General features: G+C 35.2%; 4 protein-coding genes, 1 long non-coding RNA gene and 1 other non-coding gene across 21 annotated transcripts in view; 5 read left to right on the forward strand and 1 right to left on the reverse strand.

Annotated features, from left to right (window-relative positions):
• The first annotated feature begins 9,950 nt into the window (after positions 1-9,950).
• Positions 9,951-33,605, forward strand: caprin1a (cell cycle associated protein 1a). 2 transcript variants are annotated; one of them, XM_056461426.1, is made up of 19 exons: positions 9,951-10,092; positions 12,728-12,859; positions 14,844-14,906; positions 14,998-15,084; positions 15,773-16,011; positions 16,092-16,174; positions 17,789-17,935; positions 18,024-18,070; positions 20,706-20,789; positions 20,884-21,066; positions 21,146-21,236; positions 24,712-24,764; positions 25,052-25,144; positions 25,231-25,353; positions 27,952-28,105; positions 28,191-28,391; positions 28,482-28,588; positions 29,756-29,816; positions 32,965-33,605. In XM_056461426.1, the coding sequence occupies exons 2-19, from the start codon at positions 12,728-12,730 to the stop codon at positions 33,027-33,029; spliced, it is 2,013 nt and encodes a 670-aa protein (XP_056317401.1). In that variant the 5' UTR covers positions 9,951-10,092; the 3' UTR covers positions 33,030-33,605. The 2 variants fall into 2 exon arrangements, with proteins under 2 accessions (XP_056317401.1, XP_056317402.1); XM_056461427.1 differs by lacking the exon at positions 25,231-25,353.
• Positions 33,606-35,213: 1,608 nt separating this feature from the next.
• nucb2a (nucleobindin 2a) lies at positions 35,214-47,166 on the reverse strand. The gene is made up of 13 exons (XM_056461428.1): positions 47,038-47,166; positions 46,410-46,550; positions 46,074-46,181; positions 45,857-45,989; positions 45,192-45,295; positions 42,862-43,047; positions 41,246-41,336; positions 41,101-41,159; positions 40,911-41,003; positions 40,710-40,799; positions 39,097-39,267; positions 38,945-39,002; positions 35,214-36,023 (listed from the first exon to the last, which is right to left on the reverse strand). The coding sequence occupies exons 2-13, from the start codon at positions 46,548-46,550 to the stop codon at positions 35,773-35,775; spliced, it is 1,485 nt and encodes a 494-aa protein (XP_056317403.1). The 5' UTR covers positions 47,038-47,166; the 3' UTR covers positions 35,214-35,772.
• A 2,793-nt stretch (positions 47,167-49,959) lies between these two features.
• On the forward strand, positions 49,960-53,381 carry rps13 (ribosomal protein S13). The gene is made up of 6 exons (XM_056462821.1): positions 49,960-50,044; positions 50,645-50,693; positions 50,780-50,858; positions 52,692-52,861; positions 52,965-53,065; positions 53,306-53,381. The coding sequence occupies exons 1-6, from the start codon at positions 50,022-50,024 to the stop codon at positions 53,337-53,339; spliced, it is 456 nt and encodes a 151-aa protein (XP_056318796.1). The 5' UTR covers positions 49,960-50,021; the 3' UTR covers positions 53,340-53,381.
• Positions 53,103-53,230, forward strand: LOC130233048 (small nucleolar RNA SNORA19). The gene has a single exon (XR_008838188.1). It is a non-coding gene; the product is annotated as a small nucleolar RNA SNORA19 (small nucleolar RNA).
• A 15,825-nt stretch (positions 53,382-69,206) lies between the features above and the next one.
• Positions 69,207-70,552, forward strand: LOC130231439 (uncharacterized). The gene is made up of 4 exons (XR_008838041.1): positions 69,207-69,489; positions 69,775-69,830; positions 69,964-70,124; positions 70,444-70,552. It is a non-coding gene; the product is annotated as an uncharacterized LOC130231439 (long non-coding RNA).
• Positions 70,553-71,830: 1,278 nt separating this feature from the next.
• The window catches only part of plekha7b (pleckstrin homology domain containing, family A member 7b), a 192,801-nt gene continuing 192,542 nt past the window's right edge, over positions 71,831-72,089 (forward strand). For 8 of the 15 annotated variants that reach the window (XM_056461430.1, XM_056461434.1, XM_056461437.1 and 5 more), the window contains exon 1: positions 71,832-72,089. This exon is cut by the window's right edge and continues 545 nt beyond it. The gene's annotated coding sequence lies outside the window, so the exon portion shown is untranslated. The other 7 variants (XM_056461435.1, XM_056461432.1, XM_056461438.1 and 4 more) reach the window with 2 other exon arrangements.

The raw sequence follows: 72,089 nt of genomic DNA on the forward strand, positions 1-72,089 counted from the left end.
ATTGGCCTAAACATGTAAATAGGTCTATATGCTGGAGATGCATTATATAAATAACTGCTATGCCGACTGACACTGACACTATGCAGCTGGGCTCATTCTATTCAATCATTTATTCATTAATTTTCCCTAAGCTCAGTCCCTGATTAATCACAGTGGAATGAACCGCCAATTACTTTGGCATATGTTCTACACAGCAGATGCCCTTCAAGCCACAACCCAGCACCAAGAGTTCAACTCTCAGAAAAAGAAAAAAAAAACTCGTGAAACCCCAGTGCTGGAAAACACCCATAGATGCTCTCATTCACACACACACACACACACTCATACACGGCCAATTTAGTTTATTCAATATTAGCTTCCTCACTGGGCCACTGTGCTGCCCCATGCTGATTCTAGTTATTATAAACTACATAGCGAATTTTTGATTTTGATTTACATGACGGTTAGTTCAAAATGCTAACATGTAACGGTTACAACTTCTAATGGTGAAGCTGGATCACAGTTGGAAAAGATCCATCTTTTAATCTCAGCTTCTTTACAGAAACTAAATAAATTGTGTAGTACTTTTAATATATCTGTCACAAAGCTGCATCTGAAATCACTTGCATTTCTAAAAAAACAGTATGTGACAAAAAGTATAGTACAAACACCATAAAATAGTAGGCAGTGTCAGGCCCGTAGCCAGCCTCGTGAAAAGGGTTGGTTCTTTTTTTCTCAAAAAGTGGATCTTTTTGCCTCATTTAGGCTACTATTTAATTATGAGATTTAGATAATGCATTTAAGTGACATTTTAAGCTCTATTTTAGCTGAAATAGATTGTCGGCTGAAATAGATTGTTGGTCATCATAACCAAAAGAAGTTCATTTAAAAATTCACGGATAACAATAATAGCCAAAATAGTATTCAAATTCATTTTAATATTGGTCACTTTTGGTGCTTGGCACTTTTGTTAATGGTCATATTTTGTTTCAAGAATAAGGTCCCAGATTTAGACTAAAAGTTTTTTACTATTTATGATGGCATAGCAGTCAAAATAGGACAAATGAGCTCATATACAGGACAAATTCTGGACCTTTGTCAGTGAGGGGTGGGTCTTTCGAACCACCCGAACACCCCAGCTACAGGCCTGAGAGTTTTAGAAGGGCATTGAAGTTATATAACTGGCATTGGTAGGTGACAATAATGACAACATAACAAATTTTGTATTTCCAGATTACCTTCATGCTGTTCATGCCATGCCAATATTACCATAGTTTTGAGCTGTCAACATGTTCTTGCTTTTTGAAGAAGTTAATATCCTTTATTTCTCTATCAATTCTATGTCTAAACAAAGCATCTAAACTAATCTGCTGTAGTCAGGTGATACTGTGGTCGCATGGTACAAGTTGCTAGGTAATTACTTTAAAATAGGTACCTCGAAGCAGTACGTGATTTTGCAGGATGTGCTATTTCAACCATTGTAATATTAAGGAGAATATAATGCTCAGCATATATGAGTACACCCCTTACAGATCCCTTAAATTAACATTTTTATTGGTAACTAATTAGCTGTTTATTAAAAAAAAGTAAGTAAGTTGGAAGCTGGGTTTAAGTTTTGGGTAGGATTAGGGATACAGATTAAGATTGTACCTTTTGAATACTAATGAACAGTTAATATCTTAATAATAGGCAGGTAATAAGACAGTAGTTAATAGCCTGAATTGTGACCTAAACAAAAGTGTTACCCCTGGAGTTAATCTAACAACAAAACAATAACTTACAATAATGGTCCAAAAATGTGTACACCCAAATTTATATGTTAGGGGAAAATATAAAATAAAAATGCTAAAAAGATATATAAAAAGATATAAAAAAGGATATATATATATATATATATATATATATATATATATATATATATATATATATATATATATATATATATATATATATATATGAAATATATGTAGTTTTTACTTTTTTTGCAATAATTCACTTAAATATATATGTATTATCTTTCTATTACTAAAGTTGTTCGGTGACTAAAATATTATTTGAATAAATTTATCTGTTTGATTAATCTGTTTTGTTCAAAGGCGCACAATATATCACATATATTCACTGAGAAATAGATAAAAATATTCATTTTCAAAATGAGTACTTATGCTGAGCCCTGTATATGATTGTAGTTTCTTTCTCTAATTGTCACTCCAGAAGGTGAAAATAACTAAATGTTTTTTATGAGTAAACACTGAATATCATTCACAGGACTGTTTCTGAGAGTTATTAAAACATTTACTTAACCAATTCATTAAAACGTTGATTTATTTACCAAACAAAACAAGTTTATGAGTGACTCATCAAATCATTCACTGATTATTCAGAAATGAAAAACAGTTATGTGCCTCTCAAAAGTGTCTGTTTGGAAGACAAAATGTGAAATCTGATGATGTTTTGTTTAAACCGTTCAATGCACCAAATTGAAGACAATTATCTGCATAAGTCTTTAAAAGAGCCAGATAAAATCCAAACATCAAAAAAATAAAAATAAAAAATAAAGAAACACAAATAAATGCCATAATAACTACTACCTCAGTATGGTCAAGCTGCGGGTATCCACTCATGATAAGGAAAAATGTTGCCTCAAGACAGTCAAACTGTGCACTGAGACGAGGTTCATTAAAATCGTTTGGCCATATGATTGAGCTTTGCCTTTGTATGTGAATTGGAACTCTTTTCATTGGCAAAGATTGAAAATGGTATTTGAGTATAAAATAAGAGCAAATTTGTATTCCATGCCACCTTTAAGACAATGATCAAAGTAACTCTAAATACATTTTGACTAGCAAAGGTGATCTCTTTGCAGAACTAAACTAGTTCTTAAATTCTTATGAGAGAACAAAGTAGCTTTATAGATTCAGATGAAGAAAAATGTTGCCTTAAGACAGTCAAACTGTGCATTGGTTTAAGATTTATTGAAAGCTTCTTGACCAAATGATTGAGCATTGACTTTGTATGTGAATTAGAACTCGTTTCATTGGCAAAGAAATACACAAATTAACTGGGAATATTCTGAACAAAATATAATTAAACAGTATTAACATATTGTAATATTGTTTTCTTAACATGCACTAAAGACCATTTTGCAATGTCACTGCTGGTCTGAATATTAGCACAGATAAAAATGAACCACAGCTCTTCTGAAGTCAATGTTTGACAAATATTCTGGAAGTTATTATTATTCTTTTCCAGGTCACGACTGACAGGTCATGCTAAGTTACCCGCTGCTTGACATTTGTAATAGTCACTGTAACTTTCTCACTCCTTTTTGCGTCATTTACTTTTTCTTCTGTTGATACTTAACTAGTTTTTATCATTGTCAGAGTTACAGGTTTTATTTTATGGAACACAATGATATGAAAAAAATATTTACCAAATGTATAAATATTCTTTATTTAAGGTCCGTAAGGCCCACAATTTCCTCAGCAGTAACGAAAATCAGCTTAAAACTCTATAGATATTTACATAGATGCCCATACCTTGCTTAAATGAAGTATCTTAAAACATTATTATTATTAGAAATACAAATCAAAGGTAGAGTTCTAGACGTTTTGTGGTTATATAAGAAATATGTCTTTATGTTTAGTTGTTAATGCAACAGTTGCCTTCTATGTGTCAGATAGTTCAATGTCATACAGATAGTCATACAGTATTTATTTTTACAGTATTTAATCTCCTACAGCTCGTTTTACCTCCTTTTCAATCTATTTACATTCTTTCAAAGTAACGGTGTCTTTTGAGAGATTAGCGCCATCTTCTGTTTCATATCAATACGTTTGTCCGTTCTCTCTAGGTGTACAACTCGGTGGGACAACTACTGAATAAAGCAGTGATCGTGAATGAATGGATACTGTAATGGGACTGGTACTACAAGATGTCTGTCTTTGACATGATTAAGTGGATACTGGGTGAATAAAGCAGACATTGAAACCAGACCTTCTTATGCAGTTTATTAGAGGTTTCTTTCTGTTTACATTCAGGTTGCTAAGATGAAAACAGATCTCACATGGCAGCATATTAGTTTGATGAACTCCAGTGATTATTGTATTCAAGCAAATCCATGTTTGGCTTGTGCGTTTGTTTAGCGTTCAGATTTTAGGCCAGTGTTTTCAAGGACACGCTGAGAAACCCTATCATAACAGGTGGACACAATTGTAGGCCTGCTGGCAACACTGACAATCATCAGCGCAATCAAAACAGAGGATAGGTTTATGATTCTTTGAGTAAACTCACAATTTTTAGAACTCACTACAGTGTCTCTGTCATTCTCCTTCTCTCGTCTCCCATGTGAAGCATGAAGCAAACATTTTTGGACACAGTGCTGATTGGCATCATAACTCTCGGTGTCTGGGATGCTGCTTCTGGCTCAGAATCAGTCTGTTTGTAGCTCCATATGTCACTAGGCTGCTTGAGATTTGTGGGCCATCATCAAGTGTTGCTTGCGAGACTCTAGCTAGGAGTGGCTTCAATGTCTTTGCATTTCTCTTCGCTTTTTTTTTTCCACCACAGCTTTCACTTGACTTTTTTTCTTTGGGCTCATCAACTGTGCAGAGAGACCAGTAATCGTGCTCTTTCATGTGGCTGGGATCCTTTCACAATCCAAACGCTTACCATTTGTTTGTGTCTTTTGCTGCCATCTCTCCCACTCCTGACTACGACAGATTTAAATGCTCTCTGGGACCTCACACGCAAATGAAATAACATGGCGGCGACGGCAGCCATGGATGCAATTATCTTTCTTTTCAGTCTTCCAGGCTGCAAATCTCACCCGTCGACTAACATTAGGGAAGATGAGATAACAGTGAGAAAGGAGAAGGACTAATGAAGTTTGGCTTTAGTTGTTCTGTGTCCAACAATTATTGTTTGATCACAAACTAACTTTTATGAAAAATACAGTTATAATATAATTGAAATTGTTACATTAAGCTTTGTTTTGATTTATGAGATTTTTGAATGTTATAGAAAAATGTAAAATAGCCTTTAAGTTGGCTTGTGGTCATTTCCTGGTCTTGTTCTTATTTCTAATATGTCGTTGTTGTCTGTTTGTCTCTGAACACTCTTAGAAGAAGGTTGCAAAAGGTGGTTTTAACATGCTGTAGGAGAACAAGTTTTGTTTCCCCAAAGTGAACTGTGCTTTAAAGATCCACTGAAAAGTTTCTTCCTTGGTATCTTTAATGCCACACAAAAACTTTATTTTTAGGAGTTATACTGTCTTATTAACATATGGTAAATATGTTGATAGTCCATAAATATAATAAAAAATAATAATTCAATAGCGTAGAGTAAATATAATTTAAAAATAATAATTCAATAGCGTAGAGTAAATATAATAAAAAAATAATAATTCAATAGCGTAGAGTATGATTTTTATTGTACTGGAATATTCTCTCTTGCTTCCCAGAATGGAATTTTAGATAGAACATCAAAAGTAAACTGGTAAACGTGTGATCACAAAACCAGTCAAAAGTGTCATTTTTTAATATTGAGATTTATACATCACCTGAAAGCAGAATAAATAAACCTTCATTGATGTATGCTTGGCTGAGATACAACTAGACTATTTGAAAATCTGGAATCTGAGGGTTCAAAAGATCCAAAAACTAATGAAAAACTCCTTTAAAGTTGTGGAAATAAAGTGTCTAGCATTACATTTTACTGATCAAAAACTGAGTTTTGATGTATTTATAGTAGAAAATGTATCAAAAATCTTCGCAGAAAAGGATATGCATAATCATAATATTCTAAAGATCTTTGGCGAAAAGTTATAGTCTTGTCGTCGGTCCCAGTTGTAAAGGTAAAAAAATAATAATTTGACTTTTAAATGATCATTTGGAAAAGTGGCAGAAGGTAGATTTTTCTGATGAATCATCTGTTGAACTGCATCCCACCTATTGGAACCCACATGGACCCAAGATTCTCACAAAAAAATCTGTCAGGTTTGGGGAAGGAAAAATATAATCAGTATCAGGGTGTGCGGAAGATCTGCAGAGTGGATGACAACATCAACAGCTTGAGGTATCAAAACATTTGTGCTGCCCATTATATTACAAACCACAGGAGAGGGCAAGTTCTTCAACAGGATAGCGCTCCTTCTCATATTAAGCCTCCACATCAAAGTTCCTGAAAGCAAAGAAGGTCAAGATGCTCCAGGACTGGCCAGCCCATCACCAGACATGAACGTTATTGAGCATGTCTGGGATAAGATGAAGGAGGCATTGAAGATGAATCCAAAGAATCTTCATGAACTCTGGGAGTCCTGAAAGAACACTTTCATCGCCATTCCAGATGACTTTAATAATAAGGTATTTAAGTCATTGCAGAGATGTACTGTATGAATGCAGTCCTCCAAGCTCATGGGAGTCATACACAATATTAAATCTTTTTCCACTGCACCAAGACTTTTGTCTAAGCAAAGTCAGACCTTACTGTCCTAATTAAATAATTAAAAATCACGGCATGATCATATTTTATTTTGGTAAAATAAGAGTAATCTAAAGGCCTTTGCCTTTCATATAAGCCACTTCTGATACCAAATGATCAACTAGTAGTCAAGTTATTATTTGTTGTTCCTAAAACCTGGATAGGCGACAAGACTTTTGTCAGGTTGTGTATTGCAAAATATTACAATTTAAAATAGGAAGAAATAAAATGCAACATTCACTTTTGTGCTATCCCCACCATGATATCCTTAAAAACACATGATCTTACAATGACATCTCCAACAAAATATCTAAAATCCATTGCCTATTTTATAACTTATAAGTATTAAATACTGTTTATATATGAATTTAGATTTGTTGTCTGGGCCTAGCCATCATTAATGTAATCCTATTTAGAGACAGCTTTCTTAACCACTCACAGTAACATTTTCCAAATCAATTTCAAAAATACATGACTTGCTGCAATGTGCCAAAATTGCAATCGAGTTTTCTACAAATTTGATGTGTACATTCTTACCATAAATAATCTGTTGATGTCAATACCGACAGTAAATCCCACACACAGCTCTTCATATCGCAAGCAATCTTCTTCAGACATGAGACCATATTAATGGTGAGCCAAAACCCGACCATGCTGAAGAATAACAAAAACATAAATTACTGAATCATGGAAGAGACACAAAGCTGTTCAAATTCCCAAATGGGATCATCTTTAAGCTTTGAGCTCTACAGAGAGCGATTTATCTACTATATTGACTGTGTCAATTCATATTGATTCACCAAAGACATTATCTGCGAGTGTTTTATATAGTACTTATTCAAGCATTCTTATGGAAAATATGCAAATAGTACAGCTGCTGAATGACATGTGGCCCCCATAAAGAAGCTCACTATGTCTTTAATAAAACATCATTTATCTTGATGGTGCCACACTTGGATGTTGGGTAAATGAGGCCCCGACATAGATGATCAACTCCTTTAGAGCTGATCTGCACTTTTGACTGATAATGCAGAGATGATTATTCTGAGAAAACAGACATCCACATAAAAGACTCAATTCAGAAAGACATACATGTGAGACACATGCATGTGTGCAGCTTTGCGTGTTTGTGGGTGGCTGCATCACTCTCGATTGTCATTTTTATACAGCCTCGTAGAAAGTCTCATTTTTCCTGTCAGTGCAAATAAATTCCTTACTCCTCAGACGAAAGGGTTTTCTTACCACTCCATTTTGTGGTGAGACTATAGCACACTAAATAGGGGGGCAACTTAAGCTTGTGGCCTTCAGACATACCGAACCAGGAAAGAGAGTATCCCTACACGCTAAGCAAGACATGATATTCATAGAAAATAGCAAATATTTCAAGCCACTGAATTATATCACCTCTGAATACTGATATGATAATAATATATCTTTGTGTTATCCTTAGACATTAAAATGCTAATAATATATGTTTAATATTAGTGTCTGCATGAAGGAGATGGTTTTGGTGGAAAGTGAGAAGGTACACTGTGTTTCACTCACATTCAAATTGGTTATTGAAGCTATAGCCACCATCAGTGAGAAATATTCAGTATGAGGAGCTCTTGCCTAATGTCACAGCACAGCTGTGGTCTCTGCCTGGCCTCTAGTGGAGGAAACTTAAACTTCAGGTTGTATTTGCAGCAGGTCAAAACCTCAAATGGTGATTTAAATTCTTTTATATTTTATTGGGGATTCAGGCATAGCACTGAAACCCTATTATAATTGTTAGACCAATAGTCTGACGTGGGAGGAGACGCTTTTGCAAAACTCTCCTTTACTCTTGAACAAATTGAGATATTATCACCAACTTTGGGATGAGTATGTTTGAGCTTAACAAAAGATAACTGTAACAAAGTTGTTATATAACGCAAAAATATATAATGCAAAAAGTATTGCAGTTTGACCACATGGTGGTGCTACAATTTGAAAAACCATGATAACAGCTTTAATTGAGTGACTGCTGGTTTGACTAGTAGTATTTTGCTGCACAACCAAAGAGGCTTGAATGCATTACTTGGACCTAGTTTTAACCCCTGTTGTACCTGATCCATCCAGTAGGGGTGAAAGATATAAAGTAATGTAATATAATGTAGATTTATATAGGACATTTATTATGCATTGCAATATACCCAAATTGCTTTACAATAATGTGAGGGGGATCTCTCCACACCAACACCAGTGTGCAGCATCCACCTGGATGATGAAATAGCAGCCACAGGACAACGGTGCCAGTGCTTCACCACACACTAGTTACAGGTGGAATGGAGAAGAGAGACAGAGCCAATTCAGTGGATGATTGGGAGGCTGTGTTACACCCCTACTCTTTATGGGAAGAGATATGGGATTTTTAATGACCACAGAGACTCAGCACTTCTGTTTAATGCTCACTGACAGTATAGCGTCCCCATCCAGTGAGCACCCACTGTTTAACTTGAAAATTTGTATGCAATGTATATAATATACCAATATAAATACAATACCAGCTTTCTCCAAGGTGGATCGCACAACGCAACCATTGGCACATCTTGAAGAACACAGAAACCATCAACCAATGAAATTTTAGTAACTATTGAACAAGGTTAAGAGTCTAAATGGAGCAAAACTTTGTGGGCTTGTTCAGCTCATTAAACTAGAGAGAAATTCTAAAGAAATTGGTCACTGGAATGATAGCACAATCAAGATTAGCCTACACCGTATATTGTGTACCTGTGCACAAACACTACATTTTCATAACACATGTTAGATCTATTAATTTGGAACAACTTTGACTGACAAACCACTGCTGTCAATTAAATCATTTAAATATTGTCTTTAATATTAATTTTGAGAATTTGTCTTGCCAAAACGAACATGCTTGAGTTCCACGACACTTTATCATATTCAGACGAACCATGACCCGAAGGTTAACTGCAATATTATGACACAATTCCAGTTTATTCCACTGCGGCCCTGATAAATCAGGGACTAAGCCAAAGGATAGTGAATGAGTGAGGTTATATTGATGCTGTCAAACTAATAAAACAAGTTGGTTTCTATCCATCCATCCATCCGTCTGTTTGTCTGTCTGTCTGTTTATCAGTCTGTCTGTCTGTCTGTCTGCAACAAAAGGCAAATGCAGTAACATATAAGCCAATAACACAGCAACTTTTTATTGTTGTTTCTCTTGTTATGCTATAAATGTGTCTTATCTTTTATTGTAAATGTACATTTTCCTTTTTTTTCATATTGTTTCAAAGTTTCAGTTCTGAATGAGTTTTGAGAATTCAGTATTACATACAGGCTCCAGATGTATTTGGCTAAATAAATGTCTGAAGAATTCTCTCTTTATATTCATGTAATATTTAACAAATGTATTGTTAAGGGTTATTTGAAGAAAAAAAATGTTACCTGCATTTATGTGTAGATGAGTTCAGGCACAAACACAGACACCTACAAGGGTCCTTTAGCGCTTCTGCATTGTTAAGACGAAACTCGCGGAGCTGCTGGAGTTGCCGGGGAGCGTCTGTTGTACTTAAAGGAAATAACATCCAAAACACTGAAATCCAACTGTGTCATAAAAATATATCTTTCAAAACATTGAAAGCAAAGGTAGGATGCCACGATTTTAAGAATTGTCAATATTCTGCATCCACGAAAGCGATGACCAGATCAAGCTAGCGGCTAACGCGTACAATCCGCTAACTCTGAGAATCTAACAGCACGCGATTAAAGTTTGATCCTCCAGCAGCATTTTGGTGTTTATATGTTTACGTTTGTGCGCCATATGGAGACTGATTATTCAGACCGTCTGTTCTGTGTTCAAATGTATGGTTTCTGGAGTTGAAGGGATGAGATGCTGGCCAGCAGTCTAACATTAGTCTGACCGTCCGGCCAAGAGGAAAGATTTGAGTCCGCTAGACTTTAAAACGTTTTAAGGTCACTTTGAATTATACTAGATATGCTGAAAATATCGTTTTCTCCTTCTGCTTTGGTGTGGATGATTGGCAAATTTTTAATCTAAGGTGGTGGCTCAGAATCGAGTGTTTATCCCGGACAAGTGGGTGGTTCAGTGTCTTTATTCGGGATAACGAATAGACCTTTGTTTACTCCCTCGACCAAGAAATGCAGGCTTCAGTTGTTGATAGTTTTAAATGAGCTGAGACCATGTCTGATTCTTGTTGACCTGTGTAGTTAATGTTTCATTGTATACCTTTACAGTATATACGTAGTTGTATTGTTATTTTTGTTACTAATCTAAATTAAATGTCCTACTAATAATCTGTGGATTTACCTTGGCAGATAAATTTAAGTTTAAAGATTATTAATCCCCTTAGAGCAATTCATTTTGACATGATGGTGCTTCACATATAACAAGAATGACAATAAACACCAACACTTAACATCAAGTACACAAACAAAAAACTGAAAGTAAAAAAATGTAATATTATGATTACAAATAATCTTTTGCTGCATCATTACAGATGCCAACAGTGAGGGCTGGCAACAAGGCTGTTGTTGTGTTTTTTTGTTACTGATTAGGAATGTAACAATTCACCCGACTGACGATTCATGAAACTAATCTCACAATTCACGATTTAGTCACGATTTTTTAACAAAATTATTTAAAACAAGTTTAAGGTGAAGAGCCTTTTCATTTTTTACTTAAATGCTGCATTTTTTGCTAAATAATATATTTTCTGCCCTAACTAAATTGATATTTTAAAAACATAAATTCCCAAACTAACAATACATATTCATTAATATAAACAAACTAAAACTTTGACTCTGCTGGGATTTGACTTTTTTTTTTAAAGAAATATCAGCATATCTATGTTTTCCTGGCATAAGCTGAGGTCTTTGCACATTTACAATGTCCCCTGCTGATGAAAAACTCAATCACTAGGGACTGAGATGGCTGGTCTGGAGAGGAAAGCCTTTCCTAAACTAGAGAGCAGTGTGTATCAGAGGTGGTCAGTAGGCCCTGTGCTCTAGGGGACTGGCCACTGGCATAAAAAAAATTGATTATAAAATTACTAATTACATAGTAGAATAGAGATAGAAGTTGAATGATTATAAAGGTGAATAATTAATATTATTTGTATAATTGTTTAGTATAAGTGTGATGCACCTTAAGAAGAGATAATCCTGAACATTTTGAAATATTCAATAATAATAAGAATGAGCAAATTATTAAAATATGCATAAGCTAATTTGAAAAGGAGAGGGTCAAAAAAATCTAATAACTGGTTCTGTAACAGAACAACTTTCTCTTTTAGTCTTTTTACTTTTTCGCCATGAAAACACTGATGCACTGTGTGATCTTGTAGCACTTGTCAAAGCAAGAGGAGCTGCAAATAATCCGGTTAGCGTGGTTTGGCTTATTAATAGTTGTTTTGCTTGTAGACATCTGTGACAGTAGTTTTTCTCTGTGCTGATGGTTTATGCGCATCATATTCGTTGTTTTGTTTGTGTGAGTAAATGTCTTTTTATAATATTTGCACACAGTTTGTGTTTTGTCTGGTGCATTTCACCAACGTCATTTTACTCTTCCGTCCCACGTCTTGCTCACCACTGATGTGCATGTATAGCGAGTTTGCGCCTGTAAACACAGCGCCCTCTCTGTTCATTTAACATTTCTACTTGAATCGTCACATATTTGAATCGATTTTCAACCGACTCATGGTGAATCGTTACATCCCTATTACTGATTTAATTATTATTCTAAATTATGTAATATGGCTACAAATAATCAGTGGATTTATCTTTACAGAAGCCATCAGTGATTACTGGTTACAATGATGTTTTGATTTATTTTTATTAATCCTTTTGTTACTAATCAATATTTAATAATAACTACAAATAATATTTAGATTTATCTTTACAGATGCCATCGGTAACTGTTGACGACACTGCTGTATTTATTTATTTATTTTTGCTAATTTGTTGCTAATTAAATGAAATAATGATTACAAAAAATCTTTGGATTTATCTTTTCAGATGCCATCAGTGACTGCTGGTGACAGTGATTTTATTTATTTATTTATTTATTTATTTATCTATCTATCTATTTATTGTTACTAATCAATATTAAATAGTGTCTACAAATAATATTTGAATTTATCTTTACAGATGGCACCAGTGGCCGCTGGTGACAATGCTGTCATTATATTTTTTTTGTTACTGAATTATTACTGATCTAAATTAAATAATTTGACTGCAAAAATCTTTTAATTTATCTTTCCAGATGCCATCAGTGACCGCTGGCGACAATGCTGTTCACTCCTCCAGTCCGGACTTGGGCTCTGCGCCGTCAGAAGCCCTCAAGCAAGTTCTTGTTGTAATTGACAAGAAAGTTCGCAACATGGAAAAGAGAAAGGTAATTTTGTGTTAATGTAAAAATCAGCCTGACCCCATTAAATTACTTGAAGGTATAGAATATACCTACCTTCAGGCCATACAAGATGCAGGTGACTTGTTTTTCTTCACAAGGACATTGGAGAAGATTTAACTAAAGCTGTGGTCCTTGGCGATTTATAAAATGTAAATCAATGTTGACTAGCACTTCTAACAGGCAAAAGAAAATGTATACTTTTTGCTTTTTACAGTACATAGAGGTCATATAAAGTTAAACGATCAGTTTGTGGAAGAATCTAAAGATTATTTTACCTTTAATCCGCAGCCTCTGCATCACAGTCTTGTCAGTCTAAATTCTGAGCTTCCTGTCGAATACTGATATGTGTACATGAATGCATACTCACACTTGAGCTGACTCTTTTTGCAATGATGCAAAGCAATAAAAAAAGTTGTATAAACATTGTAAACTAACGCCCCATTCACACGGGGTTTCAGCGTCAACGCTTGACAGAGGGCGTGTCTGAAATTGGGGCTGACGCGATCGTCATAGCAGCATCAGCCAATGAAATCAGTCAGCAATAGGCCACTGCCTGAGCTGGTGTGTTTGCATACAGCGATCTGGTTGGCTGAAGCTTCCGTGCAGCGAGCAACGCCGACGGATTCACAACGCAATTCGGCAACGCCTGAAGTCACCCATTCAAGGTGAATGGGACGCGTTGAAGCTGACGCCTCGTGTGAATGGGGCGTGACAGCTTTAGCTAATGAGTGACGGTCTGTTTGATTAGCATATCTGGTGTCATAGAGCATAGTTTATTAGTGTAAGAAATCGAAATAAGTTTGTGTCTTATATCTCTTATATCTAAAAATCTCTTATATCTTTTTTTTGCAGTGTTTTTGTTGAAAAGTTTTTCCAAGACCCGTTTACACCAGTTTTTTTGTTTTGTTTGCAAAATACAGGTATAAACAGTCTTGTATATTGTAAGCTTATCCTACTATAAGAGGTAGTTGAAATGTCAAAGGATGAGATAAAAATTTGTCCAATTCATATTTATTTCTAAAGCGCTTTAACAATGTAGATTGTGTCAAAGAAGCTTAACAAAAAAGTTGTAGTAAATTGAAACTGTGTCAGTCCAGTTTTCAGTGTTGAAGTTCAGTTCAGTGTGGTTTAAAATTCACTGCTGGAAGTACAAACACTGAAGAGCAAATCCATCGATGCGCAGCTCCACAAGTCCCAAACCAAGCAAGCAAGTGGTGACTGCGGCGGAGAACAAAACTTCACTAATTGACTAAAGTGAAGGAAAAAAACCTTGAGAGAAACCAGGCTCAGTTGGGCATGACAATTTCTCTTCTGGCCAAACTTCCTGTGCAGAGCTGCAGTCAAGGCACCAGAGGCTTTAGAACTCTGGAAGTCCATCATGGAGAAGCTGCAGGTGTGAGAAGGTCATCAGTGGGTGATCAGTCTGGCCTGCGTGATCAATGCGAAGACTTGTCTGACACTGGAGTCTTTCAGGAATCAGTCTCATGCTCTCCACTCCTCCATGACCACCACAGTAGCTCAGGATATGGCCTGGCCCAGGATTATGGAAACCTTGGCATCATTTCTTCACAGGTCTTTGATTGCATCAATGGCGCTGCATAATCTAGAGGCCTCAGGACGAGTCCACCAACCCATAAACCAATTAACTAAGGACATAATCAAAATAGTCAGAGGTGGACAAAGAGACAGATCAAAACACCAGGTGTAAATGGGAATTTGTATCACTTATCTGCTGAAAAAAAAAATATACCAGGATGAAACAGGACCCCAAAATGTGACGTATGTGATTGTAATTGTAGTTGACGTTGCAGCATCATAGCTGTTAAAACTGCATTACTTAAATTAGTTTTTTGACTTTCAGATGGAGTGTAATTGAGTTTATATTTTCAGCTTGACAAAAATACTCTCATTTACCTGTTTTTTTTTTATTTTTTTTTTATCAATACATTTGAATCTACTCTCTGTTTAGAGTAAGCTGGATGATTACCAGACCAGGAAGGATAAAGGAGAACGTCTCAACCAGGATCAGCTGGTATGCGGCCTATATGCAGTTATTGTGCTCAACATATCTGCAACTGATGCGTTGTGTTAAATGCACATGATGCTTTGTTTTGTATGTGTAGGAGGCTTTATCTAAAGCTCCGGAGGTGGCTCACAACTTGGACTTTGCCCGTGAGTTGCAGAAGAGCTTCCTGGCTTTAAATGTGGAGGTATGTCATGTTTTTGATTTGAAGTTTAACCCAAACATAATCTTGACTTGTACTAGGTCACCACCCAGCCTCAGCATCATCACTGCATCTACTTTCACTACTATCTTCTAGTCCAAAATGCTCAAATGGTAAACTTTTTGAAATCCAGTCTTAGTAGGAAGAAAATAAAACTATTCTTTTAACTCAATATCATGGTGATGGTGATGTTGTTTATTCAAGATGCCGTATTAGCCACACAAGACTTACTCTTGGACATTTACTTGCAGAAGATGTCACTATTCCAATAGTTACTAAACTGTCAAACTTGTATTGTTTTCTTTTGCAATGCCCTATTTTTAATGTTATCAGACAACGATTTTTATCTGGAGAGACTTTCAATTATTATTAAATGTGAATCCTTTATTAAAATAAATCTTAAAAAATGTTTTTTAATTGTGCCTTATGTATTTTATGTATTATTCATTGTTGTTGATGTATTTTTATTGTTATAAGCCACTTTATTTAGAATAATGTTATTAATCAAACTTCATACATTTTATTTGTCATTACAAGAAAATAGCCAAAGAAGCTGATATAGCATTAAACTCAAAACTCTCTCTAGCCCAAAACCATTGATGCAGTGCAGTGGTCCATGCAAATTATAAATGCTGCAGGACACACCAAAAATCAGTCTCTTGTCCACTTACAGATCCAAAAAACAGTGAAAAAGGCGACCCGACGAGAGCAGTTGAAGAGGGAGGAGGCAGAGCGCAAGCGACTGAAGGCCGTGTTGGAGATGCAGTACCTGCTGGAGCAGCTCGGGGAGGAAAGTGTGAGGCAAGAGCTGACTCTGTCCACCGGAGAAGCCCCTCTGCTCACAGAGGCCGAGCTTATGGGTCTGGATGAGTTCTACAAGCTGATTGGGCCTGAGCGGGACTCTAGCGTAAGGTGAGGACATTTCACTTCAGCTGTTCACGTTCAGATTTGGCGAGTTTGGATATTTTAATCAAAATAACTTTTGATCGCAGGTTGGCTGAGCAGTTTGATGAAGCATCCGTGCATTTGTGGGAGCTTTTAGAGGGAAGGGATAAAGCTGTGGCTGGAACCACATGTAAGTAACTTATTCTGGTGGTATTTATCAAAATAAGTCTCTCTGTTTTGAAACAGAAGTGAAGAGTTCAAATGTTTAAAACGGTAGTTTCAGGGCTACATTTGGACTTAAAACTAAATATTTTGTAACCTTGAATCTTTTTTAATTCGTTATTAACTGATATTTTTACTTGCAGTTTCTGCGGAAAAATCCCTATAATGTGTGTTAAAATAAAGCATTATGGTAGATTCAATAAAAAATTACATAATAATTCTGTATATTTTGATGTGTATAAGGAGAAAGATACATACTGAGACAATAAAAATATATTTAAAACTAATTTTTATTTTTTTGCCGTTATTTATTACATATAAATAATAATAATTATTATTATATCCCTTTAGGTTAGTTCCCTTTACAGTAATTTCAGGGCTACATTTAGACTTGAAATGTGTTACAAAAAAACTAAATATTTTGTAACCTTGAATCTTTTTTTATTCAGGGTTACTGATATTTTTACTAGCAGTTTCTGTGGAAAAATCCCCATAATGTGTGTTAAAACAAAGCGTTATTTTAGATTTAATAATATTACATAGTGCATTACAGAACATTAGTAGAATAAATTTGATCAAAAAAACAAAACAGTTACTCACACCCTGTGTAAAGATGCATGTAAATATACATTTAAAATATTTAAAACATCTTTATTTTTACTTTATTGGGTTATTATTATTAATATTATTATTTATTATATAGTTTTTTTCATGAATTTAGATATGTTGGTAGTTTTATCTAATGAACAACCTGTTAGAAAATAGTTAGATGCAAGATTTACAATCTTATGGTCCCCACCTAATTTTGATCATGATCCCAAAAATTATTCCCAATTTACTGTGGTAGCAAAATTCTATTTACATGACTCTAATACAATAACAAACATTTATGTGTTTTTTTCTTCTGTTGAACAAAACGAAAGATATTTTAAAGAAGGCTGAAAACTCTTGAGGGAGAATAAATGAGTTAATTTTTATTTTTGAGTGACCTTCCCCTTTAAGGTATTTAAAAATGACTCATTTAGATGAGTTATATTTGTAATTCACTGTTTCGTGTAGTCATTTCTGTTTATTCACCTTTTTTTTTTTTAATTTCATGTACATTCATCAAATTGTTGAGCCATGTCAGCTCTATAATGAAACCAATATTTGCTCTCCAGTGCGTCTGAATACCAATGTGGCCATCCCTCGCTTGGCCTCCCTATGAATGGTGCCACTTGCCGTGGCTTTTGAAAGCTGTGCTCTGTCTCGGGCCCATGAGGGTCAGCAGAGCTCCGTGCTGACTTGTGGCCCACGTCAGCAGCTGGGCAGACAGCCAGTGGTCATGCACAAAGCCTCTCGACTGGAGGTTTCACTGATGGACAGCCTCTGCTTGCATATTCCTACAGAGAGGGTGGCAACCATGATAGGATCCGATTCTGCAAACTCAGCCTATGAGACGAGGCTATATTTATTTGCTGACATCGTTGCAGATTTGGTTAGCTAAAATGATTCCAAATTAAGTTAACATCTGCAGTCAAGCTAACTTGGCCATACCTTTAAACAATAATTAATTATTTTGTTGTGTTTGTGTCTTAATCAGACAAAGCCCTTAAGGAAACCTTGGACAAGATGCTGCTAAGTGGGTACTTTGATCGTGCTCCAACACATCAGAATGGAGTGTGTGAAGAAGAGACGGGAGCCACAGTGGTGGAGTCATCAGAGAGCGAGGAACATCCTGCTGAGCCAGGTAAAAACAAAAGCCTCACATTTCTGAGCAAAGCAATGCTTCCCTGCGTGGCTGATGGCTCGTGTTTATGTTCTTTGCTTGTTCACAGAGGGAGCTGCTCAGGAATACTCAGAGACGGAGGTTGAAGCAACAGAGGTGTGAATTGATATTACATTTTTCACACACTGATGAAGTTGAAAGCATATTCGGATTTAACCTTTATAACATTTAAATATTATATAACATTCTTATTCATAACATCAATAACATATAACATTCGGTTTCAAAATGGAGATATACTTATTTGGAAGGTACCAAAAGATTGAGTTGCTTTCGGTTCCAGCTTTATCGTTTCTTTAAAAAAAAATGTAAATGTCTTTCCTCAAGTCATTTGTTGTCACTAAATTTGGTCAAGCTCACAAAGCAATTTGGTGAACTATTTGTGTTGGATTTTAGGCCTTGAGGCAAATATACCAACAAAATGTCCCCCAAATTTTTTAATTGACCCTCACAACTAATATAAATTCTTAAATGAATAGATGCCATGGCATTTTGTTTAGGCCTGTCTGTGTTGCTTTAAAGCCGGGTTCTTCAATTGGTTTTTTACTAGGGGCCCAATTCTGCCAGCAATACAAAGCCAATGGCTGCAGATCAGTATTGACCACAATGTTTACCCTGCAATAAGGGCGTAGTGGCACAGAATGCTTAAGGTTCAGTTAATATCATGGTTTTAGGCTTAAATCTGGACACTGTCAAATTTTAAAAAAAATGAAAAATCACAGATCAATACAAAATAGCAAAGATACTACTGAAGTAAACAGTGCTTATGAGCACTTTCATATCAAACAGTAGTTTTTGGGTACATAAACTGAACAACATAATCATATAGGTATGGAGAGAAAAAAATCGAGTGCCTTAGTGTCCCACCAGTGATGATATACAGCCATATCACACTGCTACGAGTGTGATAATTAGTTTATACAAAAGTTCAACGGCATAATCGGGTATATAAAAAAGAAAATTAAACACGGAGAGTCTCAAAAATACTTTTCTACTAGGAATTACTTTCTTTTGCCATTCACATCTGCAGTTGATTGTCAGAACAGCAGAAACCGTTGCTTAAAAACACGTCACTTTTTAGAACCAGTATTTGAATGATTCTCTAGCGTAATGTCTAAAGTGATGACAAAACTGGTGATTTTGCTGACATTTTAAGATTATAAGACTGAACGACATGAAATGCCATTAGTCTACAGAGATTTTCCAGTATTTCTCTGTTGCAGTCGGAAGATCACTATAAATAACCCCGAAAAAGGCAAAGCAAACACTAGCAGATTACTATGGTTTAAATACAGCACTACAACATACAAAAGAGAGATCAATTTAGAGTTTCTCTTACCTGTCTTTTAATGGCTTGATCAGCTGTAGTTTGAAATACAAAAAGAAAACGCTGAGTTTTTCTTCCCTTAGGACTTATGCGGTGTCTGTTGCCATCTTATAGCACAATCGTCTTTGCTCTGTTCAGTACGACAGGCTGATGGCCGCCAATCTCCGAAATTATAAATATTTAAAATAGGCACTATCCTTATATATAAACTGCATAGTAGCAATCTAAACAGCTACATTCTCACATAAAAAGCCTCAAAAGTACATTATGCTGTCCAACAGCTGCAATATTTGTCAAACTGTAGAGAGTTTATTGATCTGCTGTCACTGTATGTGGGCGGAGTAATACACAAGAATGAAGAGGTTGTACCAGTGCTGTTATTGCAGAATATCGCACGGCTTTCAGCCAATCAGATTCGAGAACCAAAGAGAACTGTTGTATGTGTGTGTACATGTTAATAAAAATCCAGACCAGTAACTGTTTCAGCACTTCAGTAAAATGGTATTTAAGCTTTTTCAAATCATTTGAAACATACTGCGGCTTATATGTTCATGTAACGTCTATAGTACACCAAGCAATAGAAACCAACTTGAATGAGAACGTATCTCACATCACTAGTTTCAAATTCACTTGAAATGCATTCATTTTCATTCATAATATTTGATGTTTATACTGAATGCAACGGGTTTTATACTATTACATTTAACATATGAATTAAATTAGAATGCTTCATTCTATTTAGAGTTATCAATAGCTCGATTGACATCTATTGAAAAATAACTTAATTCTAAAATGTATAATTTTGAGACCACGCATGATCAGACTGTCTATACTAGATGGCAAATTGGACATTCTAGGTTGACACATTTGTATACTGAATAACGAAGCACCACCTAAATGTAATTACTGCCAGGCAGCTCTTACCATGAAACATATTTTGTTGGAATGTGTAAGTTTGAATTCCATTAGACAACACACTTTGTACTTTGATGGACGTTTTTAAAAAGATACCACCAGGAAGAATCTTAAATTATTTGTCAAATATTGAACTGAATAATCATATTTAACTTTGAATATATTTTTGTGTGAATTTTATTTATTTCTATCCTATATAGTTATCTATATCCAAGTAACTTTTTATTGTAATACGAATTTGTTTTAATCATGTAATATTTTTATGTATATCTATTTTGCCATGAAATAGCCATAAGTTGCTCATGTGGCAATAAAAAAATAATAAATAAATAATTCTAAAATGTAACTTTAAATGTCAATGTGATCTCAAACAATGCAGTTCTGACCCAGAATAACTTTTTTCCAGAAAATACAGTGCATGCTTGGAATAGTTTTGTTTGACCACAGAAAGCAGATTCTTATTGCCCCACACTTCTTTCTTCCTGCTAGTTTGTAAACAGACAGTTCATTCCAGAAGCCGCTTATAGCAGCAGTGAAAAAGAGCAAGGAGCAGAGTGGAACACAAGTTCTCAGGTAAAATGCACCTCATTCGTCAACGAAAGTTTGGAGTTATAAGCAACACTTGGCCCAATTGTGTTTATTTTTGTGTTCACCATGTGCTCTCCAGGTGGTTAGTGTCCTCCAGCAGCCACAGCAGCCTCCTGCAGCCATGAGCCCGACTCTGATGAGCTCAGAAGCCCATACGCTGAACGCCGTCCTCCCTCCTCCTCCTGCAACAGATCCAGTGGTCCGAAAGCAGGCAGTGCAAGATCTCATGGCGCAAATGCAGGGTACCTTTAACTTCATGCAGGTAAACTGGAGAATTTGTTCATTCATCAGACTTCAGTTGTAGCAGTGGTGTTTTCTAACTCATGTTTAATGTAATGCAGGACTCAATGCTGGAGTTTGAAGGGCCGCCTTTAGATCCTGCCATTGTGTCAGCGCAGCCTATGAAACCCGCACAGATGGTCTGTCCACCAGGTTGGTACTTAAAAGTAACTTTTTAAAGTAATATTGTTCTTTAAAGCTAATAAGAGGAATTAATTAATAAAGTGGCACAATTTGATACAATGTCATGCTGGACATCAGTTGCATTTTTAGATTCATTTGGTTGAATGAATGAATGTTATTGATATCCAGTGTCTCGCATAATTAGATTTGAGAGAACCAGTGTTGTTTAGTATTTAACTGCTATTGTTATATATTTTTTTATTCCCTATTTTATAGTTTTGTTTAACACTCTGTAAAAGGCTGGATTGTTGTAACTCAAAGTAAATTTTTAAGATTACATGTAAATGACACTTTTTAACCCAATGTTTTGTATTTTAAATAATTTAAAGTAATAAACTAGGGTTGTCATGATAGTGGAATTCAATACCAGTCGATACAAAAATTTAAAAAACGTCCATTTCCCACTAGAATTTGAGCGCTGTTGAGCAACAGAAATGACTGGTTCACCAAACTCACTGCTGTTTACTGAATGTAACCACAGATATAGGGACACTGGAACATTTTAAAACTGCGATTCATCAGCAGATCAGCTTGTAGACAAACCGAATTCCAATATCATGACAACCCTATAATAAACCAACAATAATACAGTACAATAAAATAAAAACATACTAATAAATATGGCCGGGCGATTTTTGGCCTAAAATCAGAATCGCAGTTAATTGATCATTTTAACTTGATTACGATTAATTATTTAATTTTTTTATTTCATTGCCCTCATAGTTAACTAACAGGTTTAGTATAATAAATAGTCTCGCATATTACAAGTAAGAGATTTTTTAATGTAGTGTGCATTACTTGATTTTAAAATAATTGTAAGTAAGCACACCATCTACTCTACTTCTCTCACTTTGCATGGCTCCACATCGCAAGCCAGACCTGTAACAATAAATTGAATAAAAAAAAAAAAAAATTGAAATGAAATAAATAAGACACCACTAAATTTATGAGGATTCCGGAGTCTCATCTCCAGTTCAAAAAGAAGAGCAACAACAAATACGATTGACCAAAGAAATAACGTAAAATCAAATTGATTTGACATTTAACTTTAAAGGAAACATAAAAATCTTGCGAAGGTAAAGCCAAAATAACAAACAAAAAACTCTACAACTAACTAACTTTTAAACCCCCTTACCTGCACATGAAATAAAACAAATTAAATAACATTTACTTATCTGCTTACTAACCACAAAACTTGAGAAAACTTAAAACAAAGGCACCCACCTCATCACATGTGTCATTAAATTTCAACAATATCACAGAGCAAATACAACGCAAGATTTTTTTTCACAAATAAACAAAACAAGCCGGAAAAGAGGAGACTCCCTGAACAATGTTCCAGTCCGATTTAAATTGACCTAACCACACCGGCAAGCTTCCATATGCCGACACCTGATTCACTTAATCTGTGCACCCGTAATGAAACCTGTGGGAGAGACAGCAGATAGAAGTGGAGAGAAGAGAACCACAACAAACAGAGGCATATACAACATCACAAAGAAAAACTCACTACTTCAAATAAAATATATATTTATTTGTATTATCGTTTTAATAAAAGAAATATACATAACAAACATCAACATTGAACAACTGAAATTAAAACACACATTTTAATATAATGGAAAATATGCCATCTCAAGCAGATTTCAATCAGTGCAAAAGTAAGGCTCAGGAACGGGTCCATCGTCCTATTTGACCAGAGATCAGATTTGGCTGCATAGTGCTGAACATTTTTCAGTTCAGCAGCTGCATTTTTACAACATGCCTTGTACTTGAGCTGGGTCACGTGACTCCACACGCAGTAAGGAAAGTAATTGAAAAATATTGACCTCGAAAAATTTGATCGATTATAGATTCTGAATGTCGATTACTTTTCGATTAATCGCCCAGCCCTACTAATAAATACACTAGTAATGAAAATACTGAATAGCACTGGTATTTTCTTCTTTTTTTTTTTTTTAATCTCTATAATTTATCTTTATACAGCTTTAATTTTTGTTCGTCAGCATGTTTCTGGCATCTTTTGTAGTTTTACTGATAATGTAATTTTCAGAAAAGGTTTTTATTCTTCTAATGTCATGTTAATTTTATTGAAGTGGGTTTCTCATTTTATTATTGAAACTGATATAATGGAAATCAGGTGAAATAAACACTTTAGTGTTTAGTATAGAAATAGTATATTAAAATTTTGATTCCTGTAAAACATAAAAATACCATAATATGTTTGCAGATATTTAAGAAACATGCCAGGTAAACATTCTTGTTTATCTGAAAAACATTGCAGAAGTCAGATATTCTGCTTTGAAAATGTGTTTTCCGTGCCAGAAGGCTCTCTTTGTTTTGGTTCTTTTAACCTGCCCAATGCCACTTTAGCCAATTGTAGTTCAGCACCCAGGGTTGCCTTGGTGTAAAACAGTGTATTCATTACAGCGCATTCATTCATTCAGAAAGGCTCTGAAAGCATGCGCCCGTAACCAAAATGTGACCTCCGGTGGACAGTAGCAGACTCCGAAATGAGATGCAGATTCAGAGTTCCACATGAACTTACTAATTAGCAAATAATATAAATATTACGAACATAAACTTCATGTGAGCATGTTACATTGTAACCGCGTGTCCTAACAACACGCTACATGACAAGATATGCAGTGATGAGCAAATTGGCTGTTTGAACCAGACGAAACAAGACAGAAGTTTAAATATAGCCTTTTCGAAGAATATGCACTCACTCACAAAATGGGAAGGTTTGTAATCTACTTAATACATATTAAACCTCTTTAACATTATTAAATGTACATGCTGAATGATTGTTATGTGTTGGTTCTGAGTCTAAAGTTCAATTTCAAATGGGTTATATTACTTTTAATATCTGAGGTGAACTATCTGCTGCTTTCTGGATATGGCAATAAATGTAATATAAAATAGCATTCAAACTCGCATTGAGCATTTATCACTAAATAAAGCTCATGAGGTGTACCCGAGGTTATCGTTGTCAGTTTTCTGTTGTTCAGCTGCAAGAAATAGTAGCCATTTCTAATATATCAATTCGAGGTGTTGGTTAGAACAAAAACTCCTTTTAATATGGAAAAGATTCCTTCTATTGCTTGCCGTTGCTTTTATATTGAACTTGATTTAAATCAGTTGCTTAACTCGCTCCTGTTGGTCATCAGTCTGGCAACCTGCGCTTGCATTTGTTTTGATCCAGGAATGCAATATCTAGATCAACCACTTGGTGTCAATCTTACACACTGCACCTTAAATATGTATATTAATATATTAATTCACTATTATTATTATTAGTATATTACTATATTATTAATTTTTATTTCATATTGTATTTAGAGAAAAAAAATTGGTAACCTCTTTTTTCTGTTCGGTTTTATGTTAATTTGTCACTTAATTTTGTGTCATTGACATTACTTTTTCAATGTTTTCTACTCATTAGAATCCCGACTCCCCCAACACAACGCTCTTTCTGTTCAGCCTGAACCCACACAAGTAAGTCCAGTTACTAGGAGAAAAAAAACATTCTTTCAAGCATGTTCTGTCTAAGAAACGGAAGGAACTTGTAAACGTAGCTAAAACAATAATTTCATTAAACAATAATTCAATAAATAGATTTTTGATGCTTTTTTCAGCTTTGATACGGTGCAGGATCTTCTTCTTTATTAGTTTTTGTTTCTTTTCATTTCCACTGTTTTCTGCTAATGTATTATAAAAATCCTTAATTAACATTATTCTATCTAAAAGCACACTTCTAAAACCTTCTTTGTTTAATTGTCCAGGTCCCAATGGTCTCTGCCTCCACACCCCCGCTCTATCAGCCCCCCCATACCTCAGAGCCACGACCGCAGACGGACACCATTGACCCCTTACAGGTAACGTGGTAAAGCGGAGTGGTTTTGCAGATGCTGTGTGTTCACTATGGCTTAGACATGTGAGTGATGTAGGATATACACCCTAGGTCTCCATGCCCCTGCCGTCTGAGCAGCCCCCCACCCCTTCCTCTCAGCCTCAGGTGTTTCAGCCCAAACCCCTTCACAGCGGCATCAACGTTAACGCAGCTCCATTCCAGTCCATGCAAGCGGTAGGCCTCAACCTGTCTACCCCAAATTCACCCCCTCCGATGTTTGTCTCCTCCATTCTGCTTCTGTTTGTCACGCTGCTTAAGGGGCCCATTACACAGAACACATGTTTGCATTACATTGTGCTGCTTTTTGCATTGTTTGTTCTGTGTGGATAACTGCTATATGTAGTTTTGTGTGTGTGTGTGTGTGTGTGTGTGTGTGTGTGTGTGTGTGTGTGTGTGTGTGAGCATAAAGTCCTTGAAGTGTCTTGCACATTAATGGGCATTTTAGAAATTAAGTATTAAAAAAAAAAAATTCTAGACTTTTCAGCATTCTAGACATTCAGCGTGTGCAAAATTATATGCACAGTATGTCATTTTTGCCAGTAGAGGGCGCGTATTCACAACAAACAAGGCCGTATTGTGATGACACCATTACTGGATGTTGTAGTTTTCATTACATGTTCATGAATGAGCTAAAGCAGTGGTCCCCAATCTTTTTATCACCGTGGACCAGTCAACGCATGACAATTTTACCGTAGACCGGGGGAGGGGTTTATGTAGATTGCTAGGTAACCATCAACTGTATTTTTCAGAGGATGACAAGCTGACAAAACATTGCTGTAATTCCTCATACAAGTTTTATTTATTGAGAAAATTCAAAAGCATTGCAGTGTTTGGGTGCTCTGTGTTTGTCTGAGATAATTAGTCCACCAAAATGTGTATATTCTATACAAAGTGTGAAGCTGATTGGTCAGTTCTTGTCACGTGACTCGCTGTGCACTTGCAACATTCATTCAACTAGGTGCGTCTGGACGACGCGAGCACGTCCCACCACTTTCGTATGCAAGCCACACTCCTTTGGAAATAATGAACTTACGCTAACTGTAGAAAAAACGCAATATGCAAACGGCCCCTAAAAGGCCGCCATCATTTGTGATCCAGCAGTTAATCTTCTTGCACAGACATGGTGGATTCACCTGATTTGTTGACTAATGGGTTGCAGTTCCATTCCTTGCCAGTTTGTGCGTCCTTCAATGGGCGTTTTCTCCTTCGCAAAGAAACTTTCCAAACATGTCGGTTTCTTACTCATTTTGGTAGCTTGTGGGTTAAATTTGGGTGCTCAAGTGACCTAGATGTAAGCGACAGAATATGGTCATTTTTCAAAATAAAAGATTTTTCAAAAATGAAAGATCGTTCAGACTCCGATAATAAATAAAACAGAAGTAATTTAATGATTTCTTGTGCAGACCTGTACCAATTGATCCACAGTTCAATACCGGTCTGCGGCCCAGTGGTTGGGGACATCTGAGATAAAGTACTGAAAACTAGAATGAAGCAGAGTAAGGCTGAAAGCTGCAAAGTAAAAGAGGCTTCCGGTTCCGAATTTTTGGGAAAGATCACAAAGGGAAAAAGCTATATCACACTAACACATGCTAACTTTATTTTAGGGTTTAATTCAAATGCTGCTCTGTGCAGTTTAATACAACACAAAATATTAAAGCATCTTCTTTCCTAGTTTTCTATAAAACCAAACTGGAAATTGCGAGTGTGACATCATTAGGATGGTGACATACACAACACAGTGTGTGTCACTAGTTAAAATGCTGTACTTTTGTGTATTTAACATTCTTTGAAACACTTGGGATAATATAAGTGCATATGTCAGAAAATATATAACATTGTTCTAGTGTTTTTTAGATGCTTTTAATGAACAAATCATACATATTGTGCCTTTAAACTGTTTATTGTTTCACTGTCCCATGCTTTGTATTTGTAAAGACAAAAAAGCACATTCTGTGTGACTGGCCCCTAAAGCCCAAACTCTACTTTTTTTTTGCAAGTTGGCATACTTCCACAGTATCCTTTAATGGGATACTTCATTTGATAGAACTTGAGCTAACATTGGTACATGACACGCGCACACTAGAAAATTGTCACATATCTTTAATTTCCAACTTGCATATGATGCCTAATATCGATATGCTATAGCATTTTCAATACCACAGAGAAAACTTGCCAAGCATTAAGGGCATAAAATCAAGGTGAATTCAAGTCAATCTGCTGTGCGTTTTTTGTAATGGTGTCTCAATCCAAATCACATTCCCATTTTAGGAAGCCAAAACGTTTGTGTGTTCTTTTTGTTGTTTCTAAGACAGTAATAGTATGTCATAGAAATGGACTTAAATAAGAATGAGTATTTCAAACTTATTTTAAGAAAATTATAATACTTGCATGTCTCTTTATTTTATTTAATGCTGAAACATGTGAAAAGATTCTTTTGCTTTCCCTGCCAAATTTTTCACTGACCAACTTCAACTAAAAAGAAAAGGAATAGTGTTGGTTTTAGTTGTTGTTTTACCCATATAACTTCATTATAACAAGCCACCTTCATTTCAAATACCAATGTTATTTCACAATTCTAACATCCAATTTTTATTTTAAATAGTCTACTAGCTGAACTTCTATAATGACAAGTGATCAGTACTGTTTTTTTCTATCTTCTTATAATCCTCTTTAATGTTTACTTGATTTAACTAAAAAGTGGAACTCAATAGATTCCTTTAACGTCAATAGATGAATAATAAAATTTTGTTGTTTTTTTTTCTCCTCTGTTAGGTGTTTAATATGAATGCTCCAGTTCCCCCAAACAATGAGATGGACTCTCCGAAGATTTCCAGCCAATATCAGAGTAGTTACGGTCAAGGCTTCAGCACACAAGCTTCCCTTCCAGCTGAGCAGCAGGAAATGCCTCAAGAAGTCCTGCAGTCAGGTACAAAACTATTTCTGATGAAACTGTGCTGTTTTAAAGTTTCACATGTGCAAGATTATATTAAAAGTTGGCCCTTTTTTTGTAGTTGGCCCTTTCCAGTCTCAAGACCAAGGTATTACATCTGCGGGGGGACACCAGTCTGCGCCACAGCAGCCCTCGGGACAGGGAACAGGATTTGGGCGGCCTGGCCAGTCTTTTTACAGCAACAGAGCAATGCCACGAACTGGACCCAGAAATCCAAGAGGCTCTTTGAATGGTTACCGTGGACCATCAAATGGATTTAGAGGTGAGACTGTGTTGAATTGTAGCCAGAAACTGTAGTCTAAAATCCAGAATGAAATTCTACAATGAGTCAATGTTTTTTTTGTATGGTTAGGTGGATACGATGGGTATCGTGCTCCATTCCCCAACACTCCTAACACCGGATACGGTCAAACTCAATTCAGCACTCCAAGAGATTACTCCAACAACACCTACCAACGGGTAACTTCAGGACAACAAATAAAATGTAGTAGGATCGGGTGACAATAAAAAAAAAGTTATTTTCTGTAGTTGTGTAACAGATCACAGATAATACGGTTTGGATCACACTACGGTTTTTGAGTCACGAATCAGACCATTTTTTGCATGAGCAAAAAAATTTTGCAAACTTTACAGTAAGAAACTTTTGGTTTTAACAAATACACGCTACCGGTCAAAAGTTTGGGGTCAGTAGGATTTTTAAATGTTTTAAAATAAGCTTCTCCTGCTCACCAAGGCTGGCGAGGAAAAAAAACAGTACAAATTGTACAATTGTGAAATGTTATTGCAATATAAAAGAGCTGCTCAAAAGTAATTTATCATTTACTTCAATAATTTATTCCAGTGATTTAATGATGAATTTTCAACTTCATTACTTCAGTCTTCAGAGTCACATGATCCTCTAGAAATCACTCTAATATTAATATTTTGCATTATAATTCATTTGAAACTACATACAATAAGAAAGCAGTTATTTAAAATTGTTATAAATATTTAACAAATTTTTGCATTTAATGCTGTCTTGATAAATAGAATGATTTTCTTAAAAAAGAGAGAGAAAAAAAGACCCCAAACTTTTGACCGGTACTTTAACTTAGAATCTGCCATTTTAATAAAAAATTAATTTAAAAAGCAGCTAAATAAAAGGGTGAAATATTCAATACTGTGAAAAATTATCTTTGCTACTGTTGCGCATAATGCTAAATGTATAAATTTAATATTATAATCTTGTACAACACATTTATTTTTTAGTCTTATTTTCATTCTTAAAGAACTATTCAGTGACATATTTTTGATGGTAGTTTGTTGCCACCTATTGGTTAAACAATGTAATTGCTACACCTTTCAACAGCGTCAAGTTGCATTAAACGGGATTAATCAACTTAAAAAGTTATTAATATGCAGGTCTCGTGCGTTCTGAACCGTGGGTTGATCTATACAGAGCAACTGTGATTCTTTACACCCCTACTTTTTGGAATATTACATTCAAGCTTTATTCATGGATTAAATAACCGATAATCTGAAAAATGGAACATCTCTACAATGTAGTTTGTTAATGGAGATTTGACAAGTCATATATGCGTCACTGTGATCAGTTTTGTTCAATTCCTGCATGTGTTTTGGTTGTAGGAAGGATATCAGCAAAGCTTCAAGCGAGGAGTCGCCCAGGGACCTCGAGGTTGCTCTCGAGGTAATACTCAAGCGATGCGATCCTAAAATCTTTGGGAAGACTTTTTTTTCTTTTTGGCCACTTTGAACATTCAATTATTGCGAATGTTTTCCCCAGCCCATATTTTTACTCCTATCAGTGGTTCTGTTTTTTTTTTGGCTTATTGAAACAAGTAAGCCTGCTTTGATAGTTTTAATATACTAAAAAGTGTTTTACAGAGACCCGATGGAGAGCTGAAAGTGTCAGTGTTGTGAAATTTCAGCCAGGTCGTGTTTAAAACATAGATATTCCTGTAAACTTGAAAGATTTTCATTAATTTATTTTTTTTATAAAATAAAATGCAAAAAGATAACTGCCACTGTCGGTCCAATCCATAGGAGTGTTTCTGATATTTTGTTGGCCTGTCCCCCTTCCCATACTTGGTTCTTTGCCTGTGTATTGGGTGCTGAAGGCGTTAATTGTTTGTTTTTGTTGTTGTTGTTGTTTTTTTTTCCCACCCCATTTCATTTGAAGATTTTTTTGTTTGTTTGTTTTCTGCTGTCCTGCCCTTTGTATGCTCATGTCACTCCTTGAGAGAATGTTTCAATAAAGATGTGTTGCATTACCTGCTTGTCTGCCGCTGCTTTCTTTTTGCTCTCCATGCTCGGAAATCCTCTCACCTGTTCTGTGACCCTTTGTCTGCTAAACCGTTGAAGGTTGACTCTTTCCTTTAGTTTTCTAAGGGGGAGGCAGGTGATTGGTCTGCTTACCAGTTCGTTTTTCCTGCAAATCTGCTGTTTGCTTTTCTGCCTTGTGCATCACGCACTATAATATGATCCTGCTTTCCAGCAAGAGTAAGAGTTAAGGGATAGTTCACCCATAAAATGATCATTCAGTCATTGTTTACTTACTGTTCACTTCTTGAAAACCTAGTTGAGATTCTTTCTTGAGATTTCTGTTAGACGTAGAAGAAGATATTTTGAAGAATGGTGGAAACCTGTAACCATTGACTTCCATAGTATTTGTTTTTCTTATTATGGAAGTCGGTGATCTTCATAATATTTTCTTTTGCGTTCAACAGAAGAAATAAACTCATAAAAGTTTAGAACCATTTGCGGGTGAGTAATGGAGTCAATTTTCATTTTTGGGTGAACGGTCTCTTTGGTTTTAACTGGATGTAAAGTGTTGATGCTACAATCAGTGAAATGAGCTAAAGCATTATTCTAAATCAGTCTGTAGCTAATAAACTTTTATTTATTAATTCCTTGAAGCATAAAATGCTTTGCGGGCAATGTTTAATACTGGTGTCATTTCTATGCAATGAAAGTGAATGGTCATCATGCCCAAAAAATGGTACTGGTATATCTTAATGGTGTATTTTTGGGCTGCTTTGATTTTCACAGGTGATCATTTACTTTTATTCTAAGGAAAAGTAGCTGCAAGAACATCCAACATAATATTTCCTTTTGCTGCTAGAAGAAAACAATATGGGTTTGGAGTGATATTTTTAATTTGAGTGATTTGGAAACAAAAAAGCCTTAAATGGTCTCTTTAAAAGAGCTTGTGTGATTACTGAACATGAAGAGCCTTTTGGTAGAATGTACATAAAGTAATTTCAGGAAAAGCTAAAACAGGATTACAAGTAATTAAATAACCATGTCATGTGACCATTTTAGAGAATCACTTTAAGCATAATTATGATGCTACTGAGATTTTCTCTTACTGCTATTTAAGATGGTTTAGGTTGATTAGTTTCTTTTATTGTTTTCAATATCATTTTGCTTTTATTTATTTTTTATTTGTGTAGTCTAGTTAAATGGATAGTTCACCCAAAATGAAAGTTCTGTCATCATTAACTCACCCTCAAGTGGTTTCAAACCTTTGAGTTTGGAGTTTTTCTGAAGATATTTAGAAAAATGTTGGAAACTTGTAACCGTCGACTTCCATTGTATTTATTTTTCCTGTTATTGAAGTCAATGTTTACAGGTTTTCATTATTCTTCAATCTCTCTCTCTCTCTCTCTCTCTCTCTCTCTCTCTCTCTCTCTCTCTCTCTCTCTCTCTCTCTCTCTCTCTCTCTCTCTCTCTCTCTCTCTCTCTCTCTCTCTCTCTCTCTCTCTCTCTCTATATATATATATATATATAAGTCAGAATTATTAGCCCGCCTTTGATTTTTATTTGTATATTTATTTATTTTTTTTTACCAAATGATGTTTAACAGAGCGAGGACTTTTTCATAGTATGTCTATTTTTTTCCTCTGGAAATATTTGTTTTATTTTGGCTAGAATAAAAGCACTTTTTAGTTTAAAAAAAAACTATTTTAAGGTCAAAATGATTAGCCCCTTTAAGCTATTTTTTCCCGATAGTCTACAGAACAAACCATCATTGTACAATAACTTGCCTAATTACCCTAACCTGCCTAGTTAACCTAATTAACCTAGTTAAGCCTTTAAATGTCACTTTAAGCTGTATAGAAGTGTCTTGAAAAATATCTAGTCAAATATTATTTACTGTCTTCATGGCAAAGATAAAATAAATCAGTTATTAGAAATAAGTTATTAAAACTATTATGTTCAGAAATGTGTTGAAGAAATCTCTCCGTTAAACAGAAATTGGGGAAAAATAAACAGGGGTCTAACAATTCAGGAGGGTCAATAATTCTGACTTTAATTGTTTGTGTATATGTTTATAAGAGAAAAATAAATTTTATAATAACTATTTGGAACTAAATGAGAGTATTTGACTTTCATGTGAACCTGTATTTGTAATAATAATAATATATGATTTAAATTTGGTTTAAACTCAAAAGTCTTAAGTTTAAACATACGCAGCTGAAGAGTTCAGATGCAAAAACCTCTAAGTGCTGTCTGAAATTTCCATCAAAAATTAGCACTTTCTCATACTCTTATGATTATGTTGAGTTATTTCATTTTAAAGACCTTTAAAAGAGTGTATTCTTTGCCATAAACCTGAAATGCCTAAACCTTCACACAGGAGCCTAAAAAAAGCTTATTTTTGAAGGAAATTTCAAACAGCTTTTAGAGGTTTTTGCATCTGAATTCTTTATATTTACTTCTGCAGCAGTTATTTATGATTGCATTTTTAAAAAAACACAGAAAGTGTTGTAACTGGCACTGAAATCACTGAATGCAATTATTTTCATTGATTTTCTGATGTATTTGGGTTTCAGGACGAGGGGGATCATATCGGTCCAGCAGAGGAATGGGTCCCATGGCTGCCCAGCAGACCAGCTAAACCCAGTCCATTTATCCATTATCAGCCCCGTTCCACCCTTTTATCTCCTCCATCCGTTTGGACTCTCAAACATGAGCCGTGCCACTCCAGACCATGTAGTTAGATGACTGCATCTTAGCAAGTAAGGACACAAACAATGGTTTTGGGAAACCGATATCAAAGAGACTATAGCACTCCCAGCACCGTACTCTCAAAAGCTTTCTCTCAATCATATGCTATTGCACAGCCTTTACACATTTGAGACAGAACACGTGCCTTTGATTATGGGTGTCTGGATTTTAGCTGGTGGAATGACGACTTGCGTAGTAGCTGGAATGGCCACTAGATGATGAATGTGAAGTACACCATATACCAAAGGCACTTCGTTTTTGGCCAAACAAACTGTTAAGTGAATGTGAAGAATTGACTTGTACGTACTGTATTGCAACGTGATTTCTCTCTTTATTTTGGCTCTGCCAAATGGTTTACAGGAAATGCATTGTACTGTATGTGGCTGATTGACTGCTTCATTGTATTTCTTCCAATTACTGTTGATTTAGACTCGATGCTAATCAATAAATGATTTTTGAAGGATAAGACACTTCAAAAGTTATTCCGCACATATTTGGTTTGATGAAAGATCAGAAAGAAACTACTCTTTAATTCAATTCATCTTTATTTCTATATCGTGTTTACAATGTAGATTGTGTCAAAGCAGCTTCACATAGAAGATTATAGTGAATTGAAACGGTGTCAGTTCAGTTTTCAGTGTTTAAGTTCAGTTCAGTTTAGCTCAGTTCAGTGTGGTTTAATATTCACTGCTGAGAGTCCAAACACTGAAGAGCAAATCCATCGATGCTCTACTCCTCCGTGACCACCACAGCAGCTGCTCAGGATTTGGGCTGGTCCAGGATTGCGGAAACCTTGGGATAATCTCTTCACAGATCTTGGATTGGCACTGCATAATCTCTGGGGGGCTCTGGATGAGTATCCCCAGGTGGAAATAGAGAATAAAGAGAATAATTAGGGTAGCTGCTGTTCATAGTGTATATAAACGAGATACAGAAACCTGTGTGGAGCACAATCATGCATCATACTGCTAAGTGATGCACTGAGTGAATGCTTTACTAAAAAGATAGGTCTTTAATCTAGTTTTGAACTGCGATAGTGTGTCTGAGCCTTGGACATTATCAGGAAGGCTATTCCAGAGTTTAGGAGCCATAAATGAGAAGGCTCTTGCAAACTACAGAAAAGGAGCCAACCGTTTTAAATCACACTTACAGGTTGTGTAGGATGGAGAAACTGGTCCATACAAATTATGTTACAAATAGTTACTAACAAACAGTTACTGACAAAGCCCAGTAGTGTTTGCTTGATCCTTTCTTTAATAGCAAACGGCCGACGAATCCTCCGCTGCAGCATAGGTTATTGTATAAATCATCAGAAAAATGACAGGAAACAAACACAGCTCACGGTTGGCTATACTATGGTGTTGTTGTGAAAATGAACTTTAACCTTTTATTCCCCACAGCCGCATATCTGGCCATCTCTCTGTGATAGTAATCTTCGCATCATGATCAATCCCATGATCCCTCGCACTCAGGCGCGTTCACGTTATACCGGATCCGGCAGTTCATATTTGCTACTGTTTCATGTCGATGTCGATATGAAAAGGCAAGTGATCCAGATGAACGATGAATCATTTAAACGACTCCAAGTCGAATCTTTTATTTAAAAAGCTGTATTTTTAAACACTGCATTTTCAGATTTAACCCTCAGCTGGATGTTTTCATTCACTTAGAGCTGTGTTACACACTGCATGGAAGGTCATTTTCAAAAATCCATAATAGGCGCTCTTTAATAGACAAACTGGCAGATGGACCTTAATGCATAAATATTTTTAGGCCATTTTTAAAGTGCTTTAGCCAAAGTCCGTCATTAAAGGGGATCAGTATATTACTTCCCAGAAGTGTCTTGAGCATATGTGCTCCCAAAAACATTGTCATCACGCTTCCAAACGCCACCACACATTCATTACGCTTCGTCTTTGTCTTGTTAGGTGTAAGTAATTTAATATATAAGAAAAAAAGGCTCGCCGTGGCTTTGTCTACCGCAGCAACTTCCATTTTTGTTTTTGATATTTGGTGCCAGTTTATCAGGAAGCCACGATTTTGCTCTCTTTGACTCATTAAATGGAAACTGTGCTTTATTTGCAAATGTTTTATGCAATATTTCAGTTTTTCGCATAAGTCTACTTCGCATCTTTGAAAGAAAACATGGCTAATGATGGCAGGGTGAACTATCCCTTTAATAAAAAAATGTCAAATATTTTTTAAACTTTTTTTATTGATGCTTAACTCCAAAATTCCCACTGTAAGCAACAGTTACACTTCAGAGTAGCCCTAATCCATTAAAAACTTCCAGTACAATTCAATAAAATTCTGGTACCACACAACTAGACTTTTTATGTAGACCATCAAAATTCCAGGAAAATAAATGTGCAAAACAGAAGCGTACGCACAGACATCCAATCCATGATGTTAGAAAATAAAATATCCACAACTTATTTCAATAACAAAAAGAAACACACTTATAAGAAACGGCAAAATCTGCAATGAATGCATTACGCTTTTGAAACCAGCCACTTTCTTACTAAATTAAAACTGCAGCACACATAATCATTGACTTGTACTTGTCAGGAGGTACTGTTTGTTGAAGTGTCTGTGAGGGCGCTTACTCAACACAATCACCCTTTATGACGCTCTTATGGCACAATGTTATGGTCGAGGGTCGCCTGTGGAGGGTCTTCGGGTGCGCTGTTGTGTCCTGGAGGCAGTGGCTGGTTTTCATGGGGTGTATTTTGGTGTTCCTGTCCTAAAGCTTGTAGATTCTGGAGTTCATCGTGATGTTGTTGTGCTGGTGGGACATCTTGATGTCCTGGGGGAAGAGGCTGGTGCTCAGGGGGAACTGGAGGCTGGTCTTGTCCTACTGACTCTGGGACTGCATTTCCTTTCACTGTTAGGAGAGATTTAGAGAGTTTTGTATCAAAACAATGAAGCATTTCATTTGAAGTGCATTTGCCAACAATGTTATTTTTAAAATGAGCCATTACATCTTTTACATTTAAGTATATTTTCCTGGAATGTAATATTTTATAAGGTGTTACATTTGCAAATTAACAGTTACATATAGGTTGGCAATCTTTAGTGATAATCCGATCCGATTGTAATTCTGGGAGTCACAATTCAATTCCAAAAGGTTTTGTGTGATTATTAGTCACGTTAAATCAATGAAGACAGGTAAATCTTCTGTTTATTCAGCAACTGTAATCACTTACTAGGATTCTTCTTCAGACATATTTGGAGTTTCTGCTCGAGTGCGCCCTCTAGCTTTCAGAGGAAGTTTGCTACTGATTACAGAACCATGCTTTACTTTACAAGATGTGTGACGATTACATATTTTGCGTAATCGTGACTGATTTCATTTCAATTCATTGCCTAACCCTAGTTACAATAAAATGTTCTTAAATTTCATCCTAAATGGTACTATTTAAAATGCTGCGTTTAGAAAGTTTAAAAAAATCTATATATATTTTCCAAGAATGTTACTTTTCATTTTCAACATGGCGTTACATTTCAATTCAATTGTCTACCATTGAAACCTCAAAATAACCCAAATAATGTTTTTTTAACCCTCTCCAGAAAAAATGAACACATTATATGACATGTTCAGGGTTCATACACATTTGTTACTACAAAAATTTTATGACTTTTCCAGGACAATTTTCATTTAAATTTTCCATTTTCATGACCTAATGTTTCATGTGATGTCTACATATATGTGGTAAATCATAAAAAAAACAATGAGCGGTGAAATTTAATACAGCATATCATAAAACGCACGATCTCTTTAGTTTCAATTAATTTTTATATATATGTAAAATAATGGTGTATACCCAGCATTAATTATGTGAGAGCATGTTTTGGCCAAGAAAAGAAGTAAAAAAAACAACTAACCTCCATTCCAGTATGCAGATATTTGTCAAACTAATTTTAGATGATGTTAATAATTTGTTAAACTAGCGATAGTAGGTAAAACTACTATTATAAAGCCGTGATCACACTGCACTTTTCGCTCCATAGACTTCCATTCAAAGTCATGCGAATGCGGCAGACCAGAAACGCATTTCACTGCATTCGAAAGTTCAAGCTTGGTGAATTCTTACCTGTGAAATCACATCAGATGATTGCGTGAGAACAATAGAAGATCATTTTAAATAGAAATTTTAAATATGGAGCAATCGCTTACTTTTATTAATGTCTAATCTTATTGTTTAACCCGCCCCTTTTTGCAGCGCCATACGACAGAATTTCGCAAGCACAAGCTCTCATGTGATGGCAGCTTATGTCACTTTGGACAAAAATGTCTGCTAAATGACTAAATGTAAATGTAATTTCCATGACTTTTCCAAAACCTTGTGGGTGTTTCTGTTTTTTTTTTCAAAAACTTTTCCAGGCCTGGAAAATACCATGTCAAAATTCCATGACTTTTCCAGGTTTTCCATGACCGTATGAACCCTGCACGTTAAAGTGTACCAAACAACAACAATAGAAACCCTAATGGCTCGTTTCCACTGACCGGTACGGTACGGTTTGGTACGGGTCACCTTTATCAGGCTTGCGTTTCCACTAACAAGGGTACCCTTTTGGTGGGCGTGGTGTATGACAGACAGTTTCAGTCGACGTCATTCTCACTCGAGGAAATGTCTACAATAAAGCTGTACAGGTCACTTACATATCATATGAGAAGCACTTCTCACAAAACAGATGCTTCATACACATAAATGCTTGTGTAGATATGTTTATTAGTAATTTTTCTATGAACATGACTTGATTATAACTGCAGATCAATGATAGTGCGAAACAGCCTACTGTAACGTCTGTAATTATATTAAATAACTAAATAAATGAACATATATAAACACAAACAGCCCCTTACAGTCTCCGAAATGTTACCAACTACAGAAGAAATACACACAGCAGACATTTTCGTCCGTATTTAGGTTCAAAACAATACAAATTATAGCCTAGTCAGTGAAAACCTCTCATCTGTGTCTGTAATCTTCCGCAGCACACGTAGCCTCTGTTAGTCAGTAATTCCGTCAATCTGAGTTCATAATAGTCCAAAATGTGAAGATAATAAGTTAGTTATACATGGCATTTTGTTCATGTTTGCTGAAAAAATAATGTGCTCCTTTTTTCCGGCTTCTCCTTTGTTTCTTCACGCTTCACTCTCGCGTTTGTCAGTGTCTGACAGGATCGGGTTTTAAAAGCACATCAATAATCAAGCGCAGGTAATTATCATCAGCTCAAGAAGTTTGTTATTTCAGATATAATGTTAGACGCGCGCGAACGCTAGCAAGAAAGCGAAACCGCTCGCGCCTCAGACTGCCTCGTAAAAAACTACGGGGCTCAGGGTAAATCTGCTCTTCTTCTTGCCTTTGTGGCTGTTTATCAAGACGACGACAAGGTTTGTTTGAGCCCAGGTCGACCATGGCTCGTTATTATATGTATAAATCATTCCGCTGTAATGTCTCGGCTCGTCGGCTGTGTATTTCAAACATGGCGGGTTTTTTGTTTTCATTCTGGCTTGTTGCGTAGGCGAATGACGTATCTCTGTAAACCAATAGCGTTCAGCTGCGCGTCTAGCTCCGCCTTTTGGTACCCTTTCTCGTCTTTGGTACCCTTTCGAAAGGGTGCCGAAAAAGTGGTACGGTACGGTACGGTTCGGTTCGGTACGCTTTTTGACAGTGGAAACGGCCACAAAAGCGTACCAAACCAAACCGAACCGTACCGTACCACTCAGTGGATACGGGCCATAAGTAACTCTTGCTTGTGTTCATTTCTATCTGATTCTCAAGTGGAAGTATTACTCACAGATCTCAGATGGAGGCGGCACCTTCTGTGTTTTTATCCTCTCCATATGCTCCACAGCCTGATACACAAGACACAGAAAATTTCATTCACTTGCTTTATTGACTTCTTTGTTTCTCCATCAGTCAATGGATACAAGAAAAATCAGCTCTTACTTGCTGCAGCTCAATTTTCTGCGCATTGAGCTGCTCCTGCTGTCGCTCCAGATCCTCTCTCTGCTTCTGAAGATCAGCTGCTTTCTGGTTTAGGTCTTCCTCCTGTCTGACCAACTGCTCCTCAAACTCTCTCATCTCCTCTTCAGTGTATGCCTGGTTCTGTTCCAGAGTCTAAAGATATCAAATGGCCCATTATCATCATTTATTGAAACAATTGAAGATTAAGTGCCAATTTATCATTTGTTAAAGCGATGGTTTAAATCAAAATGAAAACTTACTCTCAATGGGTTCTAAACTTATTGTCTATTAAACACACATAATATTTTGAAAAATGTTTAAAACTGGTAGGCAATGACATCTGTAGTAGGAAAAATATACTACATAACTATATACAGTTGAAGTCAGAATTATTAGCCCCCTTTTAATTTATTTTTCTTTTTTAAATATTTCCCAAATAATGTTTAACGGAGCAAGGAAATTTTCACAGTATGTTTGATAATATTTTTTCTTCTAGAGAAAGTCTTATTTGTTTTATTTCGGCTAGAATAAAAGCAGTATTTAATTTTTTATGAACCATTTTAAGGTCAAAATTATTAGCCTCTTTAAGCTAATTTTTTTTCCACTGTCCACAGAACAAACCATCATTATACAATAACTTGCCTAATTACCCTAACCTGCCTAGTTAACCTAAATAATCCAGTTAATCCTTTAAATGTCACTTTAAGCTGTATAGAAGTGTCTTGAAAAATATCTAGTCAAATATTATTTACTGTCATTATGGCAAAGATAAAATAAATCAGTTATTAGAAATGAGTTATTAAAACTATCGTGTTTAGAAATGTGTTGAAAAAATCTTCTCTCTGTTAAACAGAAATTAGGGGAAAAAATAAACAGGGGAGCTAATAATTCTGACTTCAACTGTACTATAGGTTTCCAGCATTCTTCAAAATATATTTGTGTGTGTAAAAAAAAACTGTGAATCATCTCAGACTGGTTTCTTGAACATGACAGTGAGTTACTCAACGACTGTACTCAAATGGCCTCCACAATCACCAGATCTCAATCCAATTGAGCACCTTTGGGATGTGGTGGAATGGGAGATTCGTATCATGGATGTGCAGCCGACAAATCTGCAGCAACTGCGTGAGGCTATCATATCAATATGGGCCAAAATCTCAGAGGAATAGTTGTTTTTCTTCAACATTAAATAAGATTAAGTAAATTGTGGTCCTTGTTGATTCATAAAATTTCAATCATCAGAGAATGTAGGTATTATGTTTTTCCTGTATATGTTTTGTTGGACTCTCAAAGTTAGCTGTTGAGTTTCATTTTATGATTCACAAGGTCCCAGCCTTTCAGCTTAAAATCTTCTTTAATGTTCTGCTCAAGAAAAAAAAGCTCACCTACATCTTTGATGTCCTGTAGGAAAACATCTAATGGCATGTTTTGTATGTTTTTTAATTATGACTATTAAGTTTTCATTAACAGCTTCTGACAACTGAAATTTTGATAACAACCTTTACGCCAATCCTCCAACAGTGAAAATCTGCACATTGACTGCAGGAATTAGCTGATATTGAGCAGAGATGATGTATCATTTTCACCATACTCACTTCCCAGCTGTCTGGTTCAAGAAACTCCTTTTTCTTTGTGGCAACCAGAAACTCGTCTAAGGACACCAGTCTGTCTTTATTGGAGTCGACCTATAAAAGTCAGATGATTTCAGATGATTTTTTTTCTTCACAACAATCTTCCTGAAGGTCATGCTAGGAGAACTGCTCTATTTTTGGCCTAATTGGCATCATCATTACAACCTCGTTCATGACATGTTCTCTCATTCGCAGCCTCTCCTCTTCCATTTCCACCATGTCATCCTCTTCATTAGTTGGATCATAGATCTTCTCCAGCTGAAAGGTCATGAAGAGTCATTTCATTTTTACTCTATGTAACTATAATAGCTGCTTTATATGTATTTTTTCTATAATGATAGCTACATTTCTTTACCTCCTTGGTGAATAGGGATTCCAGCTCTTGTTCATCAAAGAAGCCGTCTCCGTTTGTGTCTGGAATTCAAAATATAATATCATTAAGCATGTCGTTTCAGAATTTTACATCCATGCTTTATCAGAAATTATCAATAATCCTTTACCATGCAGGTTGAAGAACGTTTTTGGGTCAAAATCTTCAGGGTCAAGGCCATCTGCCTCCTCCCACACTTCTTTTAGCTGGTCTTTGCTACCCTAATGATCGTGAAACATGAGTATATCCTCAATGAAATCCCAAACATGTCACAGGTTTACGCTCGCATGCTATCAGACAATTGTGTAAAAAGTAGGACTGGGCGATACGACAAAAAAATCTCATCGTGATTTAAGTCATCCCATATCCTGATAATGATATACAGTAGTCAACATTTGACTATATACAATATATATATCACCTATAGATTATATAACTGCAGGTTATCTATGCTTAAATATAATAACTTTAACTGTAAAAAGCGACTAGTTACTAGTTAATTACTTAGTTATTAATAACTAATAAAGTTATGGTAACTAATAACCTTAACTTTCTTTTTTTTTAATTAATCGTCAGTTATTTTAATACATCTGCACATACAAAGACAGTCTTAGCTATACAGTAGGAAAAAATGGGAAATATACAAACAAGTAAACAGCATAATATAGTCAGGCTAGGAGCTAAAATATACACCATAGAATAGAAAATCAGGAGAAATTATTAATGTAATGCCAAAAGGTGTTCATAGATGCTATAAGACTTTTGATGTATGTCATAAGTGAGTTTCTCGAGTAGAATAACCTTAACTTTCTGAATTTGATTGTAATGCAATAATGTGCACCTTTTGTAAAGCTGTTTTAAAACAATAATTTTAAAAAAGAGAGCTATATAAATAAACGTAAATAGTTTTAGGACAATTTTGATGAAAGGTTTTGATCCACTTCAACTGTTGACTACTATATATCATGATATAGAACCAGTTCTTTAAATTGTTAAAGTTCTTTAAATTTAACCAATTAATAGTTTATTAATATTAATATCAAGTTTATTAATAGTTTGTTAATAAAATATAAAACACTTTTCTAAAACTAATGATTTTAAGTCCAAAATAAAAAGAATACTAAATAATTTGCTAAATAAAATGCAAAATGTAAACACTGCACTCTCAAAAATGGCAACTTTCTCAAGATGCTGTTATTCATGTTTCTGTCTGCATATCTGAAATGGCGTTTAATATTGTGACAATACAAATTATGAAAAGGTATAGCTGTAATAATTTTGTGTTATGTATTTTGTGATACTGCAATAAAAATGATAAAGCATAATATAAATCATAGACTTTTTAATTTGTCTATACAGTTATATACTGAATATAAAAAGTCCTAGTAAAAAGTATACATTTGTTTCGCATGCTGACTGGGGGGAGGGTTCAAAGCTTGAAATTCTGGTCCAAGCACACAGTGTAGCCCCCATATGCTTATCTGGGATGTAAATAGTTAAGAGAGAGGAGATGGGGTAGGAAGGCAGCACGGTGGCTCAGTGGTTAGCACTGTCACTTCACAGCAAGAAGGTCGATGGTTCGAGTTCCAGCTGGACCAGTTGGTCTTTCTGTGTGGAGTTTGTCCACGCATGGGTGCACGCATGGGTATAATTGCATAATTATAACAATCCCCTCTTGCGCTACTTGTTCCACCCAAGCTTTATTAAATAAACATGATTGAGAGATGTTGATACTTTGAGACTTACAGGATGGTTGACTTTGGGGTGATCGGCATGTTTCTTTTTCATCTCCTCATAGTGTTCCTCCTCTTTTTTCCTGCCATCTTCATCAAGTGTCTTCAGGTGTTCCCTTCTATCGTGCTCTTTCATCATCTCGTACCTTTTAAATTCTTCATGCCTCTCCTTGTCGTAGTTCTCCAGATCTTTTGTAGCCTGTATTGCAAGATTGTAAATGTGACTGAAAGATTATTTCAGTCTTTGGTTGTGTTATGAAAGGTGTTTTGCTGCTGTTGCTCAGTGACCAAATGAGAAAGAAAAATGGCCATGAAGGGTTTACTAGAAAAGTACATGGTGACCTCGCATTTAAACTAAGATTATTACACAATGTTCTTTTAAACTGCTTTTGGAATATTTCAGAAATCCTTGAGACTATATTTGTTTCTTACATAAGTAAGAGACACTACCATGTTCTGTTAAACATTGTTTTAGGCCAGAGAAAAACAAAATACATTACATTTCATATACTGTTTAATAAACTGTTGGTGAAACAGTCAAAGCTCAAAGTAAATGGCAAATATGGAAATAATTACAGTCTTTCTGCAGAAATATACACAGGGTTTGTATGTTTGTAACAAATTTGCATAATGCCAGTCTATGGTCTTTATTGGCTATAACTAGGCCCACACAGAATCTGCGTGCACAGATTTCTGCAGATTTTTAGCACATCATTGATTCTGTTTATTTACTTGTGTAAATGTGTGTGAATTTATATTTATTCAGTTTTTTTTAATTACAGTAATATTATTGAATAATATGAAAATATTAATATGATTTGTTTACAATACAGTCAGTAAATTTATATTTTCTGTCTTTTAGTAGATATATTACAGGAGAGACTTGCTTTGTTTACATAATATTTGATCTAATTGGATTTGCATTGTAAACAATAAATAAAAGTTAAGTAACATATATTATATAAGTTTTTAGTTATGACACTCCTAAAATAATTCCACATAAATCAGCAAATTTTTAAAACAATTCTGCACAGAAATAGCAAAAAATGACAGCAGATTCCGTCTGGCCCTAGCTATAACTATAAACAACATCTGCTTTGACACTTGAAATTGCAGCCGAGGCCTGAAAGTGTTTGGTGTGTGTTGTTGACGTAAAAAAAATATTGTTTTCCAATTTTACTTTTTTTTTTATAGATAAAAAATTGGGTTAAACAGACAGTTCATCCAAAAATTTACATTTTATGATCATTCACTCTTTCTCCACTTGTTCCAAACCTGTTTGGGTTTCTTTCTTCTGTTGAACACAAAGGAAGATATACTGAAGAGTGTGGGGGGGAAAACACTGACTTCCGTAGTATTTTTTGATATTACTATGGATGTCAATGTCTGCTTTTTTTCCCAGCATATCTTGGGATTTTTCAGAATATCTTGTTTTGTGTTTTACAGAAGAAAGAAATTCATAAAAGTATAGACCATTTTGAGGGATGTAAACAAAAACAATGGTCCCAACATATTTCCTGTTTTACATTTTTAATTTCTTTAGCTCCAGAGAATCCAAAAAGAGCCACATATTAATAAATAATGTTATGATAGCTGTTTTAACATTAAGTTATGATTGAATTGCCTCTTGTTACAGTTATGAAATAGTTTGATAACAAGCAGGACATGCTCATGGGCCAATGACATCACCACATTTAAATGGTCTATAGAAACACTTGAACTGTCCCTTTAAGATAGATACAGTAGAACAAACAGAATTCTTACTGTTTGTTTCAATGTGTAAACATGTACTGGGGAATTCTGTGAAGCTGATCTTTGTTTGGTTTCTGACATATGCTGCAAGCGGTAAACCAATTACAACAGCATGTGTCACCTGATCAACCAGAGAAGAATGGCAGGCTTTAGACTGGATTCTTGAATTAACTGTTTCTAACACTGTAAGAAAAGAGGTGATGCTGCAATCTATAATCTATATTTTGTGAAAATCAAAGTCTTTTTGGCTGTGGGTGAATGTAAATAGATTGCAGGAAAGCTCTAAAACAAAATAGAAGTTTTATAATAGAGGCACTTTAAAAACCTGTATAAAGTACTATTTCCCCAGTTCTCAAGTTCTAGATCAATATTTAGTCCTTGAGTGAATTATTACACTATGAAATTATTTATAATGACTACAAATGATAAACATTTACAATCTTTATCTAGAGATCACAAGTAGCTTTAAATAGAAATGTCTCGGTTTTATGCAACATGAAATATATTTAAATTGTAAATATAGAATCAAAAGAAAGATACACACATGCATTCAATGTGACAGATGCTGGCTAACTGTGAGTAATGACCTACCGATTTGATGAGTCTGTCCAGATCCTCAACCTCAAATGTATGCGGGTTCATGTGGTTCAGATATTCAAACTGTTTGAGTAACGCCTGGTGATCCACCGCAATATCTGATAAACATGAGAGAGAACTCTGTTTAGAGAATGATCTGAAATCAAGACCTCTCAGTGTTGATTTATTTAGTGTGGTATATTATGCTGTTCATTTATTCATTCATTCATTTTCCTTCAGCTTAATCTAATTTCTTAGAGGTCCCCACAGCGGAATGAACTGCCAACTATTCCAGCATATGTTTTACACAGCAGATGCCTTTCCAGCTGCAATCCAGTACTGGGAAACACCCATACACACTAATTCTCACACACACACACACACACCCATACACTACGGGCAATTTAGTTTGTGCAATTCACTTATAGCACATGTTTTTGGACTGTGGGGTAAACTGGAGCACCCGGAGGAAACCCACGTGAACACAGGGAAAACATGCAAACTCCACACAGAAATGGCAACTGACCCAACCAGAGACCTTCTTGCTGTGAGGCAACAGTGCTAACCACTGAGCCACAGTGATGCCCTCTGTTAATTTATTAATATGCTATTACACCTTATGTATGTGTAATTACCCCAAGCGTTCATTCAATTCTGTTTACATTTACTACAAATCTTACCGTTCCCTCCTTCGATGTCTTGCTTGGCCTTGATCAGGGTTCTCAGACGACTGACTTCTTGCCTTTTTAGTTCATCCAGCTTGCTTCGCACATGGTGGCTGACAAAGTCGAGCTCTTTAGCCAACTTCCCTTGCTGAAATCAGCAGGAATGAACAGATTAGCTCTGCGTGACCTTTGTATTAAACAACATCACAAATAAAACCATGCTGCTTGTTACCTTTATATCTTCCATGTCCGTGTTGTGGAGTTTTTCTCTGAAATGTTGATCTTTTTCAAGGAAATCAATAACTTCTCTGAGATAGCGATCATAATGTAGTCCAGTGTCCTACAAATATGAAATAATACACATACGTACATACAATGTCAAATGTATTTATTCATTTCTTTTTACAACAAACATACATAGATGTATTTTTCTTTGAATTGTTTTAAAAAGTGTGAGCTTATTGCCCACACAAAAATAACCACGCATATTAATACAACCAGGCACTCCAAGACTACTTATGACTCGCTGCCAGATCCTGTTATGTATTTGACTGATCAAATATCTTACCACACTCTGAGGGGGCTCTTTGACTGTTTCCTCAGGGATCTTCACCTTTGTTTTATCTATGCTTATTGGCACTGCTTGGGCCCAGGAGAGCACACTCGCCAACACAAGGCAGCTGGTGAGGAGCCCCTTTAAACAGGACATCTGGAAAATTCGGCATACATTTGAATGACACATTAAACGGTGGTGACATCTCTGTCTTTCATATTAGATAACGACCTAGTTAGCCATTTTTGGTGGTCTTAACGTTAGAGTTGGAATATTTTCGGCATCCTAGTTCGAATGTAAAAACTGCTTAGGTAAACAGCTCACTAGAGCTGAAACACAGCCACTGATTGGCAGATCAGCTCCCCAATAAATCCGTTACTAGGGATAAACAACATTACAGGCCGTTAACGGGCCACAATTTTAAAGGGATACTCTAAATATTTACAACATTTTTTTCTGTCAAGTGATAGTATTACATAATCATGGTGTGATATCGATACATAGAGGCTAATTTCATTAGCTTTCCTTTGACTGAAGTCTATTACATGCGTTATAGCGGAACTCACTGTCTATACGTGAAAAGTTGATGCTCTATTTAGGTTAATCCATCTGGAGCTATTCACGATTAAATAACAGCACTTACGGTGTCAGGTTTGGTTTATATCGAGCTATCTCGGGTGTTTTCTGCTTCCTTTCATTACCGCTGGCTTCCTGACTGTCCGCTATCTTGGACTGATAAGGCAGATTCAGTAAAGCTAGAGAGCGGCAGGAGGAGGCAGAGAGCTCCACGTAGATCAAGTAGATCTGAATTTAAACATTGGGCTTTAATGGTATTGTTTCCTGCGACACTGTCAGATTACTTCCTGTTGGGGGCGCTCGGTGGCTCAGAATCATCCACCCTTTCTTTTACAAATTTATACTGAATGTTAACCTTGTTGAAGAAAAATAGTTCACCCAAAAGTCATCATTTCCTCACCATCTACTGACACAGTGGTTCCAAACTTTTATGATTTTTCTTCTATTAACCCTTGTACACCTTTAACCCTCTGTATTAATCCACTCTGGGGTAATTCTGAGTCTTAATTTTCCCCCTACTTTCTTTGTTTCAGCAAATGGAATGATTTTGGTGACAACTTATTTAACAGATATTTTGGAAAACAATCTGGGCAAATGTACTACCCTTTGGTTGTGTTAGTGGCTGTTTTTGCCCTATTGACTTCCATTATAATTACATTTTTTTTATTGCTAAGCCATGACACCATATACAGGGGTGGATTTAGTGATTTGGAGGTCCTAAGCAATTGCATGTATGGGGCCCTAGCATTTAAACTCAAAACTCTTTTTTTTCTATAGATTTTTTCTCTCTCTACATTTTTTGTAAGTAAACTGCATGTTAAAAGTATTTTAAGTGGAACCCTTTTAATGTAAAACTAAATACAATACATTCACAAATAAAATCAAGTTCACAAACTGTACAGTTAATTAGCTGTACTTGTGATTTGTGATTTTTAATATTTGCATGTGAAGTACGGAAGAAAAGAACGATTTAGAAAATAAGTAATAATATTAAAATCCTAATGGTTAAAGACAGATTATACAACATATGATAGAAGAATTATAAAAGAGCTGTATAATTAATATAGGCTTCCTGACATTGGTCAGGGCCCCCTATTTCACCAGGGCCCTAAGCGGCTGATTACCTTGCCTATTGGTTAAGTCTGCCCCTGACCATATAATCATGCATTCTTGATTGTTGATTGGTTTTCCTGTTGAAAAGATGTAACTTTTTAAAATTTGAACAATACACAAAAGTTAAAAACAAATCAACGTATAAGAATGTTGGAAAAAAGTTGCCAGGAACAAAAAGGTACTATAAAAGTCATTCGCTGTTTTATTTCCCCCACATTCTTTGGTAATCAGTATGGAAAACTGAGAATATGTCTTGACGGCGCAATGTATTCTGGAAATTTAGGACACGGAAAGCTGCACCCATTGATCTCTCTACGTTTATTATATAATTTATATACTGACATGCAATAAACTGTAAGTGGTCAAATTACAAATAAAGAAGAAAATCATATCTGGAAATGTTTTCTTGTGGCTGCTCATTGGTACCTTGTTACCTTGTTGCAGATAAGTTAGTTCATTTATTTTATCTGCATCTTCTGCATCTGTGCTCGGCTTTTTTAGTTTTATTTTAGCGTTGAATATAAAGAATATATGTAATATCTAGAATATTATGGAATGCATTTTTTTCAGTTTCTCAGACACTATTGGCTTTTTCTGTGGTAATTTGCATTGTTTTACATTCAGCTTTCCTGAGCTTTTCTGAAAATATGACATAACACAACTTGCCATGACAGATTCCCATTCTCTATATCTTCCCTTGTGTTCAACAGAAGAAAGAAACATAAACAGGTTTGGAACAAATGAAGGAAGGTGCTAAGCTCCGCCCAGTTGGGATTGCTGTTTGGTGGAGCTGTTTTATCTGTTCATTCTATATTTCTATAGCCTTTTATACTTTTGCAGTCATGCTTACATCAGCCGGGTTTTCCTGGAGCGCCACCAGTTGGCGGATTTGAAAAAGAGTTCTTTTTATTTATTTTTAGTAGAAGACAATTAACAAGACAAAGATGCTTTCTAAATCAATCCCAAAAACTATGATTTGAAATGAGAGTAAAGAATTCCTGAATCTTTTATTTTCTTTTCAGCTTAGTCCCTTTATTAATCATGGATCGCCACAGTGGAATGAACCACCAACTTATCCAGCATATACCCACGCGAATATGTCGGGGAGAACATGCAAACTCCACACAGAAATGCCAACTGACCCAGCCGAGGCTTAAGCCAGCGACTTTCTTGCTGTGAGGTGACAGCGCTACCCACTGCACCACCGTGCTGGCCATCCCTGAATCTTGATTGGAAATATAACCTGATTATATAATCGTATGATCATTAAGCTTTTTTATTTACTAGATATGTGGTCATTTATGAAATATATTTATAAAATTATAATAATAAATATGAAGAAACAAAGTGTGTGTGTGTGTGTGTGTGTATTTGTATATATATATATATATATATATATATATATATATATATATATATATATATATATATATATATATATATATATATATATATATATATATATATATGCGTGTGTGTGTGTGTGTGTGAGAGAGAGAGAGAGAGAGAGAGAGAGAGAGAGAGAGAGATATTTTCATAAATTTATTCATAAATTAACATAATTTTCCCCTGGAAAAAAAACTTACAAATGTAAGAAAAAAATAAATAAGTAAATAAATGAATGTTAAAAATATATAGCAAAACAACAATAAATCCCAATAAATAATGTATAAAGCCTAATATAAACATGATGTGGTACATCTGCATGCATAAGAATTTTTTTTGTCACAAAATAAAAATAAAATGTCACAAATTTCGTATTTAATTTCCTAAACAACATAGAACGAGTTAATAAATGAATTAATGTTAAAGAAAAATCTTGAAATATATGAAATCAACAGACAGGAAGTTAAAGTAGACATCACTTCCGCCGCCTTACTTCACTTCCTCTTGGCCTCAGCTCGGTCTTTCTCTTTCCTCGCTCTTAAAACCGCCATCATGGGTCGTATGCACGCTCCCGGGTAAATGTTTATTTTACAGTAAAAACACCTTAATTTACTCTTAATAATATCCCAAAAAGCTGTTAACACTTTTTAACATAGACCGAACCCGGAATAGTTGCTTCATTGGAACTACAAAAGCGTTTTAGAGAAGTCAGAATGAGCCCACGTTCTCTTCCTCTGGAGCGTGATGGCAGCACATGTAGAACGAGGCGCTGCGGGATGAACACATGAGGAAAACATATTAGTAATGTTTTAGTTAACGAGTTTGTGTCTGCTTTTTGCCGGTTCGTGCATTTTGTCGCGTAGATTTACCCAACTCATGTTTGTGTGCTAGATGTATTTGTCGGTTCGAGCTGGCCAGACAAACATTTTATGTTAAAACCAATTATTTGTAGGAGTATGTATATTTTAGCACTAACGTTACTTTTTCTTGGGTCTTTTTTAATTGTTGATTTTGTAAGCATTATCCATGTATATGCTTGTCTTAGTTTTGTGTTGTCAGTTAGTGTTTACTATGTAGTTTGCGTTTTCAAGCAAGTGGAATTATGTTATGGTGTCTAAATTAATGTTTCTTGTAGATCACATAATTAACATTTTAAATGTTTCATTATTTTTCAGCAAGGGCTTGTCCCAGTCGGCACTGCCCTATAGGCGAAGTGTTCCCACAGTAAGTCTATTGATTCAGAGTTTTTTCCCATCTGATTCATTTTAATTGTCACAGCTGTTAAAATATCCCATTATTTTGTGTTTTAGTGGCTCAAATTGACATCTGATGATGTTAAAGAGCAGATCTTCAAACTGGCCAAGAAGGGTCTGACCCCCTCTCAGATCGGTAAGTTCTGATTGATAATACAGGCCTTTTAACAAAAGCATTTTAATATTAAGATTTTCAGTGGCACATTATTACATGTGTAGTGGTTTTACAAAGGACTTTCATTTATCCTTTATCATTCATTTAAAAACTGATTGATGTGAAGTTGGTTTTATAATTGCACATCTGCACTTTCAACTTAATAATAGAATTTCAGAAAACTATTCTTTGCACATTTTAAGTAGGGAGATCATATTAGCAACCAAAGACTGTCAATGTACAACATCGTTCACAGTCCATTAAATAGTGAATCCATTTTTGTGGAGACAGAAAAACTGCTGTATATAGTGCAAAGACTCAGAGCAATTTGAGATAAGATGTCTGTATCATAACACACACACACAGTCGTTCACAGTCCATTAAATAGGGCTAATTTTGTTTTAAAGAAATATTTGCATGGTGTCTTAGACCGAATATTCAAGGTAGAGTGGTAAACAGTATAGGGACTGTTACAAGTTGTCAATTCAAAAATGAACGAATGTCTGAATATAAAACCAACTTCACCTCAAAACTGTTGTGAATCAAATAAATTTATTTAAATGTATCTATTGTATGAATAAAAGACCTCTGAGTCTATGTACTATATACAGCAGTTTTTTTGTCTCCACAAAAATGTAAATAAGTGTTTTGACCATCCTTATTTTTGCCAGTTTCTGTTATTTGAAATGTACACTTCACAGTTATGCAGTTTTGTATGTTGTGATTCTATTAGATTACCTCAATCAGACAAATAAATCAGTTGTAATAGGTGAGATACTAATATACGCTTACGGGCTGTTGGTGTAATTATAATCCTAATTTTTGACTATCCAAAATCTCAGATGGTCAGACAGTGATTCGAGCTGGAGCTGCTGTTTAACTTCAGATGAGTCTTGGAAGTACTAGGTTACATATCCTCAATTCAATAATATTTATATTTTGGCTATTTGATAAGACAAATATATCTGAATTATTTTGCACTTGCTCATTAAATGTTAAGTCAAATGCTGCAGTATTAATTCAATTCACCTTTATTTCTATAGTGCTTTTACAATGTAGATTGTGTCAAAGCAGCTTCACATAAAAGTTAGTAAATAGAAACAGTGCCAGTTCAATTTTCAGAGTTTGTTCAGTTCAGTGTGGTTTAATAGTCACTACTGAGAGTCCAAACACTGAAAAGCAAATCCATCGATGCGCAGCTCTACAGATCCCGAAAACAGACTCCAGGACTCTATCAACTGATATTATACTGGTGTTGAGATGGTATTCTCATCCTAAAGGAATAAAGGCTTGGACTTGGGAACACCATTTCTTATACTGGCTTATGCCTAGTGGCATAAGTTTCTGACAGTATGATAACCTTGAATAAAAATATCACAGATTCACGGTATTGTGATTACTGCTGTAAGATAAGTTCTTTTTTTAAATGTCTTGGTAAAAAAAAAACTATTACCCCAATTGAACTAAATACATTTTGTTTTAGGAAACATAATTTTAAACATGTCCGGCTAAATAATAAAAATAGATTATTAACTCCTACTATATTAGTTTCAAAAACAGATTTCTTTACAACGCATTAGACACATTTAACAAAACTTAAATAATCCTGTAACAATGTTTGTGGTTTTAAAACCCTGACTTTTCCAAACCACGGGAAACCGGTTATCATCCCATGCCTAGTCACAACAATTTGCTTATTGCTTGATCTGAAAGAAAATCAAATCAGTCCATATTTCTGTTTTTACATGTGTATAGTGGCTGTGGAAGCCCATAATGTCTGCATTTGTTTTAAGCCAGTGCTTTTTTTATCATTAGGTGTGATCCTGAGGGATTCCCATGGTGTTGCTCAGGTGCGTTTCGTCACTGGCAACAAAATCCTTAGGATCCTGAAGTCCAAAGGCCTAGCCCCCGACCTGCCCGAGGATCTCTACCACCTCATCAAGAAGGCTGTGGCCGTGAGGAAGCACTTGGAGAGGAACAGAAAGGTATCAAAACAACCTTTCATATTAGACCATGTATCTTAATTTGGGAGATTTCTGAAAAAAATCAAACCAGTACACTTCAGCTGTTTGTCGTGTGTTTTCACAGGACAAGGATGCCAAGTTCCGCCTGATTCTGGTTGAGAGCAGAATCCACAGGCTTGCCCGCTACTACAAGACCAGGAGAGTACTTGCCCCCAACTGGAAGTAGTAAGTGTTGAAACCGATTGAAATTCATGTATATGTATTGCACATTTCATTGTCCCATTCTTCCCATGTAAGAACTGAGATATTTCTTATGTGCTAGATAAACTCTGGAGGTAAATTAGCAGTTTGGCTTCATTGTGCCTCACTGCCAGTCCCCTTCATACAATATTGTCGATTTACCTTTCACAACGTGTTCTCCTGGAGTCTGTTTTCTGATTATTATTTGTTTGTTTTCATCTACAGCGAGTCCTCCACAGCTTCTGCATTGGTGGCATAAATTTGCAGTTTTTGGAGAAATAAAGATATTTGGATCACTTCATGTGTTTGTGGTGTTTGTCTCAGTTGGGTACAGAACTGTGATGGGTCAAATTTTATTTTCCAATAGTCAAAAACAGTACGTATGCTACTGCTAACAAAATTTTAATTTGGAATGAATCAACTGAATATCTGTGTGTGTGTGTGTGTGTGTGTGTGTGTGTGTGTGTGTGCGTGCGTGCGCGCGCATGTTTAATGAAAGCTCGTTTGGGTGAAAACGTTACCTTAATAGATGTTTTGCACAATGAAAGTGCAGGTGTAAACATTTTATAATGTCATACTTTTTGGTTATTATAAGCAGGGGCGTAGCAACTGGGGGGGTTGGGGGATCCGTCCCCCTCACTTTTAGAGACAGACCATTTAGAAACAGGTGATTAATAATTATATGAACATATGATCTCATACAGGCCCCCCCACACACTTTTAAAATGTCCGCTACGCCCCTGATTATAAGTGTTACTAACATTAAGAATAAACAGGTTTGTTAAAGGTATGGTTCATCCAAAAATTAAACTCCTTATTTACCCTCATTTTCTTACAAACCACTGAGACTGAAATTGTTAATTTTATATTTGGATGAAATCTGAGGGTTCCAAATGTGTTCAATTGTTCATGTATGAAGGCATGGGAATACATTTGTGCGTGCAAAAACATTTCTTTTCCGTGTCAGTTCAGTGCACGCGCTCACGAGAGTGCTGCTAACGTATCCAAGTATGCGCTAGATGCGCCCGCGCTTTGTTTCAAACAGAGACGCTCACTTATCCGTACGAAGTATACGTCAGGTCAGTGCAATGAAGAAAACGTTTTTTTGTAGCTTTATAACAGTGCAGTTGAACACAGGCCTCGTGGACTCTTTTTGGGATGTGTTCGTTACCATTCTGGACTTTAAACTTTCGATCCTTAAACTCGTATTTTGTCCCAAGCATCACAAGTGTTCCGAAGCGCAACGAAGCCCTCAAGGGTTTGTAACGACACGAAGGCAAGTAAATTACAGAATTTTCCTTTTTTTGTGACCTACCTTTGAATTGCTATTAATAACTATAAATGGTGTGTACATTGTTGCAATGCAAAGCTATGAAAATTAAAGTCATGGGCACAAATTTCACAGAATGGTTGAAGGAAAAACTGAACGAGACACATTTGCACAAGGTTGTAAGACAATAGTTGGTTCCATCTGTCCTTGCCACTATAAAGTTAAAATGCTTGGGTTACCGAATGCTATTATTTTCAGGAAAATCTGCTTTAATAAAGTGTGTAAATGCCACTAGCTGATTCGCTTCTCTGCATGTGACCTTTGCATTTGCAACAGTGAAAGTATTTTGTTGTACTGTATGCTAAGTACTCAATTTTACCATGCCTCCATTTAGTCACTTTAAAACAGTATATCGTTTTGTCTTGAAGATGCTCTGTGTTGAATTAATAATTGACGCACTTTTTACTCACGCTTAAAGGGGTAGCTCACCCAAAATGAAAAATGTCATTTACTCATCCTCCACTTTATCGAAACCTGTTTAAAGTTCTTTCTGTTGAACAGAAAGGGAGATATACTCAATAACGTTTTAAAGCTATTGACCTTTATTGAATTTGTAGTTTTTACTATGGATGTCAATTATATGAATATCTTGTTTTGTGTCCAGCAGAAGAAAGAAATTAGTAAAAAGTTTTTTAGCACAGACGTCAAACTCCGTTCCTGGAGGGCCACAGCTCTGCACAGTTTAGTTCTAACCCTAATTAAACACCTGATCAAACTAATTGAGTGCTTTAGGCTTATTTGATACCTACAGATACTAGGTGTATTAAAGCAGGGCTGCGGTCCTCCAGGAATTTGACACACCTAGTCTAGTGTGTGAGAAAGTAAAGGTTAGGGATTCCTTTTTTAAATGAACTTCCCCTTTAAGATATTTCCGAACATTATGAGTTGCTTTTGTTTTTTCAGCTGAACTTAATATGCTATATTTTGAAGAATTTTGCAAACCGGTAGCAAGTGGCCGCTGTTTCTAACAGTTCTCTGATTGTACGCTAGAGGTCAGTGTTCTCTCATCTTTAAAGTTGTTCGTAGAAATTCTCCCCAGTAGCGAAAAAAAAGATTACATTTGGTTCATTAGATGCAGCAGAATATAATATATTCTACAGAAATAATCACCTGATCATGTTAAAACATTTTTTAATAAGAAGAGTAAATGGATGTATTCATTTAATATTTTCTTAAATATGTACTGAAATATTTCCTGGTTAAGGATACTTTCAGTCAGCCTTTCATAACCAATACCATTTATTATACATAAAAAATCCACGTGTCTTTATGTAGTTAATGGTTTTATACCACTTAAAGTTTTTATACAAAAAGCTCTGAAAAGCTGTGTTATGCACCGTAACTCATTTTTATGTGATTAAAAATTAATTAGTGCTGGTAGAGGTCACATTACTGAGATTACAGTAATTGTATATATTTAATTAAAATACACTTTCTACAAAACAAGCACTTAGAAGATGTGCTTTCCTCATTGATGTGTGGGTCAAACATGCGGTTCACATTTTATGTCTGCATCAAGTTAAATGTACAAAAGGGAATTCATATACAAAGAAGACGTTAAATGCAAGTAAAGTGTCTGCTTCAGTATATTTTAAAATATCATGTGTGATTTAAAAAAAATATTTAATGAAATGATGCTTTAGAATTACTCAGGTTTTGTTGAATATTGAATTAGTAAAATGTCTTGCTAACAAATGGCTGAAATATAATGATTTAAATATCAGTGTTAAGAGATAAATATTAAAGAGCACATATGATGAAAATCCTCTCTTGGAAGCTGTTTGGGCAGAACTGTGTGTAGGTATAGTGTGTCCACAGTCATATTAGGGTGATATAAAGACAATAAGCCTCTTAGTTTTTTTTTAATTTCCTGACATTAAAAATTGGATCTAAATTGTTTGACAGCCGCGTTTAAAATGTCTGCGTAATAACGCGTATAAACCTATCAACAAGACAACATGTGCGCAAAGCAACTGGGATTAAAAGATCTGTTCAGCTCGCTGTGATCATCAATCATCATCAAATGTGATCAGGAATGAGTTTTACAATTTTAAAACAGTTTTAAAACAGTGCATGTTTGTAATGTATTACAGTGATTTTACCGTCTTCATCACCACAGCTGCATGTCAGCACAATTATAAAAGAAGATGCTTCAATCCCGGTTTGTGGACGTTAAATCGGGTTTATTTTGTACATTAACATAACAGATATCCATACAGCAGTGGAAATTAATGTGTATCCTTTCACATTTGCCGTGAAAATACAGTGCAAAGTTTAATGCGCGCACTGTGTGTGTGTGTATGTGCATGAACTTTGTAACACCATTGTCTCGTTATTGCAGAAAGGCTTGAATTAACTCCACAACAAATACATCAAATAATCACTGGGAAAGTTCTTACTGTAGTATTTCTCACAAAAGTTACGTGAGATCTGCTTCCTTCCTGTCTGTCACTGTGCTGTTTATCTCATGCCGTAGATCAAGGAACACTCTGAACAGTGGACGGGGAGAACCAGCATTAAATTCACAGGCAACAAAAACAGCTTCATAGTGTTCAGAGCAGAAAATTCCAATATTCTGAACACTATAATAAATAATCTGATGGGTGTTTTGAGCTGAAACTTTACAGACACATTCTGGAGACACAAAAGACTTATTTTAAATCTTGAAAAGGGGTAAAATAGCCCTTTTAAAATGGGGTGCCACTAGGGGGAGGGGAGTTAAGACGATTCTATGAGATACTATTAGGGGCCCACCAGAAATCCCTACCCACTGCCCCCTCTATCCACGCTCAAACCGCCCCTCCCCCCCTTGACTTTTGTCAGCGCAACCAACGAAATGTTTTCATAGGGCCCGTAGCGGCCAGCGTGGCTCCTGATTAAAAATATCAATTATTTTGAGACTACACTGTTAACCTTCATTTAAATATTTAAATTTTTGTTCTAAATATGCCTGACAATATTTGTTTGGTAATATAAACAATTCTAACACTGAATGTCATTTAAGTTGCATCTTTTGAAAAGCCTGCTAAAAATATATGATTCATTCTTGATATTTATTTATTCATTTATTCATTCATTCATTTTTTCAGCTTAGTCCTTATATTAATCTGGGTTCGCCACAGCGGAATGAACCTCCAACTAATCCAGCATATGTTTTACGCAGCAGATGTCCTTTCAGCTGCAACCCATCATTGGGAAACATTCATACACACTGGACAGTTTTAGCTTACCTAATTCACCTGTACTGCATGTTTTTTGGCTTGTGGGGGAAACAGGAGCACCCAGAGGAAACCCACGCGAACATGGGAGAACATGCAAACTCCACACAAAAACGCCAACTGACCCAGCCAAGGCTCGAGCCAGCGACATTCTTGCTGTGAGGCGAACGTGCTACCCACTGCGCCACCGTGCAGCCCTATTTATTTATTTATTTATTTATTTATTTATTTATTTATTTATCAATCAATGTATTGTTTGACTGATTGATTTTTTTTTAACTGATGAACTTGCATACATTTGGCATCAAATCTTTTGCACTGCACAGCTCAGTCTATCCCAGAAAAATGACTTAATTAAGAAACATAATCAAATGCACCCCAGTAAATAATTAAACAGGAGGTAGATGTGGCCCACTGCAGATCACACCCATTCTGCATGCAGTGATTAAACTGCAGTTGCCTCTGTATGAACTGCTCCTAAGAGAAAAAAACTAACACTGAGTCACCTTGCAGCATTGTGAGCTGCTGGCAGTACTGAGGAAACCATCACGATACTGCAGAGCAGCGCAGGACTGAAGGGATAAGACAGAGGAGACGGAAGACCTTTTAAGTGGTATTACAGAAAGCCCCTAATTCAAACAAGCCTATTAGCTCTGCTCTGTTCGAGACATATGGCGTTTTTATTCGGGCACGCTGGGGGCACCACATACAATAAGGTCAGATCCTGTGGTGCCTCTTGAGGGTTTCAGTTTTGTCACTCAGATTTATTCCCATATCAACTCGAGCACTCCGACGTATTGTCAGTCAAAGCCAAGGGACATGAAAATGCTGACATGGTATCAAAGTGCCCTCTGTAGATGTCATTTTTCTTTCATTTTTTTTACATAAGCAGGAATTTTAGAAGTCTTAGAATGTGAATGCCAATGTCTTATAGTGACTTATCCACCCTCATGTGTCTACTAGATTTCAAATTATAGGTTGCACTTAACTGAACCAAACAAACTCAAACAAAGCTGACGGTTTAAAGGAAATTATTATTCTAATTCATGCAAAGCATCATGTGGCAAAGTTAAAAGGCGGAAACTATGATGCTGTTGAATGCTTGTTTCTGATTGGCCGATGAACATCCTATAGTGTGTATTTTTCTCAGATAAACGCAGTTAAAGCAAATCTTAACCACATTAAAGTTCCATATCACTACTCTGACAGTTTTACATTTTTTTCCATGTAGCCTACAATGATCAAAACTCATAACAAACAATAGGCGCACAGGAGTGGTTGAGGACAAATACCTGACATACTGTACCACATACTGCAGTATACTGCAGCTGGATTGTCTCCAGTGCAGTCTTTTGAATTAATCAAAAATAATAGATAATTTGAAATAAATACACAATGGGTGGTTATTATTTTCTAATAAATCAGTAGCTCATTGTTAATTATTCTTTTATCATATATAAAGCATTATTTACGTTTTGTCAGTTTAGTAGCTAATTCGTACAAATTTGTACGAGTTCAGTCGTACGAAATTGTACGATTTTAAAAAGGAGGCGTGGCACCTAACCCCATCCCTAAACCCAACTGTCATTGGGGGATGAGCAAACCGTACTAAATAGTATGAAATAGATCGTACGAATTCATACGAATTAGCCACTAAATCAAAAAGTTACGAATTGCCGTGAGATTGTGTTGGTATTTCAAAAGTGGGAAAAATAGTGGTGGCCGCGAGAACTCAAATGTGCTTCAAGTTAAGGAAACATGTGCAAATAGAAAAACACAAGCAAATAAAGAAAACATCTTCATCAATTTGAAAATGCACATGTATGCAAAATCTCACAACACATGCAAATATGCAAAAATGCTGCAAATAGTGCAGAGCACAACAAAACTGTGTTGGGGGACTCCAAAAAGTCACTGCTTTCTGTTCAGAGTCAGCGGTGTGGTTGAAGATTCCAGACATTTTTGTTTATTTAATTGTTCAGTTCAATTCATGTTTATTTCTATAGCGCTTTTACAATATAGATTGTGTTAAAGCAGCTTAACATAGAAGTTTTAGTATAGGAAAATGTGTCAGTCCAGTTTTCAGAGTTGAAGTTTAGTTCAGTGTGGTTTAGATTTTACTGCTGAAATTCCAAACACTGAGGAGTAAATCCATCGACAAGCAGCTCCACAAGTCCCATATTTTCTTGGTCATGTGGTATCTTGTTGTTTGTATATATTTTAGCCATAGTAATCAGATGAATGGCACAATTGATGTTAAATGAGCCACTGACTTTACATAGGAAGCAGTTGGGTTTGTACATTTTTTGGATCCCCAACACTTTTCTATTGTAGTCTGCACTATTTGCAGCACATTTCTGTATTTGCATGTGTTGTGAGAATTTGCGGTTTGTAAAATGGACCCTTTTCACAAGACTGTTATGATTCTTTTAATAGTCATCAGCATATTAATTCCTTAAAAGCTTTTAATATTATGTAAGATTTTATATATATGTTATTCGTTTATTTTAATTGTATGAGCATTTATATGTATTTATGTGTGTATTATATCATCTTTGCATCAATTTACAAAAACAAATTACCACTTGTGTGAGGCATTTGAAATGCAGCGTCTATGGGGCAGGACAGTAAATTTGATGTTGATCTCTCTTCTGGCTGCCATTATCAGTCTTAATATTCAAACACAATTTTTGTTCCTTTTTCTGAAAGTTATTGTGGAGTTTTCTTTTGTTATTTCAGCAAATACGATTGTAAAAGAAATGTTGTTGTACTCTCATTCCCTGCACTCTAACTTTACTCAATTTTGATGACTTCCACTACTGAGAAACCCGGAAATGTAAAAAAGGGTCCATTGATGATATTTTCTAGATTTGTTAGTGCTTTTCTATTTGCATGTGTTTTCCTAACCTGCTTGTAGTTGAATGCTTTATTATTAGGATCTGTAAAAAGAATTGAAACAATTTGTCAGAAAATAAACAGGAATAAACCCGCTGCTGCCTTTGTAGCAAATACTGTTCCCAAAGCCACAAGGATCTTTTTCCGTTGTGTATCATCAATGTCTCTTCTGTTGGATTTGAAGGCATCCCTAAGGGGAAACGTTGCATCAATCCAAACAAAAGGCTTGCCGACAAAAGTTCCCCTCCATCTCCAAAGGGATTCTGTGCTAAAATATTTATACGGCTCTGAAGTGTTTGATGTTGATACACAACTGGAGTCAAATGGCTGTTCTTGGCGAGATCAGAGTGTAAAAACAGAATGTAAATCAGGGGTACAAGGGAAAATTCCTGTGATTTGTTGAAGGGAAAAACTTCATTATGTCTTTCTCAACTCATGCTTTTATTCTGACAAATTTATGAAATATGGTGACTATGATTTTGCCAACTCGGATATGTTAGTGGATGTGCATCAACATCCTTGATGGGCCTGTAAAACAGCTCATTTTGAGGTTATATTTTTTAGTTGAGATAATTATGATGAAATGTATATATCTCAATGGATTATATATACAACAGTAAATTGTTTTCAATTATTTTATTTAACTTAAATATGGGCAACATTTTGTTGTTTTGTTGCTTGAAAAACATTTTTTAATATATATTTTTTATCTTATATCTAGTGTTGGGGAGAAAATACAAGTAGCTCAGCAACTAGCGTGACTACATTTTTTGGAGCATTTATGTGTAACTACATTTTTCAGTAGCATGTTTCAACTGTTTTATGAGAAGCTCAGGTACTGACAAACTTGTCCAGTAAATAGTGGTGTTGCTTAACAACAACTACATTCCATTTTGTGAACCTGCAATGATCTGAAGCGGCAGTAAAATAGTGTACAGTATTGTTATATCACACATCTACTATAACAAACATTTAATTATTAATTTATTACTGTTATTTTGTAAATAATATTCTTCAATTAAGTATTCTAACAGTTGGCAATTAACTTAAAGTTGTGAGATGCCGTTTAATAAAAGTTTGAAAAATTGCTTCTGTGTTTAATTTAAGTTACTTATACATACCTTATTGCAGTGCTAAGTTGTTTAGCATTTTGCAGACTTGACAGTCTCTTTGACAATTTAGAAAAATGTGTAATAAAACATTAAGCTCGGAAATAATAACTGTAGTACTGTTTTAAGAACCAAAATGTTTTACTCAAAACATTCCACATTAACACTTATTCACTTTTTTTGTAATTTACGTCATTGTGAGAAAAGTAATTGTAATGTTTTAATATAACTAGCTACTTTTAGGTATTTGTAGAATACAGTGAACTATTTTTTAAGTAGTGTAGTTGATAGCAGCTTAACTATTTTGACTGATGACTAGTGAACGCTGTCGCCACTGGCTTGCATGGTTCGGGATCAGTAGAGCTGCGCATCATTGGATTTGCTCTTCAGTGTTTGGACTCTCAGTAGTGATTTTTAAACCACACTGAACTTAGCTAAACTGAACTGAATTTAAACACTAAAAACTGAACTACACTGTTCCAATTTACTATGACCTTTTATGTGAAGCTGCTTTGACACAATCTACATTGTATAAGCGCTATACAAATAAAGGTGAATTGAATTGAATTGACTGATGAGTCAAACTACATTTTCCACAACACTGTCTATATCTATATCTACACTGTAAAAAAATGTCTGTAAATTAGCAGTTTGTGATTTTATGTTTTTATTTCCCCCGTTTATTTATGCTTTCAAATTGCATTATGGGACTTTGATCTTTGTTAAAACAAATTTTTAACCATGAAAATTGTCAAAAGGTTATTTTTAATAATATTTATAATATTTTAAAGTGATTTATTGTCTGGGTTGGTGTTGTACATTACGGTACAAAAATCTTGTAATAAACTGCAGAGATCAACATCCCTTAATGCAATTCACAACAGTAAACAAAAGGAAAACACTTGTAAATCACAGAGTACAGAAACTGTTGATTAACAGATATTTTTACAGTGTATACAACTTTTTAACTTATAAGCTGTTTCAAACTTCAAACCTTTATTAGAGAAAGTTAATTTGATGCTAATTACTGCATTGATAGTCTAAATTACAATTTGTCTCGACATACATTTGCATTGTGTTTTAAAATGCAATAATGGAATTTAAAACTGGCAAAACTTCATTTTAATTTAGTTTTTCTTTCAATAATTCTATTAAAACCTCATCAAACCTTATCAAAATTGCAAGCAAAAAAAACTTAAAATAATATAGTTTTTTTAATTCTTAAATTTATTTTTTAGTGTTAAAAAAAGTTAAAACCTTAAATGGGGGTGTCACAATAGCACAGTGGGTAGAATGATCGCCTCACAGCAAAAAGGTCGCTGGTCTTTGTGGAGTTTGCATGTTCTCCCCATGTTCGTGTGGGTTTCCTCCGGGTGCTCTGGTTTCCCCCACAAGTCCAAAGACATGTGCTATAGGTGAATTGGGTTGGCTAAATTGTCTGTAGTGGTAGTTTATGGGTCTTTCCCAGTGATGGGTTGCAGCTGGAAGGGCATCCGCTGCATAAAACATATGTTGGATAAGTTGGCAGTCCATTCCGCTGTGGCAACCCCTGATAATTAAAGGGACTAAGCCGAAAAGAAAATGAATGAATGAATAAAACCTTAAATGACTTCAGTCATGGCAGCACCTATAGCAATAGAGGTGTTACACTTTATTGTCAAGAAGGGTAAAATGTACATTTATAGTGGATGTAAAACCTATAAAGTCAGTACATTTAAAAATAGTGAATTCATCATGAAAGGCACATTTTATTTTACTGTCACCTATTTATAGTCCTTGTCAGCGGTGCAGTGACATATGCAGCGTGACTTTGAGCGGTGCCTTTTATACCAGGATCAAATTTATGGATGGCATGATAAGACAGGGCGAGTCCAGTTTGGTGCAGTGTAAGCATTATTGTAATGTCATGGTTGAGATGGCTCATTCTCAGTTTAGCCCATGGCGGACAAGTGATGGATCTGAAAGTCTGAAGCCCTCAGCTCTGTCATTTTTATTCACCCTGCTACACGCACACATAAACAAGTGCAAACATCATGACCTTCCATATATTAACTGCTGCCTGCATTCAATGACATTTAGAGGTGCGCTCAATACTCTTTTCTACACTAAAGTGATGTACAAGATCAGTAGCTTATAAAAAGTTGCTATTAAACCAACAAATTAATATTTTTTTTTATCTGTAAGCTTGAATTATCTATCATGTTGGCAAGGAGAGTAATGAATATATTAATAATGGCTTTTTTGAGAATAGTAATTTTCTATAATGACATTAACAAAACACTTTTGCATGGATCTTATTGGATGTACTTACAGATTAATGAATTTTTGCTTGCTAACAATTACTTCTGTTTGCACATAAATCACTAATAGCAGTTGTGAAACACCCCCACCTGCTGTTTGTGCTGCATGCTTCAATATTGTTATTAATCAGTTTAGTTTGTTTCCTCTTGACTCAGTACTTCTCTTTCCATTCTTTTAATTTCCCAATTAATGTTATATTCTATGTTTAACCACAATTTTGATTTTTTTTTTGGCACATTTTGTAAAATATTTAGTCAAACCTGCAATAAAATTAAGTTGTGAATTGTCAATTCGTTTAAAACTTTAACCTAACACCTTAATTTACAAAAGATCAAATAAAAGATTTCTAATATTTTCACAAACCAAATACATTTCATTTTGTAAATAAATTAGTACCCAATCTGACATGATACTTCAGCTACCCAACAGTCAGTGGTTGTCATTGTCTGATTTTTCTTTTCATGATGGATCATATATTTTCAATAGAAGACAAATTTGAGCTGCAAGCAGGCCAGTCAGGCATATTCAGCCCATGCCTACAAAACAACTCTGTTGTAAAACTTGCAGAATGAGACTTGATCTACTCAACCAATAAGCACAGACTTCCCATGAAAAACGTCATCTTAATGGAGGTATATATCTTTCTGTATACAATATATGTCCATATCAGTAGTACCATTGTATATATGCCGGTAACCTGTGCCAATTTGCTGTGCTGCAGCTTTACACCATGATAGACGTTTGCTTATGCATCTGTCGCTCATGATAGTCAACTTCCGAAATGTGGACTCATTTGACACCAGCACACAGTCTTTTTGACTATGTGCTAGAAATTCTGCTCCTGAAAATCAGTCAACATTGCATATGTAGGGCCAGACTGAATCTGCAGACATTTTGTGCTATTTCTGTCCAGTGTAATTAAAAAATAAAAAAAGTAACTTTTGAACTTTTAATTAAGGTTAATAATGCAAACCTATTTAGAACCACTTTGGTAAACAACTTTAGTCTCTCATATAATATATCTACTAAATGGCATAACATATTTTTACTGTACTATACAAATGTTTACATATTATTTAATATTATTACTGAAATTAATATAAAAACAGAAAAACAGACTCAATAGACGGCAGATTTTAGCAGGCACAGATTCCGTGTGGGCCTACATATGCAGTATGACATAAAGACATATCACTTTCTATAACAACTACTTAACAACAACAACAACAACAAAAGATTTGTTTGACAATTCTCAAATGACTTTTGAATAAATGAATAGCCATGATCTAGATCAAGGGTGGCCAAACTTATTCGTATGAAGGGCCAAAAACCAAATATCATTGAGAGCTGTGAGCAGAAGGTAAATATATCAGTGTATTAACTTAGGAAATAACCTATGGCAAGTTTAATATATTTCATAATATTTCAAAATAAATGGAAAGCATTACTTTAAATAGTATTAACTAACGCAGTTTAACTTTTTAAATGATAACTTATTGCAATAAAAACATAAACAATCACATTTATAAATGTGATTTCAATAAATTATTGAATACACCAGTCAAGCAGAATCTGCCTTTGACTTGATTTGCTTACCAAATTCTCTGCATTGGCAGGTGACAACGTATGCACATTTAAACAAAATCTGATTAATTTACACCATTTAATTGAAACATTTAATTTCAGTTAGTTTTTAACAATAAAACAATCAAAGGGTTACATTTATATTTGAATTGACAATCTTAAAACCATCCCCATCATTCTCCCTCTCTTCTCAGATGGGATGGTGGGCCTAATCAAAGGTTACCATGGGTCAACTTTGGCCCATGGGCCCCATAGTTTGGGCATCTCTGCTCTAGATTTGGCTTGCAAAGATTGAGATTCTCGCTTTTTGGCTTATATCAGACCATTTCAAAACTGTCTGATTTGGACATTCTATAACCTTCATTTATTTTATTTTCGGCTTAGTCCCTTTCATTCTATAAACTTTTCAACTGTATTTGTCCTCTGTCCCAAATTGGAGTGTGTTGTCAAAATTCTAATTTGTTTAAACATAATTTTTTAAAAACGTTTTTTTGGCACTCAAATCAAACACTCAAAATAGTACTTTTTTTTCAATTAAACAAAAGTTAAAGAGAATTGACAAATGGCAGAATCTTGTTTTTTTTTTGCATTTTATAAAATGTCCCAAATGATTCAGAATTAGGGTTGTATGTGCTACAAGTACATATCTATTATCCGATGAAGAGTGATTATTTTACAGTATAAGCTCAACCATCAACTATCAGCCGGACTAAAGACTATATAGGGGTCTATAAATAGCAGAGCCTAGTGGAAGGATAATCAGCTGTTGTTACAGTTGGATTGTTTCTTTTGTTGTGACTCTGCCCTGCCTTGGTGAGACGTTTTACCGGGTGTGTTCAAATGGTTATTGTCAAGATTGAATGGGAGAGTTTTTGGGCATGAGTTTAGTTTCAGAACGCATACTCGTACTGTAACATATTGGCACGGCTGCAGGAAGTGCTTTCATGTTCAAATATTAGCTTAAGCTCTTGTGTCCATTTACCAGCATATCTTTTGGAGAGTCAGTTAATATTAAGTTGGATAATCAGCTATGTTAAGGCCTTTATCTATACTGAGAATGCAGTAAATATTTTGTAATATTCAGGTATATATATTTGTCGAATGATTACACTTGGTTTTGAATACATTTTAAAAAGGTTTTAAAAATATTATATTTTTGGATAAATTCCAAACAACATTTTGGACCCTTGAAGGGCCAAATACCATTTATTGTTGCATTCCAAACACAGGCGAACACCCGAATACCTTCATGAAGGGTTCGTTAGTAAAGGGTTATGAAATTGTCACTTTAAGGAAATTATTCAAGGAAATTATTCAAGATGAAAAACTCATAAGGTTCTTCCCAGAACTGTACAAGTCAGTGGACTTGGAATTTGCTATGCAGCCCTGTAATGCTTTTTTAAGTACACAGCAAAATTGCCAGAGCTAAAATGCTGGTGCCACTGTGTTTTAGAGTGAAGTGTTGTTTTATGGTGCTGAATTAACATTGATGGTGTAAAGAGTATCCTCTGACTGGTGTAATTATTGAAAGCCTGACCTCATTAACACTGGTAGTGCAACATATATACATCCGGGACATTTTATGTGGTGCATGCTTCAGTCAGCTAAAACTTTTCTAAACCATCTTATTTCAGTCACCACGAGGAGCGACGAGCCAAATCGTGTTTTAACCAGGATTTTGGGAAACAATTATTAACTGGAGAAGCTCGAAAGGTTAGTAAAAAAATTAAATATATTGTTTATATATTGAAAAATAATAAATTGTTTTTTAAACACTTTTGAAAATGTTATTTTAACTCGGCCAGAGTGGATTATATATATATACACACCGGTAAAGTGTTAAAATTAACTCTCTCAGAGTTGAATTGACCCTGGCGATTTTGCTGTTCAACACCCAAAACATGATGACAAATTTTTTTTCAGGACACATTGTAGCCAACTAGATATCGCTCTAAGAAATACAAATTTCATTAATTTTATGTATCATATTATACAACATTAAAAGAAATGTTTAGTTAATTAATTGTGCTATCTGCCCAGTCACTACACTCTCAGAAAAAAATGGTACAATGTTGTACCAAAAAAGGTACAAACACTTGTCACTGGGGCAGTACCTTTTTATGGGACAGAATTGTACCCTAAGACAAAGAAACAAATTTGTACCTTTGCAGTTTGTACCTTTAAGGATTTGTACCATAAGAAACCAAATGAATCTTTTGTTTTTTAAAAACCTTCATCAAAGGTACAAATCTGATCCATAATGGTACCACCACAGTGACAAGACACTTTGTACCTTAACAGTGTCAAAAATGCTTACTAAACATTTAAATGGTTTAAATGTTTATTTTACAATACCTACAGTTTTATGTTTTACCAGTTGTTTTGTATTATAGAACTTAATAATTAATGTTTATAAGGTTCTTTAAACAAATACTTTTAAATGATGATTTATGTTTTATTATGGAAATTATTCATAAAATCACTTTGCCTTTGCAGTCATTTTTATTTTCATAGATATTGTAACAAAGAAGGAGTTGTTCAACACTTGTGTACCTTTTATATGAGAACAATTGTGTACCTTCCCTTACAAAAATAGCCTACAGGAATCCTGCAGGATTTTCATTTTTTCTGCAGGAACCTGCTGGTATCCTGTAGGAATTATGAAATCCTGCAGGACAAAATGACAATATGTGCAGGCAATTCCTACAGGTTTTAGAATCATGCAGTACTTTTTACAGGAATCCTGAAGGATAAAATTTTTTTCCCTGCAGGAAAGCTGCTGTCCTGCAGGAATTATAAAATCCTGTAGGACACATTGACGATATGTGCAGGAATTTCCTACAGGTTTTACAATGAATCCAAGCAAGTGACAAATCCTGCAGGATTTCATTATTCCTGCAGGACTTGCAGGAGTTATTTGTTGTAATTGGAATGAAAGAAAGAAATTCTGTCACTTGCTGTTGGTAGCAAAAACAAAAATAAATAAATACATAAATAAAAGTATACGAATAGATTATAGGCAATTATAAAAATCAACTCTAAACCATTCAAATTATGCTTTTATGCAAACAAACAAGCTCTACACTTTTACGTTTTATTTCTATACTTTTTTATTTCATTTATTAAAATGTCAACCCAGCTATTTTAATTCAACTCCCATCTGTTTGGTTGGATGCAAAAAAAAAAAAAAACTGCAAGACCGGTCCTTGACGTAGACACATGTTGAACGTATGTCTGTGCATTTTATGAGTTCAACAGAGTCTATCCCTCTTTCTTTAAAAATGTTTGTTGCTGTTATCCCTGATTCTCTGTCTTTTTGACCTGAGCAACCTATGTTATTCTGTGTCCATTGCCTTTTTGTGGCAGCTAGAACTGGTGCCTCTTCGTTTAAGTACACTTTTTATTGCATTTTTATCCTTTAAAAAAAGCAGGTTAGGGTTACTGTTAGTTGGATTGGTAAACATAATGTGTTTTCTGCAGTGTTAGAGTAATTTAATTAGTAAATTATTATAAACATTTTAAATAAAATAAGATATAAATGCAAAATTGAAATTAGATAATACATTGCTGCCAATAATGTATAGGTCTATATTATAAACGTATAATAATTACAATATTTTAAGTTAATAATGACTACTACTAATATGTGTGTGTATTATTTGGCAAATTAACTTGGTTAAACAAATTAAAACAAACATTCTTTATAAACATACTTTTTTCTTTAAGAAAATAAATTCTTTGTTTGTGGAATACGTGTGTTTTAATAAATCTGCTTTACAGGTTCATACAGATAATCTTTCACACTTAAAAAGACGCTCGTTTTCGCCACCTACTGGCGTAACAATGTAGTTTACATTATAAACTCCGGTAAAATGAATCATTCAGAGAAAAGATTCGAGTCATTGAGATGACTCGCTTCACGTCGCCGATTCGAATGCACGTCAGTCAACTGTCACCAACCGTCTTCTGAAGGTAAAGTACTTTTCTTAAGTTATTTTATCGTTAAAATGCTATAATTACTGATCTATTTTAACGTTAAATTAGTAAATTGCTTTGGTAAAACACCAAAACAAATGCTTTTTTTATTTTTAAAGCCGAGATCACGTTAACAATACTAGTATATTGCTAACGTAATATACCCAGGCCTACTACCGCCGGCGCCTATATCAAAACTTAATTTAAAAAATGGCTATATTAATTATATTTTTATCATTTACTGCTAATAATTGATGCTAATGTCGTTTTTTGTTACCTCAGAAATCATTTTGATCGCCGGTCGGACAGCAAACTACCTGTTGGCAGGTTGACATAAGGTAAAACTGTTGTCATGGATACAGTCAGCTGAAGCCACCAGATAAATAAATGATATATATTTGTGTGTATATATGTTTGTGTGTGTGGGGGTTCGTCTGTTTGTCTGTCTATATATCTATTTTTCTGTCTTAGAAAATGGGCAAAACATGGGTCCCAGTGGAATGGGACGAGCCACCGACCTGACATTGTTCCTAAAAAGAACCTATTGAAAAATAACTTTGAACCTGGAGATGTTGTGGATGTTGCCGATGAGGATGAAAGTTCACCAGCCACAGTTTTAGACCGTTTCTAAGGTATTTGTAAAGGTTTTTATGTGTTTTAAAGAAATCTGTGTTTTTGAAACTAATGAAGTCAATGATTTATTGTAATTATTTAGCCTGACATGTTTACTTTTACAAAATATTTTAAATCTTTCCTAAAATAAAATATATTGTGTTTAAGTTGTTGTTTTTTTACTCGGATATTTAAAAATAACTTATTTTAGACCAGTAATCACAATATCGTGATATTTTTATCCAAAGTTATCATACCACCAGAAACTTATACCGGCCCATGCCTAATCATAATTGAAGATATGTATTTTCAACTTTTTAAGTATTTATTTCTCTTTAGACAACAAAGAAACTCTCAGGAGGAGGATGTTCAGGAGAGGGGAATTTACAGACACAGCATAGAAGAAATTTCCAGATGTACCAATAAAATTTATCAGGGCAGCACTCAGAAAAATTAAATGATGAGCACAAGTTACAAGTAAGGTAATAATTTGAACACACACACACACACACACACACACACACACTTGTATTATCACATTTGTGAATTGGAGAGTACAACAAATATTTTTTTTACAATTCTATTAGCTGAAATATTAAAAGAAAAATTCCAGGATGGTGTTATCAAGACTTACAGAAAAAGAAAAAGAAAATAGTGTGAGACAGCCTGAAGAGGGAATGATGTCAGATCTACGATCCTGTCCCCATAGACACTTTATTAAATACTCCTCGCATAAGCGATCATTTGTTTTTTGTAATTTGACGCAAAGATTATATTCTACATAAATACATATAAATGTACATACATTTAAAAAATCTAAATATTAAAAACTTTAAGGTATTTAGGATGCTGATGACCGTTAAACACATCATAACAGTTTTGTGAAAAGGGTGCATTGGTTGTTTATGGGGATTCATAGCTGTAATGCTTTTTATACTGTACAGACTGCATTCTGCCCTACACCAACTATACCACTTACTTTCTTTATTTTTTTTAGGGAAATGGAGTAAATGCAGCCTGCTGTGAATTGGATTCTGCTTTGGTCTACTTTTTTCTTTTTTTCTCTTTTTTTTAAATTACAATTTTAATAAAAAATTGTGAAAATACATTGTTTCATTGTGAAATTTCTCTAACTTCATATCTGTCCTGCACGATAATCCTGCTGGAACTGTATATTTTAATAGACCTGTAGGATTGTAATTCCTGCAGGAATAATTCCTGCATAAATTTCCTGCAGGTATTCCTACAGGAAAATGAGCTGAAAATCCTGTAGGAAATCTGTACAATATTCCTGCAGGATTCCTGCGGGGTTTTTTTGTAAGGGTTAATTTCAATTGTACCATAAAAGGTACAGAACAGTATCATAAGAGGTCTTTTCTGTACCATATAAGATACAATTATTACAAAGGTACAAAACTGTTCCCCAAGGTACCTTTTTTCTTAGGGTTATGATATTCCATTTGTTTTAATGTTTGTTTAAAAATATTAAAATCTGAATTATGGTTTAGCCTATATTCTAGTCATGTCAGTATCTTAAAAAGACACATTATCAATGCTACTCTGTTATGGACATATATGATGAAATATTAATAGCATACATTGCTGAAAATAAACAATAAAAACAAATAAATAATATTTAAAGCCAGGTTTGTTATGTCAGGCACGGAGAAGCACCTCATATTTTCTTAGACCTGTCTGTCAGCTTCAGAGAATGGCGCAAGGCGTCATGAGCAAGTGTGCTGTTGTGTTGCAGGTCGCGGAGACGTTTCTACGACATGAAAGTGTAAACATAACAACTTAAAGTCAACAAGAAGACACAGTGACTTTCTCAGGATGTCTAGAACTCGGCAAAACGTGTTTAAGCAGCAAGGTATAGTATCTCGTCGCTGTGTAGGAAACCAAGCTAGGATAAACGTTAGCTTTAGACAGGTTTAACCAGATTAAAAATGATCACTATTGTCATGTAAATCATTAGCTGCTTGCTA

The sequence above is a fragment of the Danio aesculapii genome, chromosome 7 (genome assembly GCF_903798145.1).
Source record: "Danio aesculapii chromosome 7, fDanAes4.1, whole genome shotgun sequence".
Lineage (NCBI taxonomy): Eukaryota > Metazoa > Chordata > Actinopteri > Cypriniformes > Danionidae > Danio > Danio aesculapii.

Bases quoted from the DNA above. Each gene is read 5' to 3' on its own strand.
- rps13 (XM_056462821.1), top strand. From the start codon at position 50,022: ATGGGTCGTATGCACGCTCCCGG. The intron at 50,859-52,691 runs GTAAGTTCTGAT...TTTTATCATTAG, and splicing joins TCTGACCCCCTCTCAGATCG to GTGTGATCCTGAGGGATTCC. The intron at 53,066-53,305 runs GTAAGTGTTGAA...TTTCATCTACAG, and splicing joins CTTGCCCCCAACTGGAAGTA to CGAGTCCTCCACAGCTTCTG.
- nucb2a (XM_056461428.1), bottom strand. From the start codon at position 46,550: ATGTCCTGTTTAAAGGGGCTCCTCACCAGCTGCCTTGTGTTGGCGAGT. The intron at 45,990-46,073 runs GTAACAAGCAGC...TGCTGATTTCAG, and splicing joins CGGACATGGAAGATATAAAG to CAAGGGAAGTTGGCTAAAGA. The intron at 45,296-45,856 runs GTAAGATTTGTA...CATGTTTATCAG, and splicing joins AGACATCGAAGGAGGGAACG to ATATTGCGGTGGATCACCAG.
- caprin1a (XM_056461426.1), top strand. From the start codon at position 12,728: ATGCCATCAGTGACCGCTGGCGACAATGCTGTTCACTCCTCCAGTCCG. The intron at 16,175-17,788 runs GTAAGTAACTTA...TGTCTTAATCAG, and splicing joins AGCTGTGGCTGGAACCACAT to ACAAAGCCCTTAAGGAAACC. The intron at 29,817-32,964 runs GTAATACTCAAG...TTTGGGTTTCAG, and splicing joins ACCTCGAGGTTGCTCTCGAG to GACGAGGGGGATCATATCGG.